The sequence below is a fragment of the Ascidiella aspersa genome, chromosome 4 (assembly GCF_963924565.1).
Source record: "Ascidiella aspersa chromosome 4, kaAscAspe10.2, whole genome shotgun sequence".
In the NCBI taxonomy this organism is placed as follows: Eukaryota; Metazoa; Chordata; class Ascidiacea; order Phlebobranchia; family Ascidiidae; genus Ascidiella; species Ascidiella aspersa.
Genome location: NC_139450.1, coordinates 26,383,818 through 26,455,586, shown reverse-complemented (window position 1 = coordinate 26,455,586; position 71,769 = coordinate 26,383,818). Strand labels below are relative to the sequence as shown.

Sequence of the window (71,769 nt, the reverse complement as noted above, 5' to 3'; positions counted from 1 at the left end):
AGATATAGTGTAATCTACCTAGATAGGTAAGTATTTCATTAGAAACATTAAGTTTAAGATATGAAACGAAATCATGGTTCGATCCCGATGGAAAACAAATAAAAACGACCAACAGGGCGTCGGGACGCACAGTTTAAGGGACCTCTATTGCTATGGGGCAAGTTTTTTGCACGCTGGGACGGGGTATCTGTTGACGGCTTTCGGGGTCCAATAACCCACTTCGTACTCAGGCCTGCTCGGCTTTGTGGCCACTGACAGGGCAGCCTGGTTATTGCTGACCAGCGGAAGGTCGGATCGTGTGTTCTTGGTGAAGATCGGACCACCAGTAGAGCTGTGGAACTTTCCATTCTATGAACAAAACCGGCAATGATTTAGTCAGCAGATACCGTAATTGTAGTAGAACAAAATACCGAATTTTAATTAACGAGACCAGTTTAATGTATCGTTGATATTTTTTTTTTATTTTCGTTTCAGCAAACCTTGCGTAGATTTCCCAAATATTCACGCCTATCAGGGTACTTGCCTGCAGGTTTTTATAGTTTTATTCAGATGCACGTCCTAAAAGACGTAAATAATATGGGCATTTTATAAAATATTCCACAAATCTGTTAACTAAATTGTTACCAAACAATTTCTTGACCAATATTTTTGTGAAGGTGTGTAATAACATGTGTTAAAATGTTGAAGTTCAAGTATTGTGGGAAACCCAGAACAAAAAATCTGTTAAATTTCAAGAATTAAAAAAAAAATTAATCGCCATTAAATTACTTTGAAGGGGTTAAATAATGGTTTATTATGATTCTCAATTAATTGTTAACATTTATATTGTACTACAGCAACCAGGACTGCGGAGTCGGTTAAAAACAACGAGGGTCCAGGCAATTCTGCGATTTCGTCGAATCCCTAATCTGGGTCCAACTCTACAGCTTGTATTTCATCCATTTACGTACCTAAATTAAGATGGATATTCAGCAAACCACGTTATAGGTTGCAGTCTGCTGTCACAAACACAATACTGAGCCCGCAATTTTCGAATATATACTTCGACCTTTTTCAGCCGTTACCTAGAAGTGTTAACAATTTCGCTTTAAGCTGGGTTTTTCAGTCGCACAAAAACACACGTGCTTACTTTTAATGTAATGTAGAGTAGAATACAAACGGTTAGTCGTAAACAACAAGTTTAACCCCCACAGAAAATAATGTTAAATGGAAAAGTTAAGACACTAATTTGTGACACGAACTGGAAATGTGTGCAACCACTTAGTTAGCGCTAAAGTATTAGTGATGTAATAATAATGTTGGTCATGTGGTAGTGATGTAATGGTTGCACTTTCTTAAGGTGATATAACGTGCGCGTTAAGTCATTGCCCAAGAAATCGAGTGCCAGGGTTTGCCGACTCCGAAAGTATATAATAAATAATCTAGCAAAATGGATGAAGCCGTTACTTCGCTTGTGCTCAATTGCTTCATCTGTCCTCGCTAGGATACATCAGCTAAAAGGCATATAAGCAACTCCAAAGGTATACTCAACTTTATTGAAACAAGCAGAAACCGTCGGAAATGCTAATATTGCAGAAAATGTATGAAGTAGGATCAAAAAGAAGGAAAGCTGAGGTGCCACCAGAAGTGTAAAAATGATATGTACAGCAACTTTGTTTCAACCACCAAGAAGTCACCTCAAACATCAAAGTCAGATAAAGAGTTATCAAAGTTTAAGAGAGGACGCATAACTTGTCAGTCCAGTTCATCAACTGGCTGCAGTTCTACAAAATCACAGGCAGTTAACCTCCTATATAATGATGTATGCATTCTTTGCCACAAACCAGCGCAGCTCTACAAAAATAATCCAGAACTAGCTAGAAAGAAATACAGAGTGCCAGCTAATTTGACTACAGATAGACTGACGGAAAGTTTGCTAAAGACAGCACGGACTCGCGGGGATGCCTGGAGGGAACCAACGTCTTGGTAGCAGAATAAACACTGTACCACGTTTACGAGATGTGACAGTTTGTCTGAAACTGATGAGAAAGAAAAAAGGAAGAGAGGACAGAGAAGTATTAGTCAGGTGTCATGTTTTGCGACAGCCTATCAATATTAAAGTATAATTTGTACAATTTGTACAATATATACCAAATATCATGGATGTTGTACTTGCAATTAAAGTCGCAAGTAAAGGGTGAACTTAAGAGTAAGAAGGGCGTATCTTTATGGAATCCAAAACCATTGGCAGCAGGTTTCTGCTTGTCGTTCCGCTGACGCGTGTATATAAAAAATAAAACTGAAGTTTAAAAACCAGAGTAAAATCAGGATCAGACATTTTTTTGAAAGGAATGTATAATTCGCCTATATTGGCATCGTCAGTTCCTATAAGTATGTTTGATTGTCTGATCCTGATTTTACTCTGGTTTTTAAACTTTGAGTTTTATTGTTTATAAGAGTAAGAATGTACGTTACTTTTGATTTTAGGGTCATACTTCGCTTCGATATCAAATAACATAAATAATAAGGTTAAATAGACAAAACTTAAATTAAGAACACCAACGTAATGCTTTTTTATGTGTTTAATCCCTAGAAAGCTTATAGTTTTTTTGTTTATTTGTATGCTAAAAATGCTTTATAAATTGGAAAACGTTCAGTTAGATTTCAAACCATGGCTGCAATGCCGAATTTATCGGTAAATATACTTTCCTAATATTAAACCAGGATCGGGCAACATACTGCCCGCCAACTATAAAACTATGCGGCCTCGACCTATTTTAAACTATGCGGCCTCGACCTATTTTTTACAAAATGGGCATAAGGTCATCCCTCATATGTTGTTTGCCCTTTTTAACTATAAGTAAAAGCAAAATGTTTTGGCGCTTTGTGCAAATCTTGTTTCTACATCGACTATAACATAGTTTAGAGTAGAATCCTTTCCAACTGCAATAGAATACCATTGTGTTATATTCCTGGTTAGCAGGGATATGGTTTCGTTGTGGTTGTTATACTACGGTAAGATGCTTAAAGTATTCACAACTTTAGGGCCCGCAGAGACCTTTTTTGAGTATAGATTTGGTCCGCGACTATAAAAAGTTGCCTACCCCTGTATTAAACTATAGTACCGATACTAAACTACTAGAAAACCGAGATGTCGCCTACCCTTTTATGGGGAAACCTAAATGTAAGGCTTATAACCGAATTTCGGGGGTGGGGGAGGGAATTCTCCCTTAGAAGAAAGTTCCAAAGTTTCAAGATCTCGAGGAATTTAAAGTTTGACCAAACAAAGCGCATTTTAGGTTTTTTGTGTGCATATAGATATTGATGCAAGTTATAAAAAGCGCTCAATTAAAAATCTTAACTTTGTAGGTATTTTTCTCAAGCGAGAAAAAATATTTACTAAAGTGTTCAGTTCCTTATTATTACGTCACAGTGCGCTTTCTTTTTGCTATTTACTACCACTGTAAGTAGTACTAAGGTTTTTTTTTATCAAAATACCATTTAGCAAAGTAGATTACTAATATTTTAGTACTAATATAGTGGCTGAAAAGTTTAAGTATTAATATAGGTATAGGGACTGAAATTTTTTTTAAAGATTTTATGTTCTATTGCTGGGTTTCTCACCCGTGGCCCTCGCCCCCCTGGGGGGCTACGGAGTAATTAGGGAGCCACTAGCATAAGTTTGTAGCAATGTCGTGGTATTGCAAAACCGTGTCACCATTTTCACTTTTTTCAGTTGAACTCAAACTTGTAGTTTAAAACCAACTTTTTTATTGTAACGCATTTTTCTTACATGTCACTACCTGCTGTTCGTGAGAAGTTTTGCAACAGTTGATCTCTTGCAATTCTTTCTCTGTCGCCTAATAGCCAAACATTGTCACGTCACTTACAACCAACATTTGTGTTTTTCTAGCTCCGTATTTCTTTGGGACGTTTGACCAGCATTTTAATCAGTTTGTAAACGGCAAGTTAGAATGATAGCAAAACTAATACAAGCAAGTTGTACTTTTTTTTTCACAAAACGTCAAATAACGATATTACCAGTTTGGCTCGTAGAGATAGATTTGGTGTTGTTCCATTGATAAATTTTGTTGTAAAATTAATTGTGTTTAAGCCAGTTTAATAGGACAAAGAATAGTTGAATTGTACATACTTTCACATGTTCACTATTGAAAATACGTTTTTACAGAAAGCTTAAACAAGGCTACGTGTTATCAAATGTCGCAAATCTGCACTGCTCGCTGGTGATGTTTAATGCGTCATTACGACCCTCAAAACTTATAAATCACGGTGATAAAAAGCATTCTCGAATAAAGAATGATTCCGCCACAAAATGAAAAAGGTGCTGTTGTTTTAGGTTGGAATTGAGTTTCGAACAGCGGTGAAAGGGATCTACTTGATAAAAAATGTTGAGAACCACTGGTTTAGATAGCAGCGTTTCTTACCTGATAGAAGCTAGCAATCCACACGTCGACTCCGGTCGCGGTGATATCATCGGTAAAGAGATTCCAAGCGTGCGAGATGTAGTTGTACACCTCGTCATAGATTTGCTGACTCTCCAAGTCGAAGAGCGTTCCGTTATAAAACGCGCAAAGGTCAACCGCCTTTTGCTTGGTGTTGAACATCCCCAATTTAGTCACGGTGAGCGGCAGCCAGTAACACCAGCCCTCGAACACTACCCCATCGCATTCCAGTCGGTCTGTAATGGCAAAGCTGCCTTATCGGACTAATACTTTATTGCAGTGGCTCCCGACATTTTTTAGTTGTCTTTCAAAGAGAAACTCTTTATGTCAAACTTATAATGTCAAATTCCACTGTAGTCGCAGAACCCCTGTACATTTTATGAACCCTTTGGGGTCGACTTCGCATTGGAAACCACTGGGTTAGTGGGTTTTTAATGATATCTAGCCTTGGTGAAAGTACTTTCCCCGCCATTAGAATGTCGCACAAGGGTTAAGAACAAAGTGTTAAATAATTATAAACAACTATAAACAAAATAATAAAACCAACAAATATATTTTTATGTATATTGATTTAATCTAAAGCCCAACGTTTTCTGTGGATCACTTATAGCTGTTACCCAAAACACAGCTCATAAATAAGACTGTCCGGACACTATAACAGTTGTTGTGTTAGGTCAGGCGTCGGCAAAGGGTCGAATCTTGTTTATTACTTTTATTATGTTTGGGTATTCAGGGATTTTTTCCATGCATCTATTTATCAGTAGAGGTTTTTCCAACTTGCATATCTGGGTACATTTTATTGCGCTTCGCACGATCGCATTACGCCTGTTTAACAACAATATAAATATCAAGAGATACACGGCCCTTTGCGGGTTACAAAATGAAGTGAAAAGTTTTTTTGTTTTTTTGTTTTTTCATTGTCATCTAGAATGACGGGAACGCTTTACTGCCTTATAAGTAGACCCATTTCCAATGGCAAAAATATCCTTTACGTGTGCCCAGGGGCGCCCGCAGAAATTTTTTCAGGGGGGCAATCAGGGGGAAAATCAAGGGGGGTCCTGAGTTTTCAACTTAGGGAATTCCCCTATTTGTCGTCTGACTAAATGAATAATGACGTCATAAAACAGTGACAGTATGACGTCATAAAATGGTGATTGCAAGACGTGATAAAAAAAAACTAATCAGAAACAGCCAAATACGTCCAGCAAAAGCGACCGCACGTGCGTTGTCAACAATCCTTTCAGGCGCCAGCTGCGAAACACGGTAACTTCACGCAAAAAAAAACAAACCAAGACCGTGAAATATCTGTGATTAATTGTGGTAGAATCACACATAATTCGACTATCAGCAGTGCATCATTTTTCCATGAACGAAACGAGCACTAAAAAAATGTCTTTCACCACCTGCTAAACGTAGATCGTTTTTTCCTGGTGTTATTATGCCAAGATTAGCGCAACAATTGCGCCGAGCTGTGTGCCAAGTCAGCAAAATTACAAGCCGCGGTTGAGGGAAAATAAGTTGTGTCCATTGCACACTTAGCACATGGTCTTAGAATATGCTTAAAGAGCATAATCTTGCGTTAACCATCATTACTTAAAAATGGAGACTTTGAAACGCGCACGACAGACACCATTATACCTCCCGTCACAACACTTACTTTTAAGTAGGATTTTTACGCGACTGTCCAAGACTTGTGAGCTGACTTGTGGTCCTTGTGGCCCTGGTGGTCCAACGGCGCCTGCTGGTCCGCCGGGCCCGGCAGGACCAGGTGGTCCTTGGGGCCCTGTGGGTCCGAGTACTCCAACAACACCAGGGGTTCCAATAGGGCCTAATGTCCCACGGACAAATTCCTTCCAAGCTGAAAGTAGTTAAATAGCTATATATTGGAAGAATTGGGTGATTTGAATTACTCTTTTTAGAGCACTACGAAATGCTATATAGCTTGCAATCAAGTAAATAACAATTCTAGAATGAACTGAACATTAACATCAAGATTAACATAATTTGCAATTAAATAGTTTAACTTGCAAAACATTTTAATGGAAAACACTTAATGTAGTCCCAACAAAATGTAAGTCAAGTCATGTTGGTCAACAGACTTAAGTCAAGTCAAGTCAAATAAAAACATTGACTTATATGCACTAAAGTCACTACATTACTGAAATCTCACCAACAGTACACCTGTCTCCTGAAACAGGCGAGGTGCATTTACACATCAGGTTGTAGCTCGTTCGGTTTTGCTGGCTACCTTGTCCGAACTTGCAATCAGTGGAGCCTGTTAAAGTAAGATATATAGACGACCGTTGAAACTGATTGCAATGTAAATCGTATCATTAGCCGGAAATATGAGTAACCGAGTTTATTGCCCCTATTTTAGTTTAGATATTTTGTATTGGTGGTGGTCTTGAAAAGCGACACCTGGACATGTTTTTTTCTACAGGTAACTTATACTTTTCTATCATTTTATTCAGGGCTGCGGCGTCGAAGTCGGATCAGAACTCGGGACTCGACGAAATCGCACGTTTGCCGGTCGGACTTGGGACTCTTGAGTCCGATTCAAGTTCATTTTTTTGGTCGGATTTGGACTAGGGTTTTTTATAACCGACTCCGCAGCTGTGGTAACCATTTTGAACCATTATGCAAATGTGAATTCAATTTTTAAAGTAATACATTTAGGCTATACCGTAGCCGAATGGACAGTTATCTTTCAGAATTGGAAAGTTTTTTATCGCACAAAGCGAAAAAAAATTGGACTATATTTATATTTTACAGAAAATTTCTCATATGAGCTATCTTGTTGGTCGATATACTTTCTGGTACTTTCTGGTGAAGGACCGAGAAACAAATGTAAGCTATGCTTTTGCAAACGATAGGCATCATGTATTACGCGTGTTCATAACCTATACTTACCAACTATTCCAAAGCTCGATGAAAGGCCCAGAAGTAGACAACCAATAGGAAGCAGCATGTTAACTTTACAAAGCTCTTTTAAAATTAGTTTTAGCTCCTCAAACTTACAGTAGGTATTTGTGTTCTGTGTATTCTGGAGTTCCAATATGTTTAATGTTATCTTGAAAAATATCAAAAATTAGGATTTTTAAACGACTTTGGAAAATAAGAAATCATTCTTTTTAATTTAAACAAAACGTTGAAAAAATAAAAAAACAATTATTTCTTTAGATCGGCGATTGTCAGAGTATGTTTTTAATAATAACAACAACGTTCGGCAGCTCTTTGTACAGTATACTTTGTATGAGGTAACTGATTTGAAAGTTTTAATGTTATAGCAGCGTGACTCGAATAAAGGAAGTTCTAGTTTATTTCAGTTTAATTTACTGTTTTCGCAAACTAGGAAGGCTAATCTATTCTAATTTGTAAAATCCTCTCTAATTTAAAATCTCATCTTATTTAGAAAAGCTAAAACAAGTCTGTAGTTGTCGAAGTCTACTCTTTTGATAGACTCTCAGCAATTTAGGCTGTGCAACCTGGGCATGCTTTAAAGGAAGTTTCTTGGGTTTGTCGTCAGAGCGCATGCGATGATGGATAGTGAACCGAGGTTTAAGCGTGACGTTTCGGCACATGTGCTGTTTTAACAACAGAAATGAAACTATATCCATTGTATCAGTTTTTATTTTTATCAATTGTTTTCTGTTAGCCATAGATTTTTATCCATAGCCTATCATTTGATATCTTGTCTACAATAAATAGTTTGCCGTGCGGTAAGCAAGTCTTTTAAAAAAAAGTCATTCACAAAACAGTTTGGTCCAAGTCAAGTTGTTTGTAACAAATGGCAAATCAAGTCCACGTCGTTAGTGAAACCAAGTTAAATCCCAGTTCAATTCATTAAAATAACAAGGCTAACTCAATTCCCGCAATTTGCATAAAAGCTAACATAAATAAATTTATCAAATCAATGTTACATTCTGAACAATGTTTTGCGGGGCACTTTTCACAAATTAAATTTTATTCAATTAAAGTAATATTTGTAAATGGCTTAATTCAAACCGATTCGGTTTTACAAAACGACTTTAGTCACATCAAGTCAATTTAAAACCTTGACTTAAAAAGATTCAATTAAAGCCAAGTAGTAATTATGGTATCTAGATGTTCTTTCAATTTTCGTGGTTTAAAAATTCGCCATCACGGAAGCCAAAAGGTTATTCAGTTAAATTTATAAACCTGGATTTAGATGACAGCCTCCAAACTAGAGGCCTCTGCAGGGGGTCAAGTAATGAGTTACAGAAGCCGCGGGGTGCTACACTATAGTTTAATACACGTAGCCTACAGTAGATATTTTGTAGCTGTAGAATGTACCTATTCTGAATTGCGAAAAGCAATTTTAAAACTAAGAAAATATATTTTTATTTAAAATCAAATGTATTGATATGCTGACAAGAGAAATAATCATTTAATCACTGCCAACCTGAAAGGCCGCAAGACGTTTACTAAAATGAGTGGAAAAATTGAAGGTTTATGAACCCCTTATTTTGACCGAACAACTTCATTGGCGTTCGGAAGGCCTCGTCGATTTCCTCCCAAATATATCTAGCCTGTATATCGGGGCCAAAATAGTTTTATTATTATGGCTAAATGAGTTTTCGAGTTAATTAAGCAACTCTCCATCCTTTCCGCAGGCGGGAGCAAGAGGGGAGGTTGTCTGTAGCGCCGATTTTGTCGGCAAGACTGACTGATGCCCATGCAAAGGTACACGCCCAACCAACGGGGGGCTAGGTAACTAGTGACTGCAACGGCTACTTAATATATACTTTTGTTCAAAACAATCTCAAGAATTCTACTATTTTCCGGTAGTCTTATACATATTTGATGAAAGCAAGCTATACACACTTATATAGTCTTTTGCTTATACATTTTATTTGCATGGAAACAAATCGACATATACATTAACAGTTTGATCAGCCAGAGTTGTTTCACATCAGTTTTTCTCACTGTTTCGATATTTATACTATATGCTTCTCTTGTTCAAGCGGGAGCATCACAGCATATTTTGGTTTACTGTCAAATTGTGCTGTGTTGTTTGACTTTGACGCCGTATTATAACGATAAACTCTTACAGGAGAAACAGCCAAGGCAAATGGTGGTTTTAAATTATCTTCCCGAACTGTAAAAAGTGCGTTACGTTGTTGAGTGGAACAAAAAGGCATCATTACCGTTAAGCATGTTCAAAATTGTTGTTTTGTTAAAAAAAAAGCATGTGATTTTAGCGGCAAACTTCTCTATGACGAACTCCGGTTCGAAAGTAATACTTTTAAGACATAATTGGTTTAATTAGGTCATGAAAATACCGTATATCGTAACACGCATTAAAAAAAATTACGTTTTATCTATTTGAAGTAGTTAAATATTTTTGTTGTTCCGAAGTTAATAGCTTATCACTATTTTGTAGTTTTACTTAAATTTTGTCATGCGCATAAGACAGAAAACAAATAAAGCCTTGGTTTTACGCTACGTGAGAAACGCCGTTTAAAAATATATGTGTACAACAGAACTACTTGATGATAACTACGATATAAGATATTTAGCAGGTTGAATCCTAATTATTGGTTGCCGTAGCAACTGTCCGGTCCATATGTTTTCTTCCAGTACTCAAATGATCTTTTCTAGGCTTTAAAAGCTTTATTATATTCCCTGAAACAATGTTTAAATGTGAGGTTATATAACGTTCTAATTTTCAAAAATTCATATACAACTGCATAAATTTGCAGCTTAAATCCCCATCCCTTACTATTTGCTGTACGATTTGGTGCGAAGGTGATGTCAGCTTTTGGAAAATGAAAAGTGAGCTTTGGAAATGAACGTAACAATAAATAGATTTTTAACCAAATATAAATCTACCGGCATTATAGTGAACAAAAATCCCAATACTTTTAGCCAAAACCTGTTTCAAACCTTAAACAAAGAACAGAAAGGTGAGTGGCGCTTAGAATTATATAGGGAGGTTTAGAAAATTATATAGCTATAGGTAAATGGAATGAAGTAAACCCATACTAAAAAATAAGTTTTTTTATGTTATATCCTTCTTCTTGAAATAGTGACGTTATTCTTTTTAAGGTATTTTTTTATTTTAAGGGACCGCAAACGATTCAAAACATTGCACGCAAAGCGTATGCCTGGTTGATAGCTACTATTGTAAGCAGCTTTACCGAATACTCGTATTATATTTCGATCCAGACCGTTCAGCAGTTTAAAAACGGCAAAATAATTAAATGTGTTTCCGTCTGTTCATTCGTAATTGCTTCCTGTTATAGCGATGGCATTCACTGTTTACAGTTTTTCTGCATTAAGTGCACAATATATCCTGTTAGTTAAACCATCAAGACGCATCGTTCGTTATTTGCATTGTGCTGGAATGTTTAGTTCAAGACACTCCAAGCCACTTTTAAATTGCTGCATTCACATCTACTGTGTTGCTACTAAGTAATTTTAGAACAACCTAAGTTCAAGCCAAGTCATTTGTAAAATAACTTGAAATCCACGCAAGTCTTTAGTGATAAATAGCAAGTTTATTTCAAGTCAATTCCTTGTCAGTAAAATTGAACCTTAAACTATTATGAGTTGGCAAACTCGTCCTATTATGAGCAATAACTTAAATAAAAGAACAAAACTGATAAATATAGTAGGGTAATATTTTTACGTGATCATTACAACGTTTTCATGATGCTTAGCATGGGTGTGCAACTAGCAGCCAAAGAGCAAATACGACCGGCTAACCGGCTGAGCAAAAATATTTCGCCCGCTGCAGGCGCTAGTCTACGGCCCTCGACACAAATAATTTGACAAATAGTTTCATGGCCTATTGAAATGAAACATGCTATCGTACAGTCAGTTGTGTGAAGCCTATCACTGCAAACCTACCGGAAATATGGGCACTAATTCGGGCTAGATATCTTGTCACTCACTTGATAATTGCTGCATTACATGGCATGCAAAATCCCGTTGCTATAAAATCAGATCTTTACTTAAGTGGGTGAAAAATGTTTTCAAAATTTGATTTACAAATTCCTCTTATCGATCAGTGCTGTCTAATAAACATCAGGAGAATTGACTTAAGGTTATACCAATTCAGATAATGAAAATTGGATCTTTCAGTGTGGCCCACTAACATTTCAAATGCAAAAATGTTGCCATTCGGGGTGGTAAGAACTCCCGCCCCTACTGGATACGCCACTGGGGGCAATGGATAGTGTATATTATTTTTAACTACACTTATAAATAATACTAATAATCACATTTTGAAATTCCAGGGGGGCAAGTGCCCCCCCCTTGCCGCCCCCTACGGGCGCCCATGCTTCAAACTTCTCTAGATATGTTTTGTGCAACTCTATCTTATAGTTTGTTTTGTTTAATGTTTACTATGAAGTCAGTGATGCAAAGAAGTTGTGAATCTTTGCAAACATTGAAAAAAAAAAACATTTTAAACAATAACACATTGACAGCGAATAGACCTTACGCGGTCTTTAAAATCGAGCTGCCCATATAAGAAACAATAAGCGCAACTTTTTTTTGTTTGGTTAAAACATTTCGTATAGCTGCGAACCAATTTTGTTTGCTTGTTTTAAATATTTCAAATGTGGTTTTATTTGCGATTCGCAATTTATTTCAAAGGAAAGCGATTTTTAAATATATATTTGGCATTTTAGAGTCGCAAACTGCTGTTATCGGCCCAACAAATCTAAAACTGACATGGAGTCTAAATACGTTCAACGAGAAATCGCAAAGGCTTTTTTTAATTAACCACATTTTTATTTTATTTTACTTTTTAACTAACAAATTAATTAATTTGATCTTTATGTGCCCCCTACAAGTAATCCACTTACCCTTAAGGGATCCATAGACCCCAGTTAAAGACATCTTGACCTAAACTAAAATAGGTTTATCAGAATACCCATCTTTTTTTTCCACCTTCAACCTGTAACCAAGCCAAAAAAAAACAACTATTATTTATTCATTACAAAATTTAAGTCAAAGACATAAATCATTTTTCTTGATAAATAAAACATCTATAGTGTGCTTAATGTTGTGAAATGTAGGTAGGCTATATGGTTTTGCTATACTATCCAAAGTTTTGATAAATGAGTATAGTGTATAGCTGTTGGGTACTGAGTTGTTGTATGGATAGTATCTTAGTCATGAATATACAGTATAAACTATGTCCACGTAACAGCACATATAAATTGCAATAATTTATAATATTTTAGTATAGTACGAATTTCTCACTAACGTTTTTATTCACATTATTTGCGCAGAACGAAAGAAAATAAATAGGCGAAATTTCACGAATTTTGCAGTATGGCAGCAAATCTACAAACAAGATAAGTAAAAGTAAATGTAATTTTTTTTTTTTTGTGTATCATATAACTCGCAGTAAAATGCTCCAATGTAAACTGTTGTAATAAACGTCATGAAGTGGGTGTTATTCAAAAGACGTGAAATCATTTCGTTTGGTTTATATAACAGCAAAACTACAAACCAACAATTTCAATGCAAGTTGTTATTAGTTGAACGTCGGGTTTAAGTTAATTAAACCTTTACATTCCCATAAAGCAAAGATGATAAAAAACTATTTAATAGTTCCCAATTTTAAATTGATATTATAGTAATAAAACCTGAAAAGTTTTTACAAGAATTGTGTGGATTGTAACAATTTTTGTTGAAAAAACTTTTGTAATTTATAAGTTCACTTCATCTTTTACTGAAAAAAACAAAACAAAAACAACGTATGCTCACCGATCTTGTCAGTTTCCCAACAAAAAACAGCCATCAATTGGAACATCTATATTTACACTTGGAAATGCAATATGACAGCAGCTGTTTAAAATTTTGTTGGACTTGCACCGCATCAAGCGATAGCAATTTCGCTTATAATTTCTGTATTGGTTTGTTCGTTCGTTTATCAGAAAATCAAAATCAATTACAGGTGTTTTTCGTAACAATTATTTCGCATGCACATTGCTGGGGATAATAATACCAATAAGCATTCTGATAATAAATCTTCAAACGAAGGCCGAGTAACTCGACATCATCTTGATAAAGACGTTTGGATACTCATTTGTATAATAATCAGTTAATATGTTACTGATATACAAGTGTGCATCGAAACGTCTTTATCAAATATATGTTGATTTATTTACTCGACTTTTTGGATTTGAGATTCACTAAAAAGCTACATTGCAGATCCGTGTATAGTGCAGCCCAGTGTTTCTTAATCAGGTGAATGGTTCACCCCAGGGTGAATAAAAATTTTGCAAGGGTGAACCAACAAAAAAGGGGTGAATAAGGGTGAACCGTCAGAAATAGATGATAGCTTGCGAAACAACCTCATTTTGTGAAGTTATACATAGACGAGATAGTTTTATCATATCGTGAGACAAGGGTGAATGAAATCTGGAGCTAGATGCAAGGGGTGAACAAAACTAAAAAAGTTTAAGAAGCACTGGTGTAGCCTACCTAGGTTGGGTAAGCATTTAATCAGAAAAATTCAGTTAAGATATGAAACGAAATCATGGTTCGACCCCGTTGGAAAACAAATAAAAACGACCAACAGGACGTCGGGACGCACAGTTTAAGGGACCTCTATTGCTATGGGGCAAGTTTTTTGCACGCTGGGACGGGGTATCTGTTGCCGGCTTTCGGGGTCCAGTAACCCACTTCGTGCCCAGGCCTGCCCGGCTTCGTGGCCACTGACAGGGCAGCCTGGTTATTGCTGACCAGCGCAGGTTTGGATCGTATGTTCTTGGTGAAGATCGGACCACCAGTAGAGCTGTGGAACTTTCCATTCTATGAACATAACCGGCAATGACTTAATCAGCAGACACCGGGCAGTTTTAGTCTGGTAATTTGTAAATTTGTAGAACAAAGAACCGAATTCTAGATAACGAGACCAGTTTAATGTATCGTTGATACTTCTATTATTTTCGTTTCAGCAAACCGTGCGTATAGATTGCCCAAATATTCACGCCTATCAGGGTAGCCTACTTGCCTGCACGATTTTATAGTTTTATTCAGATGCATGTCTTAAAAGGCGTAAAATGATTTGCAAGTAGCGAATTGTCTAAAAAGCCAGAATAACTCTTCATCTACAAATTCTTATCGATCTTATTCTTTAGGTGTCGTGTTTTGCGACAGCCTATCAATATTTAAGTACAATTTGTACAATTTGTACAATATAAACCAAATGTCAAGGATCTTGTAGTTTACGTTACTTTTTATTTTTTTTCATACTTCGATTCGATATCAAATAACATAAATAATAAGGTTAAATAGAAAAAACTTAAATTAAGAACACCAACGAAATGCTTTTTGTGTGTTTAATCCCTAAAAAGCTTATAGATACCTTTTTTATTTTTTTATTTTTTATTTGTATGCTAAAAATGCTTTATAAATTGGAAAACGTTCAGTTAGATATCAAACCATGGCTGATCGGTACATATACTTTCCTAATATTAAACCAGGAGTGGGCAACATACTGCCCGCCAACGCAAATCATGCGGCCTCGACCTATTTTACAAAATGGGCATAAGGTCATCCCTCATATGCTGTTTGCCTTTTTTAACCACAAGTAAAAGCAAAATATTTTGGCGCTTTGTGCAAATCTTGTTTCTACATCGACTGCAACATAGTTTAGAGTAGAATCCTTTCCAACTGCAATATAATGTATAAAAAGTTGCCTACCCATGTATTAAACTATAGTACAGATACTACACTACTAGAAAACCGAGATGGTCGCCGACACTTTTATGGGGAAACCTAAATGTAAGGCTTATAACAGAAGTTCGGGGGTGGGGAAGGGAATTCTCCCTTAAAAGAAAGTTCCAAAGTTTCAAGAACTCGAGGAATTTGAAGTTTGACCAAACAAAGCGCATTTTAGGTGTTTTGCGTACATATATAGGCCTAAATATTGATGCAAGTTATAAAAAGCGCTCATTTAAAAATCTTAACTACGTAATAGGTATTTTTCTCAAGCGAGAAAAGATATTAACTAAAGTGTTCAGTTCCTTATTATTACGTCACAGCGCGCTTTCTTTTTGCTATTTACCATCGTTTATTTTTTATCAAAATACCATTCAGCAAATTAGATTACTAATATTTTACTATTAATATAGTGGCTGAAAAGTTTAAGTATTAATATAGTGGCTGAACTTTTTAAATAAAGATTTTATGCTCTATTCGCAGTGACAAATTTTAGGGTAACAGGTGGTGTTTTTTTATGTTGGAATTGAGTTTCGAACAGCGGTTAAAGGGATCTACTTGATAAAAAATGTTGAGAATCACTGGTTTAGATAGCAGCGTTTCTTACCTGATAGAAGCTTGCAATCCACACGTCGACCCCGTTCAGTGTGATACCATCGGTAAAGAGATTCCAAGCGTGCGAGATGTAGTTGTACACCTCGTCGTACATTTGCTGACTCTCCAAGTCGAAGAGCGTTCCGTTATAAAACGCGCAAAGGTCAACCGCCTTTTGTTTGGTGTTGAACATCCCCAATTTAGTCACGGTGAGCGGCAGCCAGTAACACCAGCCCTCGAACACTACCCCATCGCATTCCAGTCGGTCTGTAATGGCAAACTGCCTTATCGGTCTAATACTTTATTGCAGTGGCTCCCGAAATTTTTTAGTTGTCTTTTAAACAGAAACTCTTTATGTCAAACTTATAATGTCAAATTCCACTGTAGTCGCAGAACCCCTGTACTGTTGCGCTTCGCACGATTACATTAAGTCTATTTGACATCAATATAAACATCAAGAGTTGCACGGCCCAATGCGGGTTACAAAATAAAGTGAAAAGTTTTTTATTAGGTCAGTGTCATTAAGAATGACGGGAACGCTTTACTGCCTTATAAGTAGACCCATTTCCAATGGCAAAAATATCCTTTATGTGTGCCCCTGATTAACAGTTGTTACAATAAGATTATTGCAAATACACGTATTAACGAGAAAATTGTAAATTAACGTATTACGGCCCGTCGAAACCTTTTTTAATGTGGTATTGGCCTGCGACTAGAAAAAAGGTCCCGGTTTAGGTTATTTGCTAAAATCTCAAAACAGCCGCTGGTCTTTTTAAAACTTTAAGTTTACGGAATTCGACTAATTTTAGGTCACCAAAGCTTTTTAGCGTGGTAGTCATCAAGGCCCAAACATTTGTCTGTGCACGTTTTTTTAGTTAAAATTTCCACATCTGACAACGGTTAGGGCATTTCTTGTTGTTTCCTTCCAATTATATTTGTTGTGATTTCGGTCATCGTTTGCGTGATTCGTTTCGCGGTGCTTTATATTCCATTTGACGTTTGCACATCCAAAGTCAGAAAAATGTGCAAGTTTACAAATGCAGCACAAGAGTGAAATTTAGGCAGGCCTTTGTTGTGGTCTCCCAAACTCATTTAGTCTAAATATTGTTACGTTAAAACACTTACTTTTAAGTAGGATTTTCACGCGACCGTCCAAGACTTGTGAGCTGACTTGTGGTCCTTGTGGCCCTGGGGGTCCAACGGCGCCTGCTGGTCCAGCGGGCCCGGCAGGACCAGGTGGTCCTTGGGGCCCTGTGGGTCCGAGTACTCCAACAACACCAGGGGTTCCAATAGGGCCTAATGTTCCATGGATAAATTCCTTCCAAGCTGAAAGTAGTTAAATAGCTCTATATTGGACGAATGGGTGATTTGAATTACTCTTTTTAGAGAACTACGAAATACTATATAGCTTGCAATCAAGTAAATAACAATTCTAGAACAAAGTGAATATTAACATCAAGATTAACAACAAAAAGTTCATAAATTGCAATTAAATAGTTTAACTTGCAAAACATTTTAATGAAAAACACTTAATGTAATCCCAACATATTACACAGAATTAGTTAAGTCTAAGTCAAGTCATTTTGCTCTACATACTTAAGTCAAGTCAAGTCAAATAAAAACATTGACTTATATGCACTAAAGTCACTACATTACTGAAATCTCACCAACAGTACACCTGTCTCCTGAAACAGGCGAGGTGCATTTACACATCAGGTTGTAGCTGGTTCGGTTTTGCTGGCTACCTGGTCCGAACTTGCAATCGGTGGAGCCTGTTAAAGTAAAATATATAGACGACCGCTGAAACTGATTGCAATGTAAATCGTATCATCAGCCGGAAATATGAGTAACCGAGTTTATTGCCTTATTTTAGTCTAGATATTTTGTATTGGTGGTGGTCTTGAAAAGCGACACCTGGACATAGTTTTTTTTCCATAGGTAACTTATACCTTGCTATGATTTTATTAAGGGCTGCGGCGTCGAAGTCGGATCAGAACTCGGGACTCGACGAAATCGCACGTTTGCCGGTCGGACTTGGGACTCGTGGGTCGGATTCAAGTTTATTTTTTTGGTCGGATTTAGACTAGGGTTTTTCATAACCGCCTCCGCAGCTCTTGTAACAATTTTGAACCATTACGCAAACGTGAATTTAATTCTTAAAGTAATACATTTAGGCTATACCGTCGCCAAATGAAAAGTTATCTTTCTGAATTAGAAAGTTTTTTATCGCACAAAGCGAAAAAAAATTGGACTATATTTATCTTTTACAGAAAATTTCTCATATGAGCTATCTTTTTGGTCGATATACTTTCTGGGACTTTCTGGTGAAGGACCGAGAAACAACTGTAATGCTATACTTTTGCAAACGATAGGCATCATGTATTACGCGTGTTCATAGCCTATACTTACCAACAATTCCAAAGCTCGATGAAAGGCCCAGAAGTAGACAACCAATAGGAAGCAGCATGTTAACTTTACAAAGCTCTTTAAAATTTGTTGTAGCTTCCTCAGACTTACAGTAGGTATTTGTGTTCTGTGTATTCTGGAGTTGCAATATGTTTAATGTTGTCTTGAAAAATATCAAAAACAAGTATTTTTGAACGACTTTGGAAAATAAGAAATAATTCTTTTTAATTTTAACAAAACGTTAAAAAAAACAAAAACAATTATTTCTTTAGATCGGCGATTGTCAGAGTATGTTTTTAATAATAACAACAACGTTCGGCAGATCTTTGTACAGTATAGTTTGTATGAGGTAACTGATTTGAAAGTTTTAATGTTATAGCAGCGTGACTCGAATAAAGGAAGTTCTAGTTTATTTCAGTTTAATTTACTGTTTTCGCAAACTGGGAAGGCTAATCTAATCTAATTTGGAAAATCCTCTGTAATTTAAATTCTCATCTGATTTATAAAAGCTAAAACAAGTCTGTATAGTTGTCGAAGTCTACTCTTTTGATAGACGCTCAGCAATTTAGGCTGTGCAACCTGGGTTTTAGCATGCTTTAAAGGAAGTATCTTGGGTTTGTTGACAGACCGCATGCGATAATGGATAGTACAATCGAAGTTTAAGCAAAGCGTTTCGGCACTATTGCTGTTTTAGCAACGGAAGTGAAACTATATCCATTGTATCAGTTTTTGTTTTTATTAACTGTTTTCAGTTAGCCATAGCTTATCCTTAGCCTATCATTTGATATCTTGTGTACAATAAATAGTTTGCCGTGCGGTAAGCTTGTCTTTTAAAAAAAAGTCATTCACAAAACAGTTTTGTCCAAGTCAAGTTGTTTGTAACAAATGGCAAATCAAGTCCACGTCGTTAGTTAAACCAAGTTAAATCCCAGTTCAAGTCATTAAAATAACAAGGCTAATTCAATTCCCGCAATTTGCATTGAAGCTAACATAAATAAATTTATCAAATCAATGTTAATCAATGTTACATTCTGAACAATGTTTTGCGGGGCACTTTTCACAAACTACATTTTATTCAATTAAAGTAATATTTGTAAATGGCTTAATTCAAACCGAGTCGGTTTTACGAAACGACTTTAGTCACATCAAGTCAATTTAAAACCTTGACTTAAAAACATTCAATTAAAGCCAAGTAGTAATTATGGTATCTAGATGTTCTTTCAATTTTTGTGGTTTAAAAATTCGCCATCACGGAAGCCAAAAGGTTATTCAGTTAAATTTATAAACCTGGATTTAGATGACAGCCTCCAAAACTAGAGGCCTCTGCAGGGGGTCAAGTAATGAGTTACAGAAGCCGCGGGGTGCTACACTATAGTTTAATACACGTAGCCTACAGTAGATATTTTGTAGCTGTAGAATGTACCTATTCTGAATTGCGAAAAGCAATTTTAAAACTAAGAAAATATATTTTTATTTAAAATCAAATGTATTGATACGCTGACAAGAGAAATAATCATTTAATCACTGCCAACCTGAAAGGCCGCAAGACGTTTTACTAAAATGAGTGGAAAAATTGAAGGTTTATGAACCCCTTATTTTGACCGAACAACTTCATTGGCGTTCGGAAGGCCTCGTCGATTTCCTCCCAAATATATCTAGCCTGTATATCGGGGCCAAAATAGTTTTATTATTATGGCTAAATGAGTTTTCAAGTTAAATAAGCAACTCTCCATCCTTTCCGCAGGCGGGAGCAAGAGGGGAGTTTGTGTAGCGCCGATTTTGTCGGCAAGACTGACTGATGCCCATGCAAAGGTACACGCCCAACCAACGGGGGGCTAGGTAACTAGTGACTGCAACGGCTACTTAATATATACCTTTGTTCAAAACAACCTCAAGAATTCTACTATTTTCCGGTAGTCTTATACATATTTGATGAAAGCAAGCTGTACACACTTATATAGTCTTTTGCTTATACATTTTATTTGCATGGAAACAAATCGACATATACATTAACAGTTTGATCAGCCAGAGTTGTTTCACATCAGTTTTTCTTACTGTTTCGATATTTATACTATATGCTTCTCTTATTCAAGTGGGAGCATCACAGCATATTTTGGTTTTCTGTCAAATTGTGCTGTGTTGTTTGACTTTGACGCCGTATTAACGATAAACTCTTACAGGGGAAACAGCCAAGGCAAATGGTGGTTTTAAATTATCTTCCCGAACTGTAAAAAGTGCGTTAAGTTGTTGAGTGGAACAAAAAGGCATCATTACCGTTAAGCATGTTCAAAATTGTTGGTTTGTTAAAAAAAAGCATGTGATTTTAGCGGCAAACTTCTCTATGACGAACTCCGGTTCGAAAGTAATACTTTTAAGACATAATTGGTTTAATTAGGTCATGAAAATACCATATATCGTAACAAGCATTAAAAATAATTACGTTTTATCTATTTGAAGTAGTTAAATATTTTTGTTGTTCCGAAGTTAATAGCTTATCACTATTTTGTATTTTTACTTAAATTTTGTCATGCACATAAGACAGACAACAAATAAAGCCTTGGTTTTACGCTACGTGGGAAACGCCGTTTAAAAATATATGTGTACAACAGAACTACTTGATGATAACTACGATATAAGATGTTTAGCATGTTAAAACTTTCCTAATTATTGGTTGCCGTAGCAGCTATCCGGTCCATATGTTTTCTTCCAGTACTCAAATGATATTTTCCAGGCTTTAAAGGCTTCATTGTATTCCCTGAAACAAGGTTTAAATGTGAGGTTATATAACGTTCTAATTTCAAGAATTCATATACAACTGCATAAATTTGCAGCTTAAATCCCCATCCCTTACTGTTTGCTGTACGATTTGGTGCGAAGGTGGTGTCCCCCTTCTTTGTAATGTGTTTTTCAGATAAACTTCTATTATTATCGTATAGGCCTAAGTAGCGGCAAACTCAGAAGAGAATTACCTTTGTGATGTACTACAGGCGTCAGCTGGTGGCTCTGGTGTGGTGGGCGGTGGAGATGTTGGAATATCTGCAAACGTAATGTATAAACACAGTCGATTACTTTCTACGAGTTGGCCAGATTCTTTGACAATTCTTGCCACATTCGTTATGGAAAAGATGCAAAACGTAGGACTAACAAAGTTTAAACTCGGTTTCAATCGAAAAACATTTCGGGATGCTTTTCGTTTTTGAATCTGTCCTGCGTACCTAAATATTTATGCCGTAGACCAGTGGTTCCCAACTTCGAGCTATAGCCCAGAAGTGGGCCATGAGAATATGTTAAGTGGACTAAATAGCTATTTGATTTTTTAGCATTTACACGTGTTTTGTTTTACTACAATAATTGTTAGCACATCCAAAGTTTCCCGTGACTGCGAAAACTTATTTTCGCCCTTGTCCTTCATTTATCCTTGTCTGGCCAAACATTGAAGCTTCATTTGTTGTTAGACAAATTGTATTATAAACATGTTAATGGGCCTAATACTAGAAAACAGTTGTCAATTAATGTGTATTCGACATCGATAGAAGCAAGAAAAACATTTGGTTACGGACCAGTTTCGTAAAAAAATTGAGCCACGGCATAAAAATTTGGGAACCACTGTACCAGGTCCTAGCCTATAAAACCAGTTATATTGTTAGGCACTGCACGTCGATTTCATTGGGTCTGGTTTCTGTACTACTTGATTTGCACAAACCTAATAATTCACCAAGGATACGATTTAATTTTTTAATCGAAATTAATTTCTCAGCGCTTTGCAGGAAGCTTAGGCATTCAATCACCACACGCCAAAATAGGACGCAACCTTAAAAAATCTTCCATTCGGTCTTACGATATTTGTGACTTTAAGGTTGTCTATCATTCTGAGAAGAAAAAAAAGGTTTAATTAGTTCCACTTTAACGCAAATCTTGATGCCACATATTATTGGGACCTAAACAATACTATTAATTAAATACAATAATTAAAGGAAATGCACTCTGTCGATAGCGACATTAACTAGTCCCCTTATACATTTACAAACTAAGAAAAATGTAGTCACAAACTACAAACAGTGAATCAAATAACAGCCTAGAGACTGTTTGCTTTTGTTTTGATCAATTAACCTCCAACCATTTAGTTGCGTGGGCGAGGTTATGTGTTTTAACAAGAAATTCATTTTGCTGTATCTCTACAAACACACGCATACATTGCCCAAACTTACCTAAAACGCCTCCGTGAACGCCTTGAAAACAACACATTTAAAGCGAAGATAAAAACCGACGCGTCACAGTTTCACGTTCCACGTTTTATTTTCGGCAGTAAATTGCTTGGCTAAATGTCAATGCACATAGCGGGCCGAGACAAATAAAGGAACAAAACGTCGCGACATTTGTCCGTTTAAGTCCCAGCGCAATCTGACACCGGGCGCGTCCCGCAGTGCATGAAGCGGAATAAGTGTCACCTGTTGTTCTTGCCAACCTCAACCTATAAAGAGCTGGTATGTTGCGACTATTTGGTAAACCACTGCATAGCCAGTGTAAAACAGAAATACGTTAAGGAGAACTGAATACAAACCTAAAAATAAATTGGAGCGGGAAAACATTCCACCAAAATATCTCGTAGATATATTTGGTTATTTGCTGCCAGTGGGATAGATTTAATGAGGCGAAATGATAAGGGGTACGGCCCATACAGCACGACCCCTTTTTCCGCAATTTAGCAGACACAACGACTGGGCTTGCGCGTGATTGTGGGGTACGAATAAATAAATAGATCCGCTCGTCTCGCGTTTTGAACGCAACGCTGTAAGCTCGGCTGTTATTGGACGTTCCTCACAGGTCGCGATACTCTAAAGGTGACTTTTATTGCAATCTGAGCATGCCAGATTTCCACAAGGTTCAAAGGCCGAGTTGTGCAAGAAGGCGTGAAATTGGTGCTACAAACTACTAGATCGGTATGGTTCCGGTCACTGGAGCACGTAATATTAAGCAACGCGACTCCCTTTCGTGGACGTAAAACTTTGTCCGACGTCATATAACCAAGGAAAACCTACCTTTAAGATTAGCACTGCGTGAACGCCTCTAATAACACTTCCTCATTATTTTCTGGCTTAGAATCTACAAAACCGGTCTTTTTATGCCACTGAGTTATATATGCTTTTCTTAACACTAGCAAAACGTCCCGGTTTTGTCCAGAAGTTGTTTTATGTTCATTACATTTGATCATCGTTCGTTAACTTAAAGTCGGTATAAAATGGAAAATATACCTGACTTAAAGTGGGATTTAAATCAACAAAGGAAACAAACTTTATACAGCTTTGAAAACTACCGACTTGATTTTAATCGAATGAACAATTACCGTTAAAACAAGCCTTCCCCATTTGACCGACAAAAATAATAAGTAAGAACTGCGACCTAAAGGTTTTCCAACATGCAAAATATACATGTTTTGTGTAACGGGTTATTTCGACTACATCATGATCCAGGTGTCTCTAAAAGTTGACAACGATATGATCTTTCTTAAACACCACACACTTTGCTAAAGAGAAACCAATTTTGTGGGTTTATTACATCCTAAAACTTAGATAAGTTTAACCTGTTGGTGTTGGCGAAATAGTTGTTCCCGGAAACGATGAGCTGGGTGGAGTTGTGAATGTCGAAATTGGTCGAGTAGTGGTCGAAGGCGGCATGTTTGTTGAATAAGGTGGCATGTTTGTTGAAGAAGGTGGCATGTTTGTTGAAGAAGGTGGCATGTTTGTTGAAGAAGGTGGCATGTTTGTTGAAGAAGGTGGCATGTTTGTTGAAGAAGGTGGCATGTTTGTTGAAGAAGGTGGCATGTTTGTTGAAGAAGGTGGCATGTTTGTTGAAGAAGGTGGCATGTTTGTTGAAGAAGGTGGCATGTTTGTTGAAGAAGGTGGCATGTTTGTTGAAGAAGGTGGCATGTTTGTTGAAGAAGGTGGCATGTTTGTTGAAGAAGGTGGCATGTTTGTTGAAGAAGGTGGCATGTTTGTTGAAGAAGGTGGCATGTTTGTTGAAGAAGTTGGTGGATTGGTTGAAGAAGGTGGCATGTTTGTTGAAGAAGGTGGCATGTTTGTTGAAGAAGGTGGCATGTTTGTTGAAGAAGGTGGCATGTTTGTTGAAGAAGGTGGTGGATTGATTGAAGAAGTTGGTGGATTGGTTGAAGAAGTTGGCGGGTTTGTTGAAGAAGTTGGTGGGTTTGTTGAAGAAGTTGGTGGGTTTGTTGAAGAAGTTGGTGGGTTCGTTGAAGAAGTTGGTGGATTGGTTGAAGAAGTTGGTGGATTGGTTGAAGAAGTTGGTGGGTTTGTTGAAGAAGTTGGTGGGTTTGTTGAAGAAGTTGGTGGGTTTGTTGAAGAAGTTGGTGTGTTTGTTAAAGAAGTTGGTGGATTGGTTGAAGAAGTTGGTGGATTGGTTGAAGAAGTTGGTGGGTTTGTTGATGAAGTTGAAGGTAGAGTGGTCGATGCAGGAATGATGTCGCCGCGTAGCGCATTTGCACATAGTCCGTTTACGCAGGTGTCAGTGGTTGTAACACAAGCGGAGCAGGCATTACCGCGCCTAAACGGCTTCGCAGTCCGGCCAGAAGTGTTGTTTCTAAAGCTGAAGCAAAACGGTCAAAGTTTTGACAGAAACACTTTCAGACAAATAAGGAGCAAGAACGAAACTTGTGAATATTCATTTCATTTTGCAATCATCTCTATAGAGCAGTGGATCTCAAACTTAGCGCCGCACTACACCAGTGTGCCTCGAAATATTCTCATGTGTGACGCTGACTTTTATTTAAACAATGTAGTATTTTTACACATAGCCATGTGAAGAGCAAACTATTTATTTAGATAATTGATAATTTAATGGTATAGTTACATTGGGCCTTGCCGTGTATAGTCCAAGGATAATGAAAGTGTGCGGGAACATTATTTTCCTAATGCGCTGAAAACTTAAAATAGCTGGAGAGCCACTTCTATAGATTGATTCATATTTCTTTGCTATTGGCGTAAATCGTCGTTGTCCCAAAATTTAAAAATCCGGTGCTCGTGGCTTACGGTATTAGTATTTTCTTATGAAATTATATTGATTGAAACGGATTATCGGAACACTTACTTGCCAGCCGGACCGTAGTTGCAGGACACAAGTAGGTTGTGGTTGAATTCTGAAGCCTGTCTACAAGCAAACATGTTTGTGTAAAGTAACGACCAACAATGGCCTACAATCAGACTTTAAACAGTTTCTCCTTGAAAGCGACCCAAATGTTTGAAACACCACCAGATTTCGTGCACCCGAACATATAACTAGGTGAAATGGCTGTTTACTAGATTGTTTGGAAATGACTCACTCTAAAGGCGGGACTTTTGAATAGTCCCATTTTGGGCTTTGTAACCCCGATATTTCCGGACTGATTAACAATGTTAACTGTAAATAATTCATAGTAAGATCACGGCTGTCGAATCAATTTAACTTTCTGTTGTTTAGTTTGTTGTTTTTAATATTACTTTTAAAATAAAAAATTAATCAATGTCCGAGGGAAAAGCTAATTTTGGTCTACGCTATAATGACTGTACTTTATAAGCTATCTGTTTCAAAATGTAGGTAAATGTATTAAAATAAAATCTAACTATCCGGTGTCCTGAAACCTATTTTTTCGTTACTTACCCTTCATCACAAAACGCAGCAGCGCATCCCACTTTATAGCTGTTTGCCCACACCACCTGAGTGTAATGGCCACACTGCTTACCCGACTGACAGGTCTGATCGTCGAAAGTGTAAAAATAGGTCTACAACAAACAAACAAATTATAATTATAACAAAAAAAATACGAAAATGTAATTTATTTTTCAATAGTCTAGTAAAGCTGGTTTTTAACGAGTCGAAAATTGTTTTGTCGAGGATATTAATAAAAAAAAATCGTGGGCAACCCTACACAAACTTAATAATGATAACAAGTTTAACTTAACTGACTAAACCGCACACCTAAACAATGGCAAAACATCACGATTTTGTCAGTTTTTGCATGTTGTTTATTCTGGCATGTTATTATTACGAATCTCTGCACTTATATGCATAGCGCTGGAACAACATTAATGACTTAAACCAATAACTTCAAAATTATTTAATAACTCAAATCGCAAATAAAGAAATATTTTGTGATGTTTTGAATAAAAATTCACAAATATTTCATAAATACTATAGCCTACCCCACTCCCCATGTATACCTTGTTATAAAGTGCAAAACTGTCTCTTAGCCTACATCCACCAACAACAATACACGAACAAAACAACAACTTCAAATATTAAATAAATCGTTATTTTTCGTCTATTCTAAAATATACGCGCAAAGATATTTGTTTTCTAGCTTTTCCCGTCGTTTTTAAAAAAGCAATTAAAGACCTGATTTTAAAAAACTACTTAAATCGTTACATACAACTTTAGATTCGATTTCAAATTATGTAAAGCTGCTATGAATTATGTTTTAACGAGATTGGTTATAGATATATTATTCGATTGATGATGCTCATGTACTTAAGAAAACTCACTACTGTGAACCTAAACATATTTTTGTTTATAAACACTAAACTGAAGACTTAGGTAGTTTTTTCTGTACCTAAACTTAGGTAGTTTTTTCTGTACCTAAATTGACGCATTACAGGTGGAATTCGGTAGTAATATAAGTAGCTTTGTTTAATATGTTTTTTGCACAGAAGCGTACAACAATCATACAATTCATTTATAGGGAAATCCCAATTTTCTCAAAATGTAGTTTTTTAAGTATCGTAAACAAGACTTAATTCCCATTCAAGTCATTCGTAAAATAATTTAAGTATAAGTCAAGCCTTTTCGAATAAATATCAAGCCAAGTTACAATTCAAGTCGTCGGTTGCCCAAGTCAAGTCATAGTTAGAGTAAGTCAAGTCCTTGTCACAAAACTTAAACTTTAGGCAAAAACTGGCAAACTCACCCGATTATGAGCAATAACCTAAGTAAAAAAAACCTAACGGCAACATATAGCAAGCAAATTGTTTTATGTGTAAAAACTAAGATAAATAACCCATTTTATAAAACAAAAATTTATTTATGAAAAACACTTAATTTCAACCAAAGTCATTTGTCCAAAAGACTTGAGTCAAGTCAAATGATTTGTCCAAATTAAGACTTAACTATAGTAAAGTTTGCCCAATAGACTTGAGTCAACCCAAGTCATTTGTCCAAAACACTCAAGTCATTTCAAAGCAGTGACTTAAGTCACGTGCAACACTGGCAAGCAGCGTCTTGACCATTTACCTCGTTGTACCAACTTTCGACCACCGTGAAAAGAAAATTCGAGCTCTTTACTTCACTGGAGCTAAATGACTTGCCTAGATTCTCGCCGATTGGATTGAACTGCGAAGTGAACCCTCCGGAAGTGTGTGCAAAATTGCAGTTTCTGCGGCAAAGAAGAAAAACAAACTTTTTTTTACCGGCAACTTAAATGTTTCGTGAGTGTTGGTGAGTTCTATTATTTAATGTGGTGGATTAATTATGGGATATAAAGTGGCATCTCGCTTATACTTTGTGGTGTGCTTTAGGGTACAAAATTCATCAAGACATCTATATATTTCATTTAGGAAAACGCTTGTAGGAAGGCTAAAAATACTGTATCACTTTTGTATCAGTTAGGAACCAGTACTTGTCCACGGGTGGTATACCAAAGTCGATTAGTGGTATCTGATAATTTGGAATAACGATGCCCGAATTCAACGGTTTAAGAAAAAGTCCGAAAATTAGAAAAGATGGTAAGTTTCACTTACACCTAAAATTGTTAACACTCCGTGATGGTCGCCGGCAAAAAATACTCAATTTTTTGGAAAAGCACACTTGAAAAAATCCGTTTCTGTGCGTTTCCACCAAGTACGACATTGTGTATAAAACGAGCATCGCACATTATTCGATATAATGGCCTTGTGGCAAAGGAGAAAATATTAGGCCTTGTGGCAAGGAGAAAATAGTTAATTAGCAAAAAACATTTATTTTAGCTTATAAAGATTCGAAACAAGTTATTTTTTATTGTTTTTTTCGTTGATTTTAGTTGTAAGTTTCATGTATTTTGCCCGAAATCATGCTTTCGAGTATTCTTACGCGACATGACTGGCTGCAAAGGCCGCAAGCTCGTCATCCCAAGACATGAGACGCATGTCTGAAGCTGGCTGTTGACGCCTGAAATTGTTGTGCTGAGCGACCAGGAAGTCCTTGGTGGTTTGATTTATTACAACCGCTTCTTGCAAGTCGCTCGCCGCTCTCTTGGCGCGAAGGCCGCCGTCGCCGCCTACGAAAAGCGGTTACACGGTGTTGTCATGTACGATAATTTTGGTAAGGGTTGGATACCCGATGCAAAGTGTTAGTAAAGGTACTCGTCTTAAACGCGGGTTAGTGAATACGCTGTTGCTACCAGGAATATATAGTTAAAAATAAGCTCTTCCGGTACTTGTTAATTTTCTCCAACGTTTCGCCTACCTACACAGGATTTATCTCCTTCTTTTGTCGTTTTACTTTACGCGGGTTGCTGCTTTCCCTTTGGGAAGACATCTTGCCTAGGTAGCCCAAACGTTGGAGAATATAAATAAGTACCGGAAGGGCTTCTTTTTAGTATTTACGGGTTATTTGGGCGCCGGCAGAAAGCAAAATCATTCAAATAAATTTGAGCGCTTTTAATGGCATACATGTAAATAATAGTTTACCGGCGCTAAAGTAATATTTAATTGACCAGGCTGGAAATCATTACCTTACCACGCTTCGATTTGATCAATTTTGCCTGTTAGTCCATGATTATAACGTCAGTTTAAAATCTGGTCAGATCGGCGGCACTTTTGCCCAAAATAGCAGGTATCGAAATGAATACGCGGTTTTAGAAATCTAACGTAAAGGGTCGCTGGAAGAATCGCCGAGAATTAACCGTACCTTAAATTGTCGAAGAAAAAATACGCGTAAAAAGTTTTAAAAAGTCAAGCTCATACAAATATCAAAGTGCTGAGGTTTCTAGTAAATCGCTATCTTTTCACATCGAAAACCATTGTTTATACTAAACCAATCGTTGGCATGAAACCGTTCTCAGTTTAAAATACAAACTAAATTGAAAAATGAATGATTGGTTGTGTCCATATACCTACATGACTTCGGCCAATCATTTAGCTCGTAATGTGCAAATGGCTAGATAAAATACAGCAAGACTTGAGATTACCTAAATGTTCATCAAAGGCGGTTGCATGGGCCAGGGCGAATATTCCAGCCATTAGTAAGGCTGCAGCAGTTGTCATTACGCTGAAGTATAATTTCCGATGAGTAGGACGAAGAACAATGCTGCTAAGTTAATTATATATAAGCCTATAGTTTGCCTGAAAATTTAACCTAAAGATGAAAGAGATTTTTTTTTCAGAATTGAAAGCGACTAAATTTTTAACGGCAAAAAGTAAGAATAGGATTAGATTAAACTTTTAAAGAAGAAGTGCTTGATACAAAAAGGAAGTGCTTGAGGCAATTATTAAATTTTGTTCGTGTGAAAACTACATTTATCAAAAAGGGGACAGACACACTACTGCTTTAAAAAATAAAAAATAAAAAAGTAGTGAAGAAAAATTAACGCTTGAATCCCGAAATGATTCAGCTTCTAAGTAACTAATGGATATCGCGAAGTCCCTCCGCCGTAGAAAAGCAAAAAACGCAGCAACAACTAAAACTTCATGTAGGTTATAGTAAAACCTATCCAATTCGGTAAATTATATTAAAAAAATGCGAACAACGTCTTCTCTAAGTTGCAATTTTTTATGACTCCAAATATTCTACCTTGTTTTATAATTTGCGACTCAGGTCTCACCTATAATCCACAATATTTTCAAGCAAAATAGGTCACCACCTATTGATTGCAAGTCAGTATAAGTATAAGTCTCTAAAATTTTCAACGCTCAATAACTTGCCGACTTATAGGTTACTGTTTCTGTGAAAAAAAATTTTCCGCAAAATACCGTGCTTGTTGTGCCCTTTTTTCGCCAACTAAATATCTGCATTAAATTTTAAAAAATTGTGGCTAACTTAAACTTAGGAAAACAACAAATCAGATACGAGAAGGACAACATTTCCATGTCAAACTTGCGAAAAATCGCGGCATTTCAGCCTCTTTCCATGTCGCGTTAAATTGAATAGCCCTTCGCTCGAGACGCACTTTTTTACGTTTGACTGCACGGGCGCGATTCCCGGAAAAAAGCGAAACAGTGACGACAGAGAAATACAACACCTGCAACAAAGAAATGGTTCTGTGATTCGCCGTCCTTGTTTCCGCTGCAGAGGTACCTTAAGTCACCCGTGAATGTCAACGCCGACAACGCAGAGGGTAGCCTAGGGAAAAATGAAGAAAATTAAGTGCTTCATAACGCGTGGGAATTTAAGGACTCCTATATGCCATCGTATTCACAATCGTGTGGTTTTAATAAAAATTCATATCACGCCAATATATTTGATTTACAATTTTTAATACTGAAACGCAGTTCATGTCTAAAGGGGACTCCAGCAATAATACCGAAATTTTAATGAGATCAATGTCGAAATACACCCGAAATCGGACTAATCGCTATAATCAGAATAAGATCTAAATCGGAATTATACAATGATAAAGACCACCAGGACAAGATTAATGTTTTTTACCTCCACAAATAGTTCCAACCCTAACCCAAATTCCAACTCCGTCCATTACCCACCTCTAACCCAAAAGCGCGTCGCCAAATTGTGCCATATACTTTTTTTTAATGTTTTGGATATCGAAAACTGTAACGTTTTTCACGTGCATTTTATATTCGAAAAATAGACTCTGGCCCTACCGACTTAATGAATTGTAAATTAATACAGGTTTTATGTTATGGTGCAAAAAGATCTACCCTAAAGTAATAAGAATACATGAATCTTCGAACAAACTAAAAAAAGAAACAATTTTCTCTATCTATATTCATACCATAAAAGAAATTCTTAGTTTGCAGAAAAATGTGACCCTTATTTGTGTTTCATTGCCATTAGCGGTTCAAATTGTTATTGATTTAAACCGCAAAATACGTTCATACGTGTTTTTGATGTAAAAAGGATGATGTGTTTTAAAATTGCAGCTTCCTTTAGTTTAATCGGTTCAAAAGCATTCAATGACACAAATGCACCGTTGGTTTGGGGCAAACTACTTTGAAACAGATTAAGTTGTCCAGCTGTTCTTGCGTTCAGCAGAGCGTTAAACCGAGTTTTTTCTCATCAGGTTTCTTGACACAGTCATTGTTGCGTCACTGCCACAAACAAAACGCTATTTTAAATGCTAAAAGAAGTGGACCGTAGCAAGTACAAGGCAAGAGATCAAATCATTGTTTTCATAGCCACTGAAAACAGGGGAGCCTAAGCACCGCAAAGGCGTTACACGCTAGATTGCACAAACCATCTAGCATAGGTTAATGTTTCTTCCAAGGTGCGCAACTTTTTAAAAGCAAAGTTTCATAAAACCGTGTGTTAAGTAAAATTTTGCTGACTTGGAGAATAAGCTATCTATTAAATTACATAAAAGCTCACCAATAAACCTGTACGAAGTGCATAAACTTCGAAAGAGCGAAAAACAAACAAAAAAATTATACTTAATCCACAACTTTAAAACAAATAAGAGCTAGAATGAAGTGAGAATTGGCCACAATAGGGTTTATTTAGAGCAGGGTGGTCCAAACCCAGGCCCGCGGGTTATATAAGTTACGAACGAATTGCTAGCTGTTCGAATAGTTTGTTTGTGATTACGTTTTGCGAGTTACATTAATAAATTAACCGGGTTCCCAATGCTCAGCAATTCGGTTATAAAGGATGACGAGGAGGCCTAATATTTCGTTTGTGCTAGACCGGCTTTGATGGAATGCGCATGTGCGTCCTATGGCTTTTTGCGAACTCATATGTTATATTTGCGTTTTTCCTGCAGCAGGCAATTGTTTTCCGTCTTTTTAATATGAACTTAACATAGAAAGTACGACTCTATTTAAATTACTTTTTTTGCCACTTTAAACTAATGAACGATAAAACATATCGAAGTTCTGGAAAGTTTTTATACAGGTTTTATGTGTAACTATCCCTAGTAGCCCGACTGTTTCCAAGATGCAATTTCAGCCAAATTAATCTAGATAAAACACTTTTTGCGCGAATCGATAACGTCTTTGTAATCTAGCGATAGCGTAGCCTCTCTGACTTGAATTGTAACAAGATAAGCAACGCGCGGTTCGTTTAGCCCGAGACCGTTTTACATGTTTTTAACCTTCCAGTTATGGGGTCAATGGCTCTCATAAGCCCTTTGCTTAAACATCTCGTGTGTCAAAAAAAATACAAGTCATTTTCAACTTTATCTGCATCTTTAGGCGTTACTTTTTGACTCAATTTTTTGACGTCATTTTTGACGATTTATACCCCGAACAAAGAAACCGTTGATACGCCCTGTCGCCCATACACGCATGAGACGCATGTGGCCTACTATATGTGGCCCGCGATGCTGTCAAGTGTCAACCTTGGACCACCCTGATTTTGAGATTGTTCTCGTGCCATAAACAGCTTAAGGCTGATCTAGGATTTTTGTTTGGGGTCGTGACAAATTTTAATGGTGACGTCATTAAAAAGGTAACCGACAACTGAATTCGAGGATAAAGTTCGTCTGAACTTTGCTCGATATGGTTGCATTGAGCAAGATCCTTTTGGCTTATGGCTTAAAAAATATACTTTAGATAAATTGATATTTTGGAGAGGGACTGAGTCGACGGAAACAAATAAATAAGTTTTGAATTTTTTACATTTGCGTACTTTAAATAAGCAAAATTCAGTTTTACGATCACCCGCGCTCATAGCAGGCCTCAGTGCTGCAGAAACCAGTGTTGTAAACTACTTATTTTGAAATAACTTAAGTCTAAGTCAAGTCATATGTAAAATAACTTAAGTCCAAGTCAAGTCTTTTTGAATAAGGCCCAGTCAAGTCATAATTAAAGCAAGCCGATACCAAGTCAAGTCCATAAAATTACATGTTAAGCAATTAAAATTGGGTAAACTCGTCCATTTATAAGCATTACCTTACTTAAAACAAAATATACCAAAAACGCAATAGGCCTGTACGGCAAGCAAATCGCTTTATGTGCAAAAAATAGGATAAATAGCCCAATTTTACGAAAAAATGGTTAATGAAAACATTTAATGTCAAACCAAGTCATTTGTCTAAAAGACTTAAGTCAAGTCAAGTCATTAGCCATAAGCGACTTAAGTCAAGTCAAGTCAAGTCCATTGAAAACAGTGACTAAAGTGCACTTAAGGTTAACAAGAAACATTTTAAATCATAACCCATTAATTTAAACTCATTTGCTGTCGTAAAAATCACTTTTAATGATGGCCTGGGTTCGCACTCTACTTTTAACTATCGGCACGGATACTTTAATGTAACAGAAGGGATGGTGTAAGTCAATGTTTCTCAACATGTATGTCGAGACGCAAAATTGAATCGCCGACTGCAGAAGTTCACCTGGTTGGATTAATTGAGTTCTGAGCAACATTTATACCCACCATTTAAGAATATTGCATAAGCAATACGATGACGTGGCTCATATTTATCAAATTGGAACTTAGTCATGTCAATTTCCTACGATTGTTCTCTTAAAAAAGTTCAACGAAGAGAATTCGGTCGACGAAGCATCGATAACACTTTATGGACCCTAAATTAATTTTAGCAATCAACACAAGACCAAAAAACTTGAATCATTTCAAACTCAACCGTAATGCATCTTGCTAAAACTTAATCGTAATATTGCTTCTGGTATGCGAAAATTTACAAATAAATTATTATTACTAAATCTCATTAATTAGTAGATGTTTAAAAGTGTTACAAGTACAGCTAAATCCAAATAGCATCTAAATCCAAATAGCTTTGTAAAACGTGCACAGCTGCGCGGCCATTCGACGAGAATTTCTCGCCGGTTAAAATCACTAAATTGGGAATAACTCGAATGACCGCAAAAAATATATTGAAGTGCTTTGTTTCTGAAAAACACACTTAACCATCTGCTTACCTTTTTCACCGTGTGACGGCACATTGCGGTTGAATAGTCAGACGTGGAGTTCATGAAGCAATAGCCTACAATTACATGGAGACAACAAATCCTCCATATATGTGTTCCAAATTCCCCATGGATGCAAAATACATGTTTTAGGTGTTATAGGTAGGCTAAGTGAAATATCCGAAAACAAGAAAACGCGGGGATTAATTTAAACGGGATTGACATTTCGATGACTGAATATTTCGGTCTAGGCTACTTTTGTCCAACCTACAAAATGTGATATAACTAACCTGTCAAGTAGCCTACGCCCTGGGAAAGTTTTTAAGGGCACTATTGGTTTCCAAACTAGAAATGTTACGTTTGCATCAACAATAAAAATAGTTTTACTTAAACAATTTTAAAGGTCATTTTTGTCTTATTAAAAGCAACATTTTAACAGGCGTTATTCGTGATGTAATTCTAGATATACCCCCCGTCACCAATACAAAGAGCGGCACAGTTATTATTAAATTGTAATTAATCTACGGCCCGCAGACAGTTTCTGGTGTTATATGAATGTGGCCCACGGCCACATTCTGCCACAATCCCTCACTACTTGCTTACTACGTCAATTTATAAAGATTGTTAGTTATTCTTTGGCTGTTTGTTTTCTTTGTGTTTATAGATTCTTTGTTTTGGGTTGAAATTATATTTAGAATTTACAAAGATATTTTCCCATGGATTTGCCCAGAAACATAAGTTTGAGAAGGAGTGTCGCGAATTTAACAAGGATTAAATGCCCAAGTACTTTTTCACTCAAATCGGCAAGAATCAGTATTTTCTTTTGAATAACAAAATCCGAATGGTGAAAAACCAATGATTCCGGTTGCACATCAATGATAATAAAGAATGTTTGGTTGTTAAGAGATAAATATACTTCGCTAATAAAAGCATCATCAGTAGGGCGATTATTTTTTGAACTAAAAAAAGAAATTTTGGCCTAAAAATAGATTTTTTTGACAAAATTTTGACCTATTATAAATATATTGATTATTTTAATCAACAAGCATTAGTGTCTTGGCGTCGTCAACAACACGTTTTTGGTGTATTACTGACTATCGGTCGAACACAAATCAGCTATTTTTTCGGGTTTATGTAACCCTATAGTTGAAATTTTTATCATTTCAAAAAGTCAAATAACTATAAATTGCCGAAGAAAACAAAGACGCTGGTTATTTTAGAAAATGTTGTCAAGAGAAAACAGACAGCAAATACTGTTCAATACATTTGTCCAAATCAGAAATAAACAACTGTATAATGCAAAAAACGAAGCTGAGCCTAATGCGATAAACTTGGACAGGGTGGACAATTCCGGAAGCTCGCGTATATATAACACAGTTAAAATGTCGTTGAATATAACTCAAAAAAAAAACTTTTTTAATAAATTTTAACATAACGTCAATTATAAAAAAGCTGATAATAGTTTTTTTAATTTTGTAAACGATTTATGTGCATTTTTAATTGTTTTTGACTTGAAATAATTTTGACAAATTTTTACCTAACGTTTAATTATTTATCTCATAACATCTAAACAAACCGATTTTCGGTGTATAAAGTTGTACTTAGTTTATTCTTTAAGTCGGCAAAAAAGTGTTGCCGTGTTTAACGAGTACAACGTTAGTCGCTATTATGCGACAAAACAGGCAAGCTTTGACAGTACTTAATCCGGCCCGCCAAGTACTTCATTTGGCCATTTCTGGCCCGCCGACCGGAGAAGTTGCCCGCCCCTGCATTATTCCATTGTAAAATATATATGGCTCCGAGTAGGATCTCTAACTCTAACTCTAACGTACACCGAAAAGCCATCGCAGACTCGCCAAATCTGTCGATCTATGATGCAAGCAGAGCAAGCCAGAAAAACAACTAGCCTGCAGTAAGGTTCGAACTCACGGACCTCCGGTCAATCCGGGACCGTCGGTCTACCAACTGAGCTATGCAGGCTCAGAGAGGAGCGAGTCGAGAAACAACGATACGCCAATACTTGCACATTCTGTTAGTACAAGCAACTTCACATTGGGGGATCATCAGTCCGTATCAATCGATGAAAGACACACACACGTGTCTGTCTTTCATCTTACTCTAACGCTATTAGTTTTATACGAACTGAACAATAGAATATACCAAAAGCCGATTATAGTTTCTTTATAATTAGTGTTTCAATAATTTATTTCCGTTGTAAGGTAATATTTAGTATATTTACTTTAAGCATAGTTTCCTTTAACCATTTGAACTGTTTGCAGGCTTCTTGTCAGATTTTAAAGAATAAATAAGGGATTTTAAAGGCCGGACCAGTTTTGGCCTAGCCAGACCTGTTTTAGCGGCTGTCCCAACGCCAAAGACCAGACCAGTTTTGGCGCTTGATCAACCAATTTTGGCGTGACAGGCCTACCATATGTCCCATTTTAGGTGGCTTTTTCTCAAGAAAATATGAATGGTCTTCCGAGGACGCTCAAAAATACCCAAATGTTCTCTTTTTTCGGATTTCGTATTAGTTGCCAATACTTTCAACAATACTTTAAGGCGAGAAGTAGTAATTATTTCTAAAAAAATTAATGTAGCCATGAAACATGCTTAATGGATGGTTTAAAAAACGTTATCCAACAATTTGCCCTACCAGCCCTACCTTGTTAATTGTTATTGCAAACATTGCGTCAGAAAAATTGCAACAGACCCTCACATGTAAAAAGGCCCATTAATTAAGCAAAGGTGTGAGTTTTGTCAGGGTTGCCAGTAAGGATGTTTTTAAGCCAAATTTGAAAATTTCGGCTTTTTTTGAACCTCTGGATCTTATTTGAAAAAAATTAAAACAAAATTTGGCTTTTTTAGGCTTTTTTGTTTTATTTAAAAATTTGTTATGTTAAGAAGAGATCAAAATCAACACACAAAGAGAAAAAATGGCAAAAAAAGTTTACAAAAAAAAAGATTGCTTTAAAAAAAAAGCTGCAAAAAATTGAGAAAAACTGCATTAAAAAGAGAAATTCAATGTGCTATAATGACTATTTATTGCATTTTTTATTAATTTAAGGAAAAACATAGGCTTGTTAGAGTTTGTAGTAGATTTGACTTTTTTGAGTTAAGTTTGGTTTTTTTATTTTTGCTATCTGGCAACCCCGAGTTTTGTAGTCCTACCTTACTATATGAGTGTTACTGTATGGTAGGCTATGTTCTTATTTCTCACAGAAGCTTGTCTACTCTATATCAGGGGCGGGCAAATGTATTCAATGGAAGAGCCATTTGCAGAAAATACAAGCACCAAAGAGCCTCAAAATTATTTCAATGCAAAAACGGTAAATAATGCATGCCAGTCGCAATAATAACATTGTAATATAACAAAACAAAACGGTAATAATCAACACAATAATAATAACGGTTATAGCAAAATAACACGCACAGCATTTATTAATATCAGTTTTGTTGACTAACTCTTTGGACTATATCTAGTGTTACGTCATAAACGAAATGTTGGCCCTAATAAAGAAAAGAAAAAGAGAGAAACGTTTATAAACGCTACTCTTGGTAACCTTTACAATTTTTTTGAAATTTTACGATTCAACTAGAAGAGCCGCAAAAAACATGCCGGAGAGCCGCATGTGGCTCACGAGCCGCAGTTTGCCCACCCCTGCTCTATATCTATACTATAGCATACAGGTAGTACTCAACATAAATTATATGCCGAAAACGAAAACCATTTAACGATCTTTTTTAAAATGGTCATTCCTTTAATTGGCTAAAGTTAAGGGAACCGCAAAGTATCGATGAGTTAATGGAAAAAAAAGCTCTTTCACTATTGTACGTAAAAATTAATAAAAAAAAATTTTTCTTCAAATGCCGCATACCACAACACATATTGTTTGGGTTAGGGTGCGGGTTAGTGTTTGGTTGAGGGTGGGTCAAGTTATTATTAATAATAAACATAATATTACTTGACCCACCCTCACCCAAACGCTAACCCGCACCCTAACCCAAAAAATATGCGTTGTTGTATGCGGTATTATTTTTTTTTTGCATAACTTTTCACGTACAATAGTGAAAGAGCGCCCTAGAATCTTGTAGTCAACGTTACAAAAGAAGACGCAGGGAAACATCAAGACAAAAGACATTTTACAACCGACAAACTGATTCCAGGCAATTATATCCGTTTATTGACGCTTATGCACGGATTCGTGCTCCAAGCATTCAGCAAATACGACTGCAAAACGGCTCCGGGTAATAAATCATTTCCGCTTTCTCGTGTCGCCTTTTCTCTTTCATGCAAACCTTCAACTTATATTATGCGAAAGCTTATATCAATATAATCAGTCTTGTCTAGTTAATATAGTGGGCGGTTGTGTTTGCCCGGCTTCTGGCTGGCTTGCTAAACACCAGCCAACAAAAACTTTGTGGATTTGTAATCAGACTACAGCAATACCTTGAACTCCTTGAAGTAATAGTGAGGTTGATTGGTCGAAATTAGTTTAATGAGACTTGTAATTAACTGCTTGCTTCAGTATAATTAGACTCATTTTGAAGTTGCAAGTCACAGTTAATAAACGGCATTATGAGGTCATGAATGCCATCAACCAATGATACCAAAAAATGGAAATAAGTTATAATTCCTTTGAGAAATGCGATTGAGAAAAGAAAAAAGCAATTTCGTGTAAATATTATATATTTCACGTTAAAGTGTTCTATTCTAACAATAAGGTTATATTGTGCTATGTGTATTTGTATTTCGCAATATCGTTGGTGATTTTTGTAGGTTCTTTGTTGGGTGCACATGATATTTAATATTGTGACGCTGTTTGCTGTCGAAGTTCCATCGATACATGGAGTGTGGGCTACTATTTTGGCTGCGGTAAGTGGGCCTATGATATTTGTTTAGACTCTAGATATTTCTTGCAAATCATACGTTTTCGGAAGCATCAGTGCGCAGTAAGATTCCCAAACAATTGCTGAGATAAATGAAAAGAGTTTCAATTATCTTTATTGCTTTACTTTGTAGTTGGTTAAAAAGATTTGTCGAATAAAATTTACAATATTCCTCTTTAGATTGCTAGTGTCGTAATTGGTGTGTTCCTCACCCTGTAGTGATCGTGACGTCATTGGACCCAACTTTTGACAGCCTAAAGCAAAATATTTACAAAAGCGATCGCGACATTCCCCAGTTTGTCCGATCGGCGACTCATCGACATGTGGTGTCCGGAGGTTAATGTTTCGTTTGCCAAGCATTTGTGTAAGTTTTGTGCATGCATTAGTTTGGTTGCCTGCATTTTTGAGTAAAAGTTGCTAGTTTCATCTCCCCTGACTTACACTTTATTTCTTGAACAATTATATTTTGCTTTGAAAGAATATTTTCCCAGACACAATGCAAAACATTGCAAGAACTGCAACAAGTGTATCCCTGGATTCGATCACCATTGCCCCTGGATCAATAACTGCATTGGTCGACGTAATCACAAGTAAATCGAAATGTGTATAGAATTAATTTTATAAACATTTTCAGAAAACGAAAAATGGAATGTTGCAGCAAATTAAATATACGAAGCACCTGTTTAAATTTAAGAGAGTTTACTAACAAAAAACGCACTATATAGTTTTAATAAAAAATGTAGCATATTCCTAATTTCAATGTTGATTTGTATTATATTTTTTAAGGACCTTCTATGGCTTAGTGATTTTATGGCTAACCGCCAATGTTGTGATGCTTGCATCTTGCATCTTTGTCTTCATCAACAGTTTTTTAAAAAAGAACATATTGGCATCAGGTAAAAACTAAGTAAAATACTGATAAGGCCTTCGTTGGATGTAAAAATATTTTTTGCAACCGTAGTCCAAAATTTTTTTGATGATTAGTAAAGATTTCAGAAAATTGCTTAATATATCTCTACAGATTTATATTGGATGAGCGTTGCCGTACAAATCATATTGGGAAGATCGCCTTGTTGGTAACTGGTTACCTCGTATGCATTGTAAAGTTTCATAGATTTTTACGTGTGCATATTTCGTTCGGCCGATTGTATTATTTTGCTTATTCTAAAAATGCTATGTTTGTATAAGTTTGCTGCAAAATTGTGTCAGGCAATGGTTGATTAATGTCCAACAGTTAAAAGCAATATCCAATTCGGCGAGCGCCATTTGCGCTTTTGTTTTGTTTAAACCGTATCTTAAGCAACGCGTAATTTTATTTGTAAAACATTTTCACCATATAGTAAAGTGTTCGCAATACAAGGTTGTTGGAATTTTGTTGTAAAGGTTTGCAAGACAATAAAATATATTTGCTTTTTCCTTTTAACACCAAGAATAATTAATTAAATCTATTCTATAACGGCACATGTTAAACCAATTTAAATCGTTTGTCTTTCGTCAGGGAGAACCTCACCACTTACCTAGTAAATAAGACATTGGGAAATTATGACGAATATGTGGATGACGTTGAAGAGGGTGGTGCAAATCCCGAGCTGGTAACAGACTTATCCGAGATGCGTTTGGGAGCGAGAATGCGCATCCTCTTTATTCTCAAGGCCACCGCCATCAATTATCTGGAACAACTGACCGATCTGGCCATTGCTCTTTCAGGTAATTACTTTTTGCATTGCTGTGTTTATTTATTGGGAATTCTTTAACCTAGGCTTTGCTTGTTGTGAAACCGACATAGGACTATTAAGTGATATTGGATCTGGCGAATAATTCCGACAGATTAAGGTCGCATCAAACCAAATGGTGAACGCAAATCAAATTATCCGAGATTTTATTTAGGAATATACTATAGCCTTGTTTAAATGATAACATTTCTATACGTTTGCAGTTACTTTGCGGCAGTTTACGAGATTCTTCAACAGGAAGTGCAACCCTGTCACGCCCCTCAGCACAGACCTGAATGTTTAGCTTTCAATTACACACGAATAGCTTGGACTTTCCCTTCTCACCTGCGTTTGGTCCTGCACACATTCTCACCTGTTGGTTATTGGATTGGGCAGCAATTTGACTTTAAGTGGATTTGTGCGATCTTGCTGAGAATTGCCCATTATAAATCAACACTTTTAAACTTTCTTCTGCCCAACGAGATGCCCTTTTAGTCTCATGCTATTTTAGTTGCTTAATTATTTAGAATAGAACGTGAAAACTTTGCTTAAAGAAATTGTAAAACAGTTTGTAATTTATCGCTATAAGTCGCAATTTTTATGTGCTTGCGTTGTTTGATGTACCGAGGTCTATCGCCGTTCTTGGCAGCCTCGGATTTTTATTATTTCTTATCTTTGAAATATTACAATTGAAAGAATATACAATTGAAGAATATGCTCTGAATGAATTGCGAAGTCTTTAGTTAAAAAAATGTTAAGCATAACATTTTTCCGAAATTTGCTACTAACTCAAATAAAGGTCTGGTTTGTCTTTATTGAAATGCATCGATGCATGACATCCATTAAGATAAAAACCTTAATTTTACTAATTTTTAACGGAGATTTTACAATACATTCAGGTCAAACATTTATAACAGGCCGATTTAATGTGTCAAAGAAGGATTGTAACTGTACAGCAGTTGCAATAATGTTTCACTTGTATCCTATTATTGTGCCTCAAGACTTGAGTCTTTGCGTGCACCTACTGTTACGTGGACCATGGGTTGTAAGGCTCTGGGTTAACTCATTGCCTACAAAATATTTTTAACCCCAATGCAAAATATTTAACCAAAACTTGAATAACAGTATACTATACGCGAAATCCAAACACAGTTTTGGTCTACTTTGCAAATGCATTCCTACCCCTTACTTAAGACTATTTTTGCTTTTAAAAAAGTTGATTACCGGTACATATTTGCATAAATCTGGAAATCATTTTAATACAATTTGCCGTATAGTTAAACCTGATTTCCAGATTAAAACTTAGAAAAAAACTGCTACCAAGAATGATTAATATTAAAAAAAAAATAGTTTCTGCAGATTATTCTAATGAGAAAAAGGGTAATATTGCAAGAAACGAGAACCTTTACCCAGAACCTCGTTTTGCTTGTCTGCTAAACTTATTAGTAATTTAATATAAACCAAAAGCGAGAAGGTTTCGTTTGGGTTTTATGACAACAAAATGGAACAAACGACGACAAAACACATGCTACACATTTATAAGCCAAATAATAGAAAAGATAACTTAACATAAGTAAGGAAAGAGTCACGAAAATACTAAAAAAATAAAATATCAGCAGAAAACAACAGCCGCTTTGAATTCTGGTGCCAAGACTTAAAAGTAGGATATGCTACTCCGAATGCCTCAATCAGTTAGTTAACCGATTTAACCCTTTTTACCGCCTCTATTATCAGCACGGTCGAATAATGATTAGAAATCAAATATACCTGTAGGTACATTGCTGTAAGAAATTTGTTTGGCAGTATAGGTCTTTCGTGACGGCGAGGCTTTTGAATGAAGATGAAGAATATAAAAATTGCAAGAAAAGGGGCAAATGGCGCTTACAAAGGTCCCAACGCTACACTCCGCAGCACCATGGTGAAAAGTAAAGTCCGGAGCCAAACGTTTCTCTGAAAAGCGATTCCGGCTGCATTGTGGTCTTCAGTTGCCACTTTCTTCTCACCGCGCGTTGTCACCTTGCTTGGGAGCGCGGGATTCTTCGTCTGCGCGAAGGAGGCTGCTGTTAGTCGCAGACGGCTCGAAGTTTGTCGAACTGCTGGCTGGAATCTCCTTGACCGTCGAAGAAACGGCGGAGGTTTTACCTGATGGCTGTATCTCGTCGCGATTGCTTCTGTCCTTTTTTATCATTACCTGTGCAATTAACGTATACGAAAACATAAGGGCCGGTCTTTGATTGTCGCTTAAGCTTCGAATACAAAGCTATCGAAAAGCAAAACCACAGCAAGCGAGCACTTGGGACGAATTTCTGCTTAAATGATTTTCATAAGGCTTTTTAAATGAATGTTTGGCTTCCATGTAATTTAGTAGTTAATTTCAGTCGTGACAGTAACTATGGAATCGGAATTACTTACTTCCAGCATCGTCGTTAATTCTGTTATAAGGCACTTCTCCACTTCCTTCACCCGAACTTGCGCCCACACAATCGTCTTTATCGTCACCGCACGATTTCGGTACTGAGCTCTTGCATTACATTTTTGTTTTTCCCGCACAAAATAGGGTAGCTATCGCAGGGCTTCTGGATATATCTTCGTGACGTTTACGCCAGTTTGAAGCAATTTTGCTGGGAACCTATAATGTTATACCTATAAGCTAACGATAAGAACTACTGAAGTCGGCGACTCAACCAAATCAAATGTCGACCTAATTTTAGGTCGCGACCCATAGGTTTGGGAACACTACACCAGAGACGTCCAACCCGCGGCCAACTTGATGTTACGTTCGGCTCACCACTTATTCTCACTTTCAGTAGCCTGTATTTAAAACAATGTTTCGACTATCATCAAAAAGTGTAGAACGCGCAGTAGTAGATCTGGGCCTTAACTCATATTTTTTCTGAGCCTATAATCGAGTCTTATGTCGCATTTTAACAGCCATCAAACACTAATTGTGCTGCCGTCTTTGTTAAACAAGATTTTTTTTTCTCTAAATGTGTGTTTTTGCGGACCGTTTTAAGGAAATATATCAGCCCAAAGGCGTCGTACCATGGCATGATACGACAAATAAACTCAATTTTTCGCGCTTCGAACGATAAGACCGAGATTGATATATATTTGGGCAAGAGTTCACTCTAGAAGAGCGGGTGTTTATAAGCTAAGTTGTTTTATGACGTCACGACATGACGTAACTTATGACGTCACTCCCTTTAATTTAATAGGTTTTGTGACCCATAGAAATTTTTAAACTGGCAATGCGGCCCATTATGTTAAAAGGTTGGTCATCCCTGCAGTACACTTAGACGTGCTGTACAGTTAAATAAATGTCCTCTATTTGAATTTTCTTAGACATCCGTGGGAAGATTTCGAAGCCGTCATAATATGTAAAGCTTGCATCACAAGCAAGTTTGATTGCTGAATGAGATGGAAACCTTCGCAGCAATCCATTCCCGTCCGTAAAAGTAATATAGATTTAAAAGGCGTCTTTTTTGTGCATTTTGTATTTAAGTGTACTTTGCCGTAAACCTGTTAGTACGTTAAACAGATAGTTTACAGTCAGCACGAAGCTTATGTAATCGGCCATCAGAATCACAGTATTTTAAGGGTCTGCCTACATATTAGTAGCAATATTATTATAATCTAATAACCCTTAGAAAATTATTAAAATATCTGAAAAATTAAAAATCAACGTTTATTTAATCAATATTCCTTTTGCGCAAACAAACTTTTGAGCATGCCATGCCTAACTATGTAAAATAGAAGTTGTGACGCCATGCTGGAGTAAACCGCTTTTTGACAGATTCGGGTTAGGATAAAGTTCAAGTTCGTTTTAAAAATCCGGTTCACTTCCGGTTCGGCTGGTAAAAATCTAACAAAATACGGTTCGGTTTCGCAAAAAACGGCCCAAACTGGTTGAGAAAGTTCCGGTTCGTGTTTCGTTCGACTTTCTGGTTTTAAGTGCGTAAACAGAATTGTGCCATGAATTGTAAACTCAAATATAAGACTCTTTGCAGATCGCGCAAGATTTTTACCAAGAAAAGCAAGTTTATTATTTATTTGTTTTATAATGTAAATTTATGACATCTCAAAACAGTTTTCATGCTTAGAATGTCGCGATTATTTATTAGGTTGCTGTAAGCCATATTGAGAACTACGGCCCTATAGCTTATAACTTTATGGTTTTGAAACCATTTATTGATATTGTATATATTTCAACAGGGGGACAATGACCAACGTACTTTCTAGTCCAGACCGGGCAACATACGGCCCGCCAATCGATTTAATCCGGCCTGCGGCTTATTTTCCTTAAAATACATAGGCTAAGAAAAACAAGGACGAGTTTCTACATGTTTGGTTGCATCGTAAACACCCTCTTCAGGGACGGATCTAGTCATTCCAAATTCGATTTCTAGGTTGTTTTAAACACTAAAACAGAAATTTCGCGCGAATCTCTTCTGTCTTTATCGTATATGTTCCATGCAATTTTTATGGCAACTTTACAGACAAATAGCGTCCTCTGCACCGTGGCACTATCTTCAACGAAAGACGAATAAAATTAGCCTAATACTTATATATTTTTAGTGCATCGAAAGTATTCCACCTTTAAACTATGAACGAAATACCGACCGTTTTCTAAATTTTAAAATATATTCATATTTGTCAACCTAATAGTCATTGTCACGTTGTGTGTCTTTCCCGATTTGTAACGTCTTTGCAATATGTCTATTTTACTAAAAAAAGTAACACATCGGTAATTTAAAGCTTTAAAAAGCAAAAAAAAAACATTGTAAGTTTTTTGTATGACATTTTTCGTATTTTGATCTTAACTAGCACTCCCCACAACTATATATTGACCAATACTATTTTTGTCTGTTCTTAATGCTTTTTGTCCTCCTCTAAATCTAAATTAATGTTTGCATTTTAACACATATATGGTAGCTATTTGTTCGCGCTTCGAGCGACCTCTTGTGGTATTCTTTAAATTCGACTTAAATTGCACATTTTCGCAAATCCAAACGTAATAACAAATTCGTTAGCTTATTCGTTTCATAACGTCAGAATACATGACGTCATATTGCGTGTATTTCAGGTCCTATTCCCCCCCCCCCCCCCCCCCCCCGGCCCGTCACAACATTTTTTTTTTTAGGTTTCTCATGCGGCCCGCGGCTGAAAATAATTGCCCACCCCTGCTCTAGTCTATTCCACGAGCAACTGTGGTATTAGCAGGTCTGTTGACTCCACGAGCAACTGTGGTATTAGCAGGTCTGTTGACAACTTCGGCAAACATGGTGTACCGGTATACGAGAAAAAAAGAAATATGCCAGAACAATTTTAAACATCGATTTCGGTTTTCACACGACAAATAAAAACGTCTTGTTCGCAAATACAGATAGTCGCTCGCTACTATTTCAAATACTCGTTTCCCGCCTTAATAATCAAATAATTAACGTCATCTGCTAAACAGTGCGATAGTTACAAAGTTGGAAAGTAGTTAATCCTTGAAAGTTGAAAGGTAACCTGTATTTCACATAGTTAGTGCAACATTTTATAAAATAAAAAGTGGCCATTTAAGTACCAAACCACGTGCGTATTACAAAATATAACTGTTCAGTGGTTCGAAGCAGTATACGTCAAGTGTTTAGGATTAGTGAGTTTGAACGAATCAACAACTCATAAATTGGGCCATTTAACGTTCCAAACAACTTTTCTGCAAATTGTGTTTACTTTTATTACTTATTTATCTATTTAGTCAATTAAAAAAGTAAAAACTAAAAACATCAAACGCAATGTTAAATCGCAACTTTGCCTTACATTCTTGCCGTAATGTTAACAGTAAAGTTTTTGAATTTTCTTCTAATGGAAACTTTTGTTGTTAGTTAATTGATTATGCTTGTTCGCAGAGGTAACAAAAAAATTTGTGTATAAAAATCCTACATAAAAAACAACATATTGACCCTATTTTACACATATAGGGAATGTTTGGCTCATTTACCTTAATCAAGTGTTGTAAACAAGGTATTTTGAAATCACATACGTACAAGTCACAATTTTTCTTTAATTTTGCGGTGAAACAATCAAAGCAACGCACAATATTTAGGTTAGGGTGTCTGGTTTGGGTGAGGGTTGGTCAACTATAATTATTTAAAAATACTACTCACCCAAATAATGTGCACTGTGGTAGGATTCTAGACCGGCGCCTTTTATTTTTATGACAAGGACTTGGAATTGACTTGCTCTAATTATTTCTTAACTCGGACAGCTGATGGCTTGAACAGGAGTTCGACTTGTAATTTATTCAAAAACACTTGACTTGGAATACATAACAGTAAATTTAGCAAATCACAATGGAAAAATTCAAAATGCTGATAACTTTCATAGAACAAAACTACTTCTGCCATTGTGTTAAACCAGTGATATTCAACCAGGATTTCATGGAACATTGGTCAAATTAATAATTTTCTTGAAACACCAGCAGTTAAAAGTCACTGTACTAGATTGTAAACCTATAAACTTGAGAAAGTGGTTGAATTGTGGTACAAGTCTTAACTCAGATGTGCAATTTGTTCTGCACGACTATGTATGGAAAATGTACCTGAGACTTGTTTAATCAGACCACAAACCCACACCCCCGTAATCTAATTCAATCATACCATATGTTTTATTAGCGGGTGCACTTTTGATGCACCCGAAATTTTCTGTGTATGCACTTCCCCAGATCTTGTCAAAGTATTACCTTTTCCGGGCAGGACTATGCATAGTACAAGTTTGATTATAAACTTGATCAAACTTGTTTTCAACCTATAACTTTCCTAATTTATAAGACATTGTACACCAATATAAAGCCCATCCAATGTTTATACATCCACTGTGGGTTACATGCACTTTCAGTGCAAGTTTAGTCAACAACTAAATCTGCACTCCGTATAATAGGAAACGCTCAATAATAATCAATATGTTAAACAAGCAACGTAGACATGTATATATAAAAAACTATTATTTTTTAAGTTTGAGATTGTTTCTATTGTGTTGCTATTAAATTAATTAAATGTTTTTATCACAAATCAAAAAAAAAAAAAAAATTGTGTGTTTACGCATTAAAGGGCATTGGTGAATCTTATTTTTTGCAAAAATTATAAACTTAAAAAAAATTTATAAAGTTTTTTAGTTACTGGTTGCTACATGCTTACTGTAGTTAAAAATATGTAAATTCCACACTTAAACGTTTTCATGCCCGGTCTTACATGATTATAACTAACTACAGTGCACTATGCTAACTATTATTTAGAATAATGTAATGTTGGAGGGTTAAATTTTGCATTTGTCGTCAATACAAGTGCAATTCACTAGATACTAGTGGTAAAAATAACCACAAAGACTGAAGCCGTAGTTTGCCAAACCCCAGGTATAAAATATAAAAAAATGATAACTTTCTTGTTGAAATAAATATAAAGCCGCACATAATATCCAACTATTAAACATTGGGGTAAGAACATTTGAACAAAGCAATCCTATAAAATACAATGTTTTAATATTCCTTTGAGGTTTATCAAAATTGTAGTAAATATTAAAATTAAGTATTGTAGACCTGCAAAAAATGTCTATTTTACAGGTTTCTTGCTTCAGTTATTACTATAAAATGTCAGAACTATTAAATATTAGTATTGGTTGATAATATTTTTTTATTCTATTTTAAATGGTATTTTTATTTTAGATTTGTTGTTATCGAAATTGCGTACAATTTTTCTATGAAGTAAGCTTAAAACGAAAACATAAAATGGATGACAAAAGGGCAAAGCTTGGAGGGGGAAGAGGTGCTGCCCTCTTAAAACTTTTTGCGACAGCAACCGCATCAAGCTCTTCGTCAGTGCCATCGATTGCTTCCGATGATCAAAAATCTTCTTCCACTGATCCCTCTGAGTTTGAAAAGCCAACTGGAGTAGGGCGGGGACATTCGTTAACACGTCTTCTTCCCATCTCCGGGAGGGGTTTTACTATGGGCAGGGGATCGGCGTTGTCGACTTTGCTGGGTACAGCCCAAGTAGGAAGGGGTTTATCCCCTATTAGTAAGCTTGCTCCAAACGATTCACCAGAACACTTATCACCGCCACGAGACGTAAATCAAAATGTTGCAACCAGGTCTGGTCGCCAGTCACCGAAATCGCCCCCATTTAAGGTTGATAAATTATCTATGGGAGAAAAGTGTCAGCAGGTTCTCAAGTCGGAGGGTGATTTACCAGCCAAATTAGGAGCACTTGAAATAGCAGACGACCAAGTGGTTGAATATCATGGGACAAGCGGAAGTCAGGTTCCTCTGTTTGTGAACTGCGTCAAAGTGAAATGCAGAAATGACGCCGTGTTTCAATATCATGTCACGTTTAGCCCGGTAGTGGACAGCAGAAGATTGCGCTTCTCCCTGCTTAACCAACACAGGGAGGAAATTGGCAAGACAAAGGCTTTTGATGGTAGCATCCTTTATTTGCCAAAGCAACTTGGCCAGGAAACCATATTCAAGTCTGAAAGGCCCACCGACCAGACAGTGATCACCATTAAAATAAGTTTAACCCAGAAGTTAGACCCGGCTTCATACAAGCTGATTCCCTTTTACAACACTGTCCTGCGTCGCTCGATGGATTTGCTGAAGATGTGCCCAGTTGGTCGCAACTACTATGACCCGAATAACCCCAAAAATGTGGAGCGATACAAGCTCACACTGTGGCCGGGATATGTGACTGCAATAAAAAGCTTTGAAGGCGGCCTGTTGCTGAACATTGATGTCTCTCATAAAGTTCTGCGAAACGAAACTGCCAGACACATAATGGAATCCATCTACAAGCAAGGCAGTGGCATGTTTAAGGAAAATTGTGTTAAGGAACTTGTTGGTTCGGTTGTCCTCACAAGATACAACAACAAGAACTACAGAGTGGATGACATAGCATGGGACATCACGCCCACCAGCACCTTTACAAACTCAAAAGGAGAAACGCTTTCCTACCAGGAGTACTATAAGTGCCAATACAGGATCGACATAAAGGATCTTCTGCAGCCAATGCTTATCCATCGTCCAAAGAAGATCACCCAGCGCGAGCAGCGCGAAAAAGAGGGCGAAGATAGAATCATTTGTCTAGTACCAGAACTCTGTCACCTAACCGGTTTGTCGGACAAGCTACGAACCGACTTCAGGGCCATGAAAGAAATAAAGGAGCACACTTGTCTTGCGCCGATGGAGCGCATTAACTGCATCAAGGACTTTTTAAAAAGAGTTAACAACAATGAAGAAGCCAGAAACGAGCTCCTCCGGTGGGGACTCGAAATGGAGGTGCACCCTTCAAAGACTTTGGCGCGGCAATTTCCGCCGGAAAACATAATGGTGGGAAACCAGCAGGTGTTCCGATGCCAGGCGAACGCTGACTTCACGAGAGACGTAACACGTTCCAAAGTTATCGCGCCGGTGTCAATTAACAACTGGCTTCTTCTCTTCACCAGGCGTGACGCCAACAAGGCCGAGCAGTTCTTCCGCAAAATGACCGAGGTCTGTCGCCCACTTGGCATGGATATCGGCCAGCCCAACTTCATTGAGCTTCGAAACGACAGCAGCTCGGCGTACAAGGATGCCATCTCGTCGGCGATGAACCCTGGCGTCCAGCTGGTTGTTTGCATCTTTCCAACGTCGCGCGACGACCGCTACAGCGCCGTGAAGAAACTCTGCTGCGTCTACATGCCGGTGCCGTCCCAGGTGATTTTATTGATGTCCGATATATACATTGTTCCACCTGAGTTCACCGTTGTGATGGCGATGGTCTCGGTCGTTCTTTAAGTGCGTTGAGCCTACAAAATTATTTTGGTAAAATTGTGTATCAGTTCTATTTTTTTTACTAACGTGACATGTTATGCAGTACAATAATGTACTGCAAAGAATACAACGTTCCTATTGACATAACCAATACTTGACAATTACGCTGTGTTTTACCTCGCTAAATATTGGCCTAAAGTTAACCCTGTCCCTAATTAACCCTGTAAAGCATTTTGTCCAAGACATGTACGTTTTATGAAGGAATGTTACTTTTTCAACTTAAAGCAATTAAGTAAATTGCGAACTTTGCACCTGGCATTACTCGTCATTCGCTTGCCAAATAACGCTTGATTGACACTTAGTTATTAGGCAAAGGTTATCGCGAGACGCGAGAAAGTAATTACTGTAAATGTGTCGCCGCAGGGACAGGCCTTTATTTAAACTTGCCATATGTACAATTAAGCGCAACCGTCGACGGTAAAATATTAAGTTATATCGGTTCCAATTACCTTTAATAAAATAAAGTTATTTTGTTTCTGTCTGAAAGAAAATAAGTTTCCTACTAAAAAAATAACTAAAAAAGTATTACGCAAAAATTGTTTTTTATGTCTGGCAATTTGCGTTGAATGGCTCGTACGCAGTTATGGGGCGATCTGTCGCGTCGCTTCAGGTTAATCTACCGCCTCGGATATTGACGATAACGTCTGCATCAGACTGAAATAGTAAAGACCGCTACACAGCCTATTTGGTCAATTTGCGCACTGATTTTTGGCACTTACGCAAAATATTGGCACCTGCGCACGTGGCAAAAAAATCAGAGAAAATCCTGCACTCAAGTACAAATACTATCACGTTAAATCGGCTCCGATCCGTTATTATTGGACATCCCTAACAGGTGATCATCTCGCGTACGCTGCCCGACGACCCCAAGGCCGGCAAGTTTCGCTCGGTGACGATGAAAATCGCGCTACAGATCAACTGCAAGATGGGCGGCGAGCTGTGGGCCGTCGATATTCCGCTCAAGGACCTCATGATCTGCGGCGTGGACGTCTACCACGAGCCGGGAGGACGCGGCAACTCGGTGGCGGCCTTCGTGGCCAGCACCAACCGCCTGCTTACAAGGTGCGTCGGTTGGGTATTTGCGACGTGAATTAGCGCCACAAGGTGTTATTATTATCCTAATTGGCAATTTGTGATTCACAGTAAGACCGCAAACCGGTTATCCGCCTAAGACCCTAAGTTAAGGTAATACGGTAGGTGACGTGCTTGGGTTCCGTGTTGTAAGTTACTTGTAACCTTAGGCAAAACACAGGCTCAGCCACCTTAAACAGGTGTATTCATAACCGATTAGGAACAGACAAAAATATTTTACTTTACTATTTATACTATTTGTTTTTACTTCGCGTCAATGTGGCTGCATTTCCAAATGTTTATGGTTGTAGTCTTCTTCATTAGGTCAATTTTAACTATATTTTTTTATGTTGTTTTAGATTAGAAATATATGTAAACTTATGTGGCGTTAAGTTTGGTTGCCCGTTGTTATTATAATAATTCATATCACGTTTTTTATGTTGTTGCGTAGAACAGGCAGATAACTAGATAATCGGAACTTTTACGAGGCTATTAAAATCGTAATACTTCTACCTCAAAATGCTTTTACTGCCAGGTATGGTATAAAGAAGCTCTTTCCGGTACTTATTTCTCAAATACATATATATACGCATAACAAATAACGTAAAATTAAGCGTACAACGTTACAAGGTGGTACTCCCGCGCGGTCATCCAGCAGCCTCACCAGGAGCTCATGGGCAGCCTCAAGATCTGTCTGACCGAAGCCATTAAAAAGTACTACGAGGTCAACCACGCGCTGCCAGCCCGCATCGTGCTGTTTCGAGACGGCGTCGGCGACGGACAGCTGAGCACCGTAGCCGACCACGAGGTCGTCCAGCTGCGTTCGTGCTTCTCCATGTTCGATAAGATGCGCGGCGGCGAGCCCTACGCTCCCAAGTTGTCAGTTGTCATCGTGTCGAAACGCATCAACGTCAAGCTCTTTTCTCAGCAGCAGCAGGGTCTTGGGAACCCGCCCCCTGGAACCGTGCTGGACCACCTGGCCACCAGGCGCAATTGGCCCGATTTTTTCCTGGTTTCGCAGCACGTGCGCCACGGCACCGTCTCGCCCACTCACTACGTGGTGGTTAGCGGTCATTCGCATCTCAAGGCCGACCATATGCAGCGGCTTGCCTACAAGCTCACTCACATGTACTACAACTGGCCGGGAACTGTACGCGTGCCGGCGCCCTGCCAGTACGCGCACAAGCTCGCCTACCTAGTCGGCCAGAACATACGCCAGGAGCCCTCGGCTCAGCTCAGCGACCGACTGTTTTACCTGTGAAGCTGTCGGTTTTTAAACGGTGTTTTTTCAGACACGAACACTGCCTTCGCTTGAAGCTTAATGCAACCTTTCGTTTTCGTTTCGCGCTTTACGTTGTCGCAAAGCTTTATGACAGCGGTAGGTATTAGCTTAAACCAACGGCAAAGGCTTTAGATTTTATAGAATATTGCCTTTATCTCAAAAAGGGGAAAGTAAAGGAACGTTTGTTGTAACTCTACCGAGTTTTTTGCACGCACAAGAAAGCTCATCCTTTGTAATGAACTTGATTCAATTGAGGGGCTGCTCGAAGTAGACTTCTCCGGGGTGAAAGTCGAGCTGGAAACAATTCTATTTTCACGTAGTTTTTGCTTATTTCAAAACTGCATCGCCTTCTTTTTTCTGTACATAGTTGTGGTCGTTGGGGGGACACTGCTGCCAACTGAACAAGTCGTCTGTTTATCCGATTGTAACCAACTGAGAGCGTCGTCCATCAGGTTCTTATATTTTTACATCGCGTTTTAAGTTCATTCGTGCACATTACTTTTCTCGCATTTCCTTCTTTCATTTCTTTCCAGTTCCTCATGATTTAAAATAAATTTCGTTTTTTTTTAACTTAGAAATTTACTAGAACTTATGACAGCAGTGTTTGATAAACGGTGCGAAATGCTGCCCTATGAAAGGTTGTCAGATGTGCCGCAAGAAAATGAAAATCCTTAATAAAAAAATTGACATTATTTTATAATCAGGGACTAAAATTGTGTGTTCTTTACAAAGCAAAAATTAAACTCCCTTGGAAGGTAATTATGTCGTCTGCGAATTCGGCAAGCCCATGCGTCGCAGATTACCAAATTAAGTCCACCACTTGTTGCATATTGAAAAGTATTATTCTCGAATAGTAAATCAAAAAATGCAAAAGTTGAATAAAGAGGCAATAGATTAGAAATATGGCAGATTTATCTGAATGACAGACGCTTTGATTGTTTTACTACACATTGGCATTAAGTTATTCATCATAATATCTTTTTATGGCGTTGAATTGTCTACAGCGCTGTGTTCTCGTAGGCGGTAATTGATATGCTTAGATCTTGGAACAGTGCATAATGTGCATTACCACGTGAACCATTTAAAATTTGATATCGGAAGAACAAATTTGCGTCACTCTGTATTAATATATATTGTGAAATCTGAAATAACGTTGTACTTCACCACACTAACACGTTACTCACTGATAATGTTGTAGTTTACCACATTAACATGGTAGGCTACTCACTAATAACGTTGTAGTTTACAGTTCACCCAATAAAGCTACTCTGTAATAATGTAGTAGTTTAAAACTCGAAACGTTTAATTCAAGCTTTTGGTTAACAATTTGGAACAGTCACAGTTATAAAATGCTTAGCATTAAGATAAGTAGTTAGGGCTAGTCTTACGTAAACAGGTCATTTCGAAGTGTCTTAAGTTCCACCCCAAGTCATCAGTTGCTCAAGGCAAGTCCTTAATTGTCACTAAACAAAATGTTAAAGTATTACAATTAATAAACTCGTCAGATTATGATCAATACCGCAAATTACAAAATGTCAAAATACAACAAATAGAAAGTAAATTGTTCAAATGTACAAAATTTAAGATAAATTACCCGATATTTTAAAAAAAAAGATTTATTAATACAAACATCTTGTTTTCAATCCAAGACATGTAATTTGTCCAAAATTTAGCCGTTTACCGGTGCCCCAAAGACTTCTGGTAATTTAAAAACATTTCTTTGATGCACTTTAGTCAAATGATTGACACAAGTAGTAACAATAAATTGCTCAAAATATACCAACCCTCAACGAGCTTATCACCCCGACAACTTGCCCATAGTTTGTATAGTGTTGAGGTGAATAGTATTTCCTCTATAGGCAAAATAGGTAGTCATTTAACATATGCCAAATTTGTGAAATGTTGTTGCGTCAATTTCGGGTCGCGACCTTGGTTGGACAAAAACTTAGTGTAGGCAGCAATCAACCTTTTGGGGTATCAACGCCAAACGGGTTAATGTAGCAAATTTGTTACTAGCAATATATTTTTCACTATTATAATTAGTATTAGTGTGGGGCACGAGATTAGTTTAGTTGAAGCTTCTGACTCTCGCTTTAAGGTTGCGTGCGTATGACTCGTTAGCCAACCACAATACTTCTGGAGATTATTAATTGTATTATCTGATAAGCGAACACCCAGTTGAAACTACAGTAGGCGGACAATCAACACTGTTAACAACACAGCACAGCGCTGTCAACCGCACAACACGTTGACTGAGAAGAAGCCTTGTTACAAGCGGATAGCGGCCTTAAGTAGCCACAGACAGACAATCGAATGCTGACCGCCGAGATAATCGCGGTACAGGACATGCAGCATTTACACTTTGGTGCGAGTAGAAAATAAATCTGGGGCATAAGCCGCTACAGCGTAAATTGCACAATAAACACAAAATCTCTTAGTCGGTAAATAGTCGTGCGCTACATTAGTATATCTTGTCAAATGAGAAAGGGTTTCAAATCGATTTATCTTTTCGCTTCAGCGATCGAGGTTAACTGGACTTTTGTCCACCATTTACTATATTCTATTTACGTTCACCCAACCGTGTCAGTTGCCAAGACAAGTTTGGTACATTTTCCTGTGGTATCGGTTCTGACTTTGCATGGTGTTTACAGATGAAATTGATGCAAATAATTATAAAAATAGGTTGTTAAAATGCCACATATGCCTATTAAAACACATGACCTTATTTTCGCTGACACCAAACCATTCAAAACTTTGCACTCGTGTCTTAGCCTCGGTCACGGTTGGCTAAACAAAATACTCAAGGTGCTAATTTTTGAAGTGCAAACATTTTCAAGTGTGCCGGACGATTTCTGTAGTGGTAAGAATATGTGCTGCTTACAAAAGCAGACCTAACAACAGCGGGTGCTAAAACTGCGGATAAAATGTGTGACCGGTAATCTTATTAACCCGCTGTTTTCTGTTGTTGGAAGGGGTATAAATCAATCAATGAAAAGGCTTTTGGGTCAGTCAGTTAGTGTAGTAGTTCAATAGTTCATCGTATGTTTAGCGACTATTGTGTAAATGTTTAGCGATTTTTGTGTAATCTATGTAATGCATTATAAGTAGGAATCTGGTGCAGTATTGATTGCAATAAATTGAATTAAAGGCCTGGTCGACAAAATTAAACAATATTCATCAATATTTTTATTTGAAATACTGTTTGAATATTTGGCGCTGTCCTAGAATCCTACCACATTTTCGTCCAGAGGTTTATATTGCTAGCATTATTTGGGTTAAAAACGTTTGGTTTCAATTGGGTCAAGTGGGCCAAGCCGCCAAGACAAGTATTATTAAATTCATTAATTTAATAATAATAATTATTTTTATTCATTAATTTTAATAATAATACCACTAAACACAAACAATAACCTGTACCCTATTTCCTAACCCAAATGATATTGTGCATTGTGGAAGGAATCTAAAACAGCTCCCAAGTAGGTCCAATTTTTTGCTAATAACCTGACATCAAACAGGTTTATAATTCAAAAATTATTTTGTTTATGTTCGGTATGCGTTTTGTGGTATGCTCTGTCTTTAATTCGTTACGGTAATTGGTGGAATACAGGCTGTAGAGTTAGGGCCAAGCTCGGGACTCAACAAAATGTCACATTTGGCCGAACTCGGGAGTCGGACTCTGGTTTATTTTTTTACATAGAGTCTGACTCGGGTTATTTTTAACCGACTCCGCAGCCATGCTTTAAGCAATTTGTTTGCACACCTGAATTCCTCAATTGCAACCCAAGATATTGGTGCAAAGTGCCATGAAATGCAAGTCAGGTTTTGATTAAAATTGTAGGTCTAGTTGAGTCATTGTAATGAATATAATATTTTAAACCTACAGATATTAACTAAAGTTTCTTTGCATGGAGTAAGAACTGAAAAAATGGAAGGAGAAATACACACAGAAGAAATCATCTCTTCATTGCAAAAACTAGGCATTTCAACCAATTTCCCGAGTGGCCAGTCAAACAATGTTTATAGATATGTCTACTCACTGCTATCGAAGAAGAACAACTCTGAAGAAACCCAGGACTCCATAAACAAATCAAAGTCATTGAACAAATTTCCAAACACCATTGACTTCGGCTATCTTTTGAAGGGTGACAAATTTGTGTCTAATACAGAGCCGACTGTTGAGAGCAATGTCCTTAACCAGACGACGGGACCAAATATGGTGATTCACGTTTGCGATGAGGCAAAAAATTTAAAGCAAGACTTTTCTTGCCCGAGGGACCTTCTTATCCATGAAATGAAATACTTTGCTGATTACCTTTCCGTTGAGTCGCAGCGCTTGGAAGAGGTAGACATCTCTGTGCACTGCGACATTCACATTTTCGATTGGTTAATGAGGTATGTGAAGCGAGGCACCGCTGAAACGGAAGAAGGCAATGTGCCGAAACTTGACCCGAGTAATGTCATTTCCATTCTGATATCTTCCGATTTTCTAAAGATGGAAACGCTTGTAGAAGAGTGCATTTCGTTTTGCCACAAAAACATGTCAGCTGTCATAGCTGCCCCCTGCAATATGAACTGCGTAAACGACAAGCTCACAACCCTTCTTGCATCCCGTTTCACCCATAATGAGCTTGAGGAGGTAAAAGACAGAAAGGATAAGTTTAAGAGCAAGCTCTATTGCAAGAAGATCGAGAAGCTGTTTGAACCAAACTCATCCTCTCCGGATTCCCTGGGTCAGGCCTGTTACTTGTTTAAATGCATGGTTTGTCAACGTGTGATGACAATGAGCCAGAGCAAAAGCATTCCTTGCTCAAGTGAAAGAACAAGCATTGGCAGTAAGGGCCAACTTCAGCATGAGCACATCCCCGAAGCCTCCTGGGATGTTAACACATTTATTGTTCTCTTATATGAGGAGCTCCACAAATGGAACCTGGTCTACTGGCGACTCTGGGGAATAGTAAACAACCTGACATGCTCGCGCTGCGCGAACAATTTTCAGCTGTCCGAGTTTGGGCAGTGCAAGTATCACTCGGAGCGCGCGCAATACTGTACACCTACTGGGTCGCCCACCGATACCCCTTTGGGTTGCTACTCCTGTTGCGAGCAGGAAACACTACGCTTTGACCCTTCTGGATTGCTCAATGGCTGTAGTGCTAGAGATCACATCGTTACATCCACTGATTCATCACATCACCAGTGTTTGGATGATTTTCTGCAACACAAAGCCATAATCAAAACCAGTAAGCCAACTCCTGAAAGCTTGTCCACGCTCAGCATTTTTTCAGGTGAGGAACAGCAGTGCAACATTTCCTACAGCATTTCCCCTAATCTTCCGATAGCCAGGTCGCTTATTCCTTCGTCACGGTCAGTGGGTGTCATGAGGGCAAAGAAGATTAGCCTCCGCAACAAAGGTGGTAAACTTCAGTCTGGAAGCGCCAGTGAAGATGAAACGACAGAGAACGACGACTTCATTCCTGAGAAGAAGGGTTACTACAGCACTGTGGATGCCATGTTGCAGTATCCCTCTGGTTACGGAAACTCAGCATCCAGCACAAACGTCACTTCTGTTGGTGACACTGCAAAGAATAGAAAAGGCAAAGACAAAATCAAAGCCCCCACAGACAGCACTGTGTTTTCGCGGTGCAGCAGCAAGCAAAAATGGGATTCAAGCTTATCGATTCGCTGGAATCAGGACGCACAGCGTGAAGATGACACAAGACGTCTGCGACATTTGTCGCTGGCTGTTAACAAGAAGCGTCTCTCGGAAAAACAAGAAAGGACCAGGGGCAGCAAAGATGCCAAAGAAATTCAGGGAGGAATTTTTCGGAAGCTTGAAGTGGCCTTCATTAACTCCACCCGATGGCAGAACACTGGTTCAGTGCAAATGCCAGGAACTGGGCGTCAACATGCACCGAACAACCTCAAGGAAATCCGTGGCAGGCTTCGTTATATGGGAAGATGATAAAACATGTCAATTGTCTTTAGTGTATTTTTTACAACTTTTTGGAAACTTAGTAAAAATAGAGCATTATTGGCATAATAAAATTTCAGGAGAGTAAAACAATAGTAATATTCGCCAGAACATTAAAAAAAGTAGCCCTCCATGGGTGTACATTTGATTTTGGGCAAAATCTTTTAGCTGTATATAAGGGTTTTTTTTATTTTTTTTACCAATTTTAAATATATATATTCTATTTAAACTACTAGCATATAAACAGAAAAATTTTTTTTTTCCTTTTAGTTTACTGTTTTAATTAATTTGCATTTGCTGTCTATTTATTTGTTGTTGCTGACTCTTCATGTGGCTTAAATGATCTGTCATGCTTGACTTCCAAAGTCAATATGTGCCTAATGTAAAAGAGTCAAATTAAATCTAAAACATAAACTGAGCAGTATAAAATCTCACTGAACGTTGTTCCTATAAAAATGTGGTTAATTTAATATACTTGAACTGTATGCATATTAATTGGTTACTGCTGTTTTGTTACTGTTTGTTTGACTTTTTACATCCAGTTTTTCCGCACTGTGCTTAGTAGTTCAATTTAGTTTATACCTAATCTCACACTCTCACTGTAACTCTTTATTTTTCTAGAATTTGTCATAGTTTATAAGAAATATGCCTGCCGTCAGCAAGAGAAAAAGTCGAAACGTTTCCAACCTAATATGGCAAAACGTGTTTTCTGAAGCTCCAAAGTTTCTTGTAGACCCGAAATACACATGGGCTGTTGGATTACTTCTGTGGAGTTTTGAAATTGTTCTCAATCTTTTCGTCATCCGAAGAGTTCCTTGTAAGTTTCATTGTCAAGTATATTATATATATATATTAGGGTTGTTCAAAAAAACACTTTTTTGTCAAATTTCAGTGGGGACACCCTGGAATTGTTAGGTTGCGTCTAAAATCCCCACAAAACAAATCTGAGCATGTTTGGTTCACTATTGACCGTGCTACGTCAATTTGAAAATTCAGATTTGGGCTAAAATTTTGAAAAAAATTAATTGTCCTCCCCCTAAAAAAATGTTTTTCTTTTTTTTTTGCATTGCTTTGCAATTGAATAGCCATAAATAAACCTGTTTTGCAGTAAAAAAGTGAGTAGTCATGGTACAAATGTCACATCTCAACAACATTTGTTAGGCTGTTTTGTACGAAAAATGGCTTTTTAGCACATTTTTTGAACTTTAGATAAGTAATTGATATAATTGTGTGAAGACTAAATGCACTATTTTATTAATTTGATTTCATGTGTGCTGCATCTACTTTATTTTAAAATTTTAAGCCATTTTTCATACATAACAGCCTAACAAATATTGTTGAAATGTGAGATTTGTACCATGACTACTCACTTTTTTACTGCAAAACAGGTTTATTTATGGCTATTGAATTGCAAAGCAATGCAAAAAAAGAAGAAAAACATTTTTTTTAGGGGTAGGACAATTAATTTTTTTCAAAATTTTAGCCCAAATCTGAATTTTCAAATTGACGTAGCACGGTCAATACTGAACCAAACGTGCTCAGATTTGGTTTGTGGGGTTTTTAGACACAACCTAACAATTCCCCACTGAAATTTGACAAAAAAGTGTTTTTTTGAACAACCCTAAAATATATACATCTTTTTCATAATTTTTTCAACTATAAAGTAAAATTAATGTGTTGCTATTTATCTTTGTAGAGTAGTGCTTGTCATCTTTGTGTGTTTATCTCCCTGTTAGTAGTTTGCAACCTAAGAACACACTGACAGGCGAATGTTGCTAGCCTTCTGATGACAAGGCTAGTTTGGCTAAAATTCTTGAAAAATGTTTCCCGACCCAAAATTTAAACGCTATGGTTGAAACAGATTATCCAAACAATAGTCTTGAGTTAAATAATTGAATAATTAACAAGGCAATTAACCACAAAAATGGTCATCTAGTTTCCCAAGCTATGGGTTACAATCCAAAATTTGTCGTGTTTGATTTGGTTGGGTCACTGACTGATAGTAGTTTACATGGTTATATTTAAGGGGATTGGTTCAAATTTAAGACAATTAAGGAAGCTGTACAAAAAATGTCTTACAATAATTAACAAAATTCTATGCTAATGTATTATGCTTGGTCTTCTTACAAAAAGTTCAGCTAAGAGAATTGGGTTGTTCAAGATTCGCTGTTATGTTATGCCTAATATTTTGGTTGCTGCATAAAAGGTTGAGATACACTGATCTAATAGTTGCGCCAAAGTCAAGTGGGTGTCGAGTGCAAAATTTCAACTTTGAATCTATTAATGTTTTGTTTTTCAGATACAGAAATTGATTGGGTAGCTTACATGCAAGAGGTTGAAGGTGTAATCAATGGAACTTATGATTACATGCAGCTGAGGGGAAACACAGGGCCTTTGGTGTATCCAGCTGGTAAGGATATTGTCAGTTTGTATGTGTATGTGTACATATTTGTTTAGCAATATTAAATGCAGCATTTTTAGATATGGAATAGGCATGTTGTATGTTTTGAATCGACAGAAACGTTACACATATTTATAGAAACACTATTTTTTTCTTATTTTGTTTCAGATGGTAAAGCTATCCAAAAAAAGCATATATATATAATATATATAAATTATAATGCAATTTTTTTGTATATATATATTTTTGTTTACAGGTTTTGTATACATTTACACTCTGCTGTATTATGCAACCAGCCATGGTGCCAATATCCGGCTGGCGCAATATATTTTTCTGGTCATCTACCTCATCAATTTGTATCTGATTGTCAGAATTTATCAAACTTGCATGAAGGTCAGTGACACACGCTTGTATGCAATACTTTTTTATTATTGTGTTGCAAAATACAGAACATCTAGGTCTATCTAAAGTAAATAACATATGTTTATTACATTACAAAATGCCGAGATACTTTTTGACAAACTAGAATTCTTTTTCTTTCAAAACATGTTACCACTTCTTGTGATACTAACAGTTTTTATGTTTTCTTTTTTGAACAGTGCCCGCCTTATGTTTTTGTGTTCATGTGTCTGACATCGTATCGTGTCCATTCTTTGTTTGTCTTGCGACTCTTTAATGACCCCGTTGCAATGCTTATTTTCTACTTGTCTGTCAACTTCTTTATGCTCAAAAAATGGTGAGTAAAAACAAGTTTTTTTTATATATTGATGAACTGTAAATATAGCCCGTTTAGGATAAGCCAGGGGTGTCCAACATGTGGCATGCATGCCTAATGTGGCACGCGTCCTGGCACGCGTCCCAAAAAATGTGGCACGCGTCCCAAAAAATGGAATGCAAGCCCTAGTCAAAACACTTAATTTATTATTTAAAGCCAATTGTCAAAAAATGCTAAATTTGTTATACAGCCAATTGCCATTGTTAATTCACAATATTAAACAATTGCTACAATTACACAACTAACAATTACTTCTGATATTAAAACACTATACTGTAGTGGAGGTTAGCATTCACATAATTAGCCTATAAGCTTTTTCGGATTTTGTATAAAATGGCATGAATTTTGTCACACTTTTTTGTCTTTTTTGTCCATTTTGCAAACTGAAATACAAAACAAAGTCCAACAGTAAAACATGCAATTTATGAAATTAAACTTTAAAACTTATTTTGATTGGAATGTATGTGAAACCCCATGTTAAATTTACACCGCAACTCAAATTTAGGCTTGAATAAACAGGCTTCATACAGAAGTAAAATTTGCACCTGCCTGTCATCCTGACAGAGTTACACTCACATTGCTGTGCGATAGAAAAAACTTTTTTGCACCGGTAAAGCATATTCTTAAAATACACAAAAAATATGCAAACTGTACGAAGTGCTAAATTATAGATAATGTATAAAAAGGTTCAAAGGTAAAAATAATGTATCCTTGTGTAGATTCCAAGTTAAATGTAGCGTAGAGAAGTAGGTTGCTTTTTTGTCTGATTGGGAATGATTCTATTTGTGAAACAACATATTCTGATATTTTTTTGACTTTGCTTACGGTTTATTTGACCCTATTGCTGTTTTTTTAAATGTATGGCCAGAAAGTTTCTTATATCGTCAAACAGAACGTCTTTATGTTCTTTACATGAATTTGAATGAATAAACTGTTTCTCTTTGAATGTCACTAAATAGAGCCAGTACTGTAACAAGTAACAAGCATTAAAAACATATAAATATTTTGAATACTTTTCTGTTTTTGTGCTTTACTACTCTTGCTTTTTATGTATATTTTGCCAAAATAATTTATACAACTTTTTTTCTAAGGTATCTTGGCTCCCTTTTCTTCAGTTTTGCTGTTTCTGTGAAAATGAATGTTATGTTATTTGCTCCTGGGCTGCTCATGGTCTACTTGGCTGAAGTCGGATTGTTGCAGACTTTTCTCAACATCCTCATTTGTGCTGCAGTTCAGGTTGGATTTCAATTAAATAATAAAAAAAATAGAGAAAACGTTAAATCCCTTACTGAAACTTAACATATAAAGTGCATAATAATTCAAATTACCCCTTTGTCTGTATATTTCTACCATTATATATTTATAGAAGTGACAGGATTTATTTCAATGTCATTACACCAATTTTGTTTTAAAGTTAGGAAACTTAGTTACAATTGATTGTCAATTTACTGACTATTTTAAGGGAAATTTACATGGTAGATATGGATTGGAAACTTTGTTTTAAATATGTCAACTAATTTGATATGCCATGAGCACTGATACCACCCTGGGTTATTGGACAAGTATCAATACAATTTGTTAGGGTATTGGTACTGTCTGAACCTGTACTACAATGATGGCATAAACACATTCAAGTTCAAATTTTAAACTGTTTTCACCTTTAAGTTAACCGTTTATTGTATATTTCTAATACACCAGTCATAGTATTCCATGTATATTTCTTACAATAAACAGGCTGGGGTTTATTAGTGTACATGACACATTTGCTTGTGTTCTAAACATAATAGTATCTTTGATAGTAAAAAAGTTCTCACAGTAAAATGGCTTGCAAAATGGACCTTTCAACTAACAACATGATAGCTCACCCTTTTAAAAGCAAGGTTGTGAAATTTGACCCTATTCATATTTGTCATTGTGATGACATCTTGTATAGAGTTTGCGTAGCATTCTTTTAGAATTCAGTCAAAGATGGGCAAAACAATACACAAGGAATTTATCCAAGTAAATAGAGCCACTGTGGTTCAATATTGCAAGTATTTTATGGCATCTGCATCACTAAATTTAAGGCATAAATGTCACAGAAAATAAAATTGGGCTTAGGATAGTACACTACTGATCTAGTGTATGCCAAATCTGTTAGTAATGTTGTCTGATATATAAGCTGCCAATAGTGCGTAATAAAGAAAAAAAAGTTTTACATAGGGAAAATCAACATTTACTGTTTTTTTTGCCGGAAATGAATGCCTAAGATTGACTTCTTTAAATAACACAAATTGCATATTGTATGCATTACTATATATGTGATATAAATTTATTGCTAAATTATTAACAATTCTTATATGCCGCCCAGATACAATCGGCACACATACAGGCCACAATGCTTATTTATATACATACATAAATTATTGTTTATATTTTTCAGGTGCTACTGGCTGTCCCTTTCCTTATGGTAAACGCCGTCGGCTACATCCATCGCTCATTTGACCTGGGCAGGCAGTTCTTCCACATGTGGACGGTCAACTGGCGTTTCTTGAGCGAGGAAACTTTTCTGGACCGGAGGTTCCACTTGGCTCTGCTTGCCGCCCATCTAACGATGTTGTTTTTGTTTGCAGCTTTTAGATGGAGAAGGTAAATTTTTTTATTTAAGTACTGTAATACAGCACATAAGGACGTTGAATCGCTTACGTCACTCGTTCTGGTAATAGAGTAGTATTAGTGCTAAATGGATTTAATCATTTTTGCAATTGTTTGAAATCCTACTAATCGTTTTCTGACTTACAAGAAAATGTTGTCTGATAATTAGTAAAATACGTTGACTGGTACCTAAGCTTAATTAAGCCTATTTTAGCAAAAAAATTAAAAATACTTTAAATACATTGTGCGTTTCTATAGGTTTTGCTTATTTAACAATTGCACTGACGTTGCGACCACTTGTAAAGTGTGTTTTTTACAACTATCCTTGACTTATACGTTTTTTTTTCAACATCGTTAGTCTTAGTAAAATTGGTTGATATAGACTCTCCTTAAAGAAATACTAGGCACTAAACAACCAATTCCAGGACACAAAAGGCAACTTTGCTGTTATTTGGTATAAGATGCTTAATCAGTTGTTACCCCCGTTGTTTTAAGTGACTGCTAAAATTTTTGCAGAAGCTTAATGTAGATTCTTTTTCGTGTTCCTTACCTAGTTTGATTTTTTATAGCACTTTTAGGTTTTTACCCGTGTTCCTTTTGTGTAGAAACATTTCTGATTTATTTTCACTGGTCGACTTCAAACGAAGATGGGGCGCAGGAAAATCCAAGCTGTCCCCTGATCATATCCTTTTACTTGAACATTATTAAAGAGTTGTGCGCTTTCAGTTTACAACAACAAATTCATGAAAATAGATTTTTTCGTAGTTACTTTTTTGTCAAACTTTATATTTTGTTATTTAATTAAAATGTAGATCATGAAAATCTAAATTTGGGTACACTATGCTATGCACGGATCTATAATGTAGCTTATGTATCACTATAGTGATGCTTAAATTGTTTCTCAGTCACATTAACTGAAGATACAAGCTCGTATAGAAACGTCTTAAGCAAAGAATGTCGATCAACTCGACCCTTTGGGCTTTGCATTTATCAAAAGTCAAAATTAATATCAAAAATCAAAAATAAATGTATAACTGAGAGGAATAGATTAAGTAATTACAATAAAATAATGGGTGTTAGTCACGACTAACAAGTAGTTTGAAAGAGATAAAAATAGATTTACGCGTCAGAAAACCTTAATAGTTCTTTTTTGGGAGAGTCCTTCGCGCCCCCTTTCAAAGCCTTTCACGTCCCCCAGTTTAAAACCCCCTGGTTTGAATCCTTTCAATTTGCATTGTTGTGTATTGCACTATTTGGGTAATGTTACAGTAAATATGCGCTCCTGTGGTAAACTTTCCAGCATCACCAAATATTGAAAAACAGACTTTAGTTGTAACTAATAAATTTCCCATGGTATTGGTTGTTGTAATAAACAAACACTACGGTTAGTACAATGCATGGCAATTTTTTCTGCTGAAAGCTCATTGGGAGCGATCAGCTTTTATTTTCAGCGATTAAAAAAAATGCCCTTTCTACTGTCTCGTTTGCTCCTTAACCTTTGACCTGAACAGCTGGCGACTGTCCTTTTCACAAGCAACTTTGTGGGAATGTGCTTTAGTCGCTCGCTACACTACCAGTTCTACATCTGGTACTACCACTCCATCCCGCACCTGCTCTGGTCCACAAACTTCTCCACGCCATTCAGGTACTTACCGGCCGGGTTCAAATCTCGTCACCGCTAACGGTTCGACATTTTCCGAAAAAAATTTGTTCGGGATTTTTTTTTTCAAATTGTTCGGGATTTTTTTTCACAATGAATTACCGATGGTTGTTAAATAAAAAGAAATTACTCAGGAGCTATAATTCAAAATAAAACACTATAAAAACAAAAAACAGCATGACAGAAATTTGAACAAGTTGCCTTCTTCAGGTTGAATGACTTGACATTCACTATGAAGAAGGCGACTTAAATGGGAAACGTTGTTTAACAATTATAATAACGAGAACAGCTTTTTTCATTAATTTTATGCCTGATAGCAAAACTTTGTATCTCAAATTTTTTTTTCTGTATACCCATGAGTTTAGAAAAGATTGAGTAAAATTGTTAAATAAATCGCTACAAGGCGCAGTTATTGTTTTTTTTATATCAAATTACTATATGTTCACCTTTGAATCAATACCACTTTTACTACAAAATAACTTTACTCCTCCATTTCTTTAAAAACTCGCATGTTTTTCGTTCCGCTGCAGGCTGCTGATCTTTGGCCTTATCGAGCTTAGCTGGAACACGTTCCCTTCCACCAACGCCAGCTCGCTCTGTCTGCACGCCTGCCACGCTGCTCTCCTGGCCGGCCTCTGGCGCAACGGCGCTGTGCTTCTGCCGGACAACCACCACCCCTCGAAGGCCGGGGCCGTCGCGCCCCAAAAACGCGACTAGCTCATCCGGTTTACAACAGTGGTTGTCGAACTTTATTTTCTTGCCACGCCTTTCGAAAAAAAAAATGTTTTTCCAAAAAAAAACTAAAAACACTAGTTTTCAGTAAACTTTTACATCATAGTCAAATTATCTAATTGCTTGTTTCTGAAAATCGTATCTCTACGCATTTTATTGTCGCAATGGAGTTTAGATGCGTAACCGAATCACGCGTTTGTGTGACGATGCCTTTTGAACGACCGTACGCTTGCTTGTTCACATTTTGACGGTCGTTCGTTGGTAAAAATGCCGAGGTCACTGCCTCCGTGGCGCCATAAACACGATGTTTTAAAAATTGTGCTGGAATAAATATATGACCAAATTTTTTTTTTTAACTGTTTTGATCAAGTAAATGAAATATTAAAAAAAAACATATTTATTTATAATACCTAATTAGATATATAGACTCTAAAGTCTAAATGTTAAAATCACAGAAAGATCTTTTTTATATTTTTGACAAAAGTGAATATTTACACTTTAGAACCTGTCAATTTTTTGTTAATCATTTTTCACTTTCTCGTGTAGCAGGATACGATTTCGATAAATTACAGGCTCGTGTGCCTTTTTAAAACTATCTCAAAAACTGCCGCTCATTTTTATGTGAAACGCACTTGCTGCAACACAATTTTTTTGCAGTAAACCCCGAAGCGTTATGCAAATCTAGCAATCATTTTCAAAAATATACGCCCTTTTCTGTTATAGCATTTGTCAAATCGACTTCAGCTGGCAGCATTATAGAGATGTCTCGCTCAATATATTTGTATTGTTTATTTATTTTTGTGTGCTTTGTCGCAAACTTTTGTCGCAAAACAAGCCTTAATATCGGTCGTCCGATACTAGGGTGGTATCGGTGCCGATCAGATACCAAATTCGCCTTAGTATTTTATATAGCTTTTGCTTTCAATGCAACAATTTCTACCTTGAAAAGTTTTTTTTTCAAATGGTGGGCAACTGTTGGCAATTGAAGTTATTTCTTCTTAAGCTAATTTTTGCCCAATACCTGACATAAATTTCATTTATTTTGGTTGTTCGAGCATAGTAATAAGTCATTGGTATTAAATTTCGGGTATCTTTATCAGATTAAAATGGCAAGTATTGGACATCCCGTAGTAAGACTCATTGAAATCGACTTTCACAACTCGTTTTCTGTTTGAGTTTTTTATTTCTTGTCCATTTTAGTTGTATTTCCTCCGTTATTCCCTGACGTATTTGGGGGGAAATTATCAATGTGCTTTATGTTTTACTTTGGAGTATAATGGTTGGAGGTTTTCTATGTACGTTTTAAACAAATAGTTTTTGGAAACAAATACTACATACTTCTATGTGGTATTTCATACTCCAGTTATGTGTATTAACTTCCTTAAATGAAGAAAAATTCCCTCGTGGTATTCTGCAAATATAATTGTCTACACATAAATTACGAATTGGTGAAAAAAGAACGTTTTCGCTACTTTGTCGAGTTCAAATGTTCGTGATTTAAATGTTTTTACCTTAAGACTGCGTGTGTGAAATTCTTTTCGGTGCTATTGCCTTTTAACTGAACAATGATTCTTTAATTTGCTTGGCAATGAAATTTGTTGACATGAAAGGACATTGTCAAATCGTTTTACGACCAACGCAAATGTGCTAGCCGCATTTATCTATGCTTAGGACGTGCGTCACAAGATGACGTCATCGACAATAAATGATCGTGAACTGATAAAAACATTGTTTGTATTACCTGTGAACAGTATACAATAGTATTAGAAATTCGCGCGAAGCACGAAAAGTATTTGTGGTTGCATAGTAAAAGTTAACCTTAAAGTTCGGGGCGACCGTGCAGCCTGATCGGTCGCATGCACGTATATTTGAAAAGTTTTACGCTTTGAAAAAGTCGAAACCTGATTAGTTGGACCAAGTCTTAAGATCATCTCAAAATATCTTCTCCAGCTGGTTAGGCAACATTAATGCATTCTCATTGATAATAACCAAGTACTGTTATCCGTGCTGTAGCATATGATTTACAAAAATTTGTCCTTATACATAAAACATTTGCATAATGCTGAAACTTTGCTAACAGATGTGTTCATAAACATCTGTACGGAAGGAAAAGTCTTAGCGTATATTTACATCGATAAATTACAAAGCCATCACAAACCAATAAACAGTTTAGCAAATCATTATTATTGACAACACCAAACAGAACAGCTACTGGATTTGTTTTCCGAAATCTAAGCTGTGGCTTCTTCCCAAAACTTGGCAATATTCACAGAATAAAACACTCGAGAGATTGTTTAAATTCATTACAAAACACACCGGAATGTATCCGACATATCAAATGAGAATAGCGCATCATTAGTCACAATTGTACGAAGATAAAGTTTGATTTGAAAGAATCGAAGTTTAGTTTCAATTGCGGCTTTATGAATGTTTATATCTCAAGGAGTTGTGTTGGCTTTGGACGCTACTTAGATCCCGCGTTCACTTGCGCTGTTCTTTCGACGAGCATCAATGTACATTGGTTATTCTATCGCGTTTCATTTAATCGAAGTAAAAATTATTTTTAATTATTTCAAATGATTTTAATCGATTAATTGAAAAGGTCAGACCCGATACACGCACTGGTATAATGCCGGTCAAGTAGGTTAAAGGTCACCGCTGTAGTTGTTGTACAACATGCTGACTCACGATAAAGTAAGGTGGGCGCAAATAAAATGCCGAGTCACGCTTAGAGGATTATGTTTCGTAGTTTTCGGAAACTCATGTGAATTCTAAGTTTGTTTTCAGTTTAGCATGTGAATTAACTAATCATGAGTTATTTCATCATTCCCAAATATTTTTTATTGTTACAACTTCACAAATTGAAATAAATTTCGTCCATTCTGTGAAAGTTGATTCCGATCTCGATGTTTTACAAAATCGACAAGGCCTTGCCAAATTTTCAATATTTAATAAAAAAACTGTATTGCTTCCTATTGCTTAAAATTCTGGATAAAACCAGTTTAAGGCGATTCTAACTAGCTTTTGTGGAAAATTCCCTTGACAAATTTTTAAAATTGATTGAAAAACTTTTGTACTCAAATTGGTTTTAGGCGCCAAACCAGTTTGAGTGTTTAAACTATTTATTTGTTTCATATTATCTTTCTCGTCTAAACCTTATCTTTTTTGTTGAACTGTAACTAAAACTCAATTTAAGCCTTAATTTTAAGCTGAATTATTTATTTGTTTGTTTCTGAAAATCATATCTCTAAGCATTTTATTGCCGCTATTGAGTTTAGATGCGTAACCGAATCATGCGTTTGTGTGACGATGCCTTTTAAATGACCGTACGCTTGCTTGTTCACATTTTGACCGTCGTTCGTTGGGAAAAAGGCCAAAGTCACTGCCTTTGTGGCGCCATAAACACGGTGTTTTAAAAATTGTGCTGGAATAAATTTTTTACCATAGTTCTTCCTACCTTTTTGGTCAAAGTTTTTCCGACATTTAAGCCGTATTTGTATAATATCTTATTCGATATAACATCCTTGACCGCTAAATAGCAACACCTAATATCGAGTTTTCCCATTCTTTGTATTATTTATGTCTGTTTGAATAGAAATTATTATATGAGATCACCATAGTGTACTCGATAAAGGATTGTCGACCTTTTTATCATTTTTGGATAAAATGAATGTTTGCACTTCATAACCTGTCATTTTTTGATGATCATTATTCACTTTCTCGCGTAGCAGGATACGCTTTCGAAAAATTACAGGCTTCGTTAGCCTTTTAAAAACTATCTCAAAAACTGCCGCTCATTTTTATGTGAAACGCACTTGCTGCAACACAATTTTTTTGCAGTAAACCCCGAAGCGTTATGCAAATCTAACATTCATTTTCCAAAATATACGCCCTTTTCTGTTATAGCATTTGTCAAATCGACTTTAGCTGGCAGCATTATAAAGATGTCTCGCTCAATATATTTGTATTGTTTATTTATTTTTGTGTGCTTTGTCGCAAATCGAAGCGAATAACTGATGTCAAGCCGGATTATTGGTTGTCCGATACTAGGGTGGTATCGGTAAAATACCAAATTGACCTAAATATTTTATTTATCTTTTGATTTTAATGCAGCAATTTCTACTTTGAAAGGTATATTAAAAAAGTGATGGGTTAACAACTGATGGTATTTACAGTTCTTTAGGCTTAAGCTGATTTTGCCCAATAACCTCAAAGAAATGACATTTGACATGTTAAATTTGATTTATTTTGCTTGATCTAGCATAATAAGGTCATTGGTATTAAATATGGGGTGTTTCTATCGGAATAAAGTGGCAAGTATCGGACATTCCGTAGTAAGACTCATTGCAATCAACTTGTCACAATTCGTTGTCTATTTGAGTTTTTTATTTCTTGTCCGTTGTAGTTGTACGTCCTTCGTTCTTCCGTGACGTTTTTGGGGGAAATTATCAATGTGCTTTATGTTTTACTTTCAAGCATAATGGTCGGGGGTTTTAGTTAGACGTAGTAGGAATAGCAAAGCCCGTATAAGAGTATAGGTAAAATTTGTATGTACGTTTCAAATACATAGTTTTTGGAAACGAACATGACAATAAT

The 71,769-nt window shown here is 36.7% G+C and overlaps 5 protein-coding genes across 5 annotated transcripts; 3 read left to right on the top strand and 2 right to left on the bottom strand.

The window, feature by feature from the left end:
- Positions 1–14,039: 14,039 nt before the first annotated feature.
- On the bottom strand, positions 14,040–18,210 carry LOC146157203 (uncharacterized). The gene is made up of 5 exons (XM_083388118.1): positions 18,153–18,210; positions 17,411–17,515; positions 16,869–17,069; positions 15,757–16,010; positions 14,040–14,237 (listed from the first exon to the last, which is right to left on the bottom strand). The coding sequence occupies exons 1-5, from the start codon at positions 18,208–18,210 to the stop codon at positions 14,040–14,042; spliced, it is 816 nt and encodes a 271-aa protein (XP_083244244.1).
- A 1,903-nt stretch (positions 18,211–20,113) lies between these two features.
- On the bottom strand, positions 20,114–29,521 carry LOC146157202 (uncharacterized). The gene is made up of 8 exons (XM_083387028.1): positions 29,359–29,521; positions 28,260–28,446; positions 27,426–27,567; positions 25,800–25,921; positions 25,251–25,310; positions 23,731–24,749; positions 21,119–21,185; positions 20,114–20,904 (listed from the first exon to the last, which is right to left on the bottom strand). Exons 1-8 carry the CDS (start codon positions 29,432–29,434, stop codon positions 20,814–20,816), a joined length of 1,764 nt encoding a protein of 587 aa, XP_083243154.1. The 5' UTR covers positions 29,435–29,521; the 3' UTR covers positions 20,114–20,813.
- A 19,053-nt stretch (positions 29,522–48,574) lies between these two features.
- LOC146157201 (piwi-like protein 2) lies at positions 48,575–52,982 on the top strand. The gene is made up of 3 exons (XM_083388116.1): positions 48,575–50,533; positions 51,486–51,712; positions 52,352–52,982. Exons 1-3 carry the CDS (start codon positions 48,575–48,577, stop codon positions 52,980–52,982), a joined length of 2,817 nt encoding a protein of 938 aa, XP_083244242.1.
- Positions 52,983–56,894: 3,912 nt separating this feature from the next.
- Positions 56,895–59,490, top strand: LOC146157200 (SANT and BTB domain regulator of class switch recombination-like). Its single transcript, XM_083387510.1, has one exon. The coding sequence runs from the start codon at positions 56,929–56,931 to the stop codon at positions 58,960–58,962; it is 2,034 nt and encodes a 677-aa protein (XP_083243636.1). The 5' UTR covers positions 56,895–56,928; the 3' UTR covers positions 58,963–59,490.
- A 106-nt stretch (positions 59,491–59,596) lies between these two features.
- LOC146157199 (dol-P-Man:Man(5)GlcNAc(2)-PP-Dol alpha-1,3-mannosyltransferase-like) lies at positions 59,597–68,837 on the top strand. The gene is made up of 9 exons (XM_083387070.1): positions 59,597–59,788; positions 61,271–61,381; positions 61,629–61,765; positions 61,972–62,108; positions 63,239–63,383; positions 64,570–64,775; positions 65,387–65,457; positions 66,285–66,426; positions 66,972–68,837. The coding sequence occupies exons 1-9, from the start codon at positions 59,617–59,619 to the stop codon at positions 67,156–67,158; spliced, it is 1,308 nt and encodes a 435-aa protein (XP_083243196.1). The 5' UTR covers positions 59,597–59,616; the 3' UTR covers positions 67,159–68,837.
- The last annotated feature ends 2,932 nt before the right edge of the window (positions 68,838–71,769 follow it).

Bases quoted from the DNA above. Each gene is read 5' to 3' on its own strand.
- LOC146157200 (XM_083387510.1), top strand. From the start codon at position 56,929: ATGGAAGGAGAAATACACACAGAAGAAATCATCTCTTCATTGCAAAAA.
- LOC146157199 (XM_083387070.1), top strand. From the start codon at position 59,617: ATGCCTGCCGTCAGCAAGAGAAAAAGTCGAAACGTTTCCAACCTAATA. The intron at 61,766-61,971 runs GTCAGTGACACA...TTTTTTGAACAG, and splicing joins TTTATCAAACTTGCATGAAG to TGCCCGCCTTATGTTTTTGT. The intron at 62,109-63,238 runs GTGAGTAAAAAC...TTTTTTTCTAAG, and splicing joins TTCTTTATGCTCAAAAAATG to GTATCTTGGCTCCCTTTTCT.
- LOC146157203 (XM_083388118.1), bottom strand. From the start codon at position 18,210: ATGCTGCTTCCTATTGGTTGTCTACTTCTGGGCCTTTCATCGAGCTTT. The intron at 17,070-17,410 runs GTGAGATTTCAG...AACTACTTTCAG, and splicing joins AGGAGACAGGTGTACTGTTG to CTTGGAAGGAATTTATCCAT. The intron at 16,011-16,868 runs GTAAGTGTTTTA...TTGCCATTACAG, and splicing joins CGTGAAAATCCTACTTAAAA to ACCGACTGGAATGCGATGGG.
- LOC146157202 (XM_083387028.1), bottom strand. From the start codon at position 29,434: ATGACAACTGCTGCAGCCTTACTAATGGCTGGAATATTCGCCCTGGCC. The intron at 25,311-25,799 runs GTAAGTAACGAA...GTTTGCTTGTAG, and splicing joins GCTGCGTTTTGTGATGAAGG to ACAGGCTTCAGAATTCAACC. The intron at 24,750-25,250 runs GTAAGTGTTCCG...GTTTTGCTTCAG, and splicing joins AACTACGGTCCGGCTGGCAA to CTTTAGAAACAACACTTCTG.
- LOC146157201 (XM_083388116.1), top strand. From the start codon at position 48,575: ATGGATGACAAAAGGGCAAAGCTTGGAGGGGGAAGAGGTGCTGCCCTC. The intron at 50,534-51,485 runs GTGATTTTATTG...CATCCCTAACAG, and splicing joins ACATGCCGGTGCCGTCCCAG to GTGATCATCTCGCGTACGCT. The intron at 51,713-52,351 runs GTGCGTCGGTTG...CAACGTTACAAG, and splicing joins ACCAACCGCCTGCTTACAAG to GTGGTACTCCCGCGCGGTCA.